The sequence below is a fragment of the Cupressus sempervirens genome, chromosome 2 (assembly GCF_028749045.1).
Source record: "Cupressus sempervirens isolate cs-2001-9-10 chromosome 2, ASM2874904v1, whole genome shotgun sequence".
Lineage (NCBI taxonomy): Eukaryota > Viridiplantae > Streptophyta > Pinopsida > Cupressales > Cupressaceae > Cupressus > Cupressus sempervirens.
In genome coordinates this window covers 329,267,039-329,339,086 of record NC_143119.1, presented here as the reverse complement: position 1 = coordinate 329,339,086, position 72,048 = coordinate 329,267,039, and the positions used below count along the sequence as shown (strand labels likewise).

General features: G+C 36.3%; 1 protein-coding gene across 1 annotated transcript; it reads right to left on the bottom strand.

Annotated features, from left to right (window-relative positions):
- Positions 1-55,225: 55,225 nt before the first annotated feature.
- LOC149572438 (sugar transporter ERD6-like 4) lies at positions 55,226-59,859 on the bottom strand. The gene is made up of 18 exons (XM_089811276.1): positions 59,632-59,859; positions 59,462-59,524; positions 59,282-59,371; positions 59,010-59,069; positions 58,828-58,893; positions 58,625-58,690; positions 58,438-58,513; positions 58,274-58,338; positions 58,060-58,149; positions 57,744-57,824; positions 57,521-57,605; positions 57,218-57,264; positions 57,069-57,131; positions 56,908-56,967; positions 56,629-56,694; positions 56,384-56,443; positions 56,124-56,238; positions 55,226-55,549 (listed from the first exon to the last, which is right to left on the bottom strand). Exons 1-18 carry the CDS (start codon positions 59,857-59,859, stop codon positions 55,437-55,439), a joined length of 1,494 nt encoding a protein of 497 aa, XP_089667402.1. The 3' UTR covers positions 55,226-55,436.
- Positions 59,860-72,048: the final 12,189 nt, after the last annotated feature.

Genomic DNA, 72,048 nt, shown 5'->3' with positions numbered 1-72,048 from the left:
ACCATAAACAGTCGTAGAAGATGGCAGAGATGGAGATTACCCTCCAAAGAGAAATGTCCAAGTCTCTCCAACTTGTGGAGGTGGGCCTACTCTAGTTATAGTTTCCAATGAAGAGTTGGAGAAAGAGTGAGACAAGGGAGCGGAGAAGGGTGAAATGGCAGATCTTGAAAATCCAAAGTAGCAAGGTTCCTTTATCCCAGTGATTAACTTGGATGGATCTGATGGTGACGACGGACATGATGGAGGATCCCTACCACAATAGATACCTCAAGCACCAACAACACGAAGTAATATCCCAGTTGTGGTTTCTTCCTCCAAAACTGTAATATTTCCATTTTCTAGCAAGAAGATGGAGACCACCAATGCCAAGAAAGTTCTTCGACTGTGCAACACTTCACTCTTCTTTGAATGTGGTGCAATCTGAATCATGGTTGGAGAATACTTTGAACTAGAAGAGAAAGAGAGTGGAGGAGAGCGTGCCACCAAAGGATTTGATCTCCCAGACAATGAAGCAAGCTCCTACCTTAAAGAAAATGAAGAAGACTCTAATGTTGGCATTCGTAGGAAAGCATGCAGTGTCAGGATATTATGTTTTGGAGGTCACCCGTGCACAAAAGGAGGGAAGTCTGGTAGAGCATGACCCATCGTACTTCACTATCCAGTAGTGCAACATGTGTAATGTCCCTGTTATAAAATAAATGTATTTAATTAAACCTTGTTAATGGGCCGATTGATTTAATATATCTCGAACCCATTTTTATTTTGTTTCCATAGTTTGTGTCGCCGTCGGCTATCTTTGTACACCCTCGGAAAGTTTCCCAATGGGTATTTAAGCACGACTTGTAAGTAGTCTTTAGGTATGCAGTTTGGATTATTTTCTATGTACTGTGAATTCCTATTGGAGTTCTCTATTGATCACCATTTCGTAAGTGAAAGGCCTTCCCTATTTGGTTTGTTCGATTTCGGTGGGATTCAACCCTCACCCTATTCCATCACCTGTAACACTTCGCTCGGGTCTGGTAAGTCAGAGCATTATCATATTGCAAATATTCATTGCGTTGGTTTGATCTACTCTCTTGTCCTGTGTATTTCCAATTGTGGTTTATCTGCATCAAATCTTGCTATTTATTTACATTATCTGTTAGTTTGCAAAGTCTCTCTATGCATCACCTACAAACTCCATCGATCTCCAGTTCCCACCATACACTGTATGGCCTCCCATTTAGGCAATGGCTCTCACTCTCCCACACATTTTCCCCTCCATCCATACTTGACCTACACTCCACACATTGCCTCCCTCTGATGCCATACGGCCATTACACATTCATCACCGTATTGCACTTTCTTGTGTCATACGGCTTGCTACCTTCTTATATGGACTGGAGATATATTCCTGCCACACATACTCCCCACCTTACACCATACGGAAACACCCACACACACTGTATGATCCCTCTGGTAACACCGTACAATCATTGTAGTTACATTGTACGGTCATTCTGGCAACGCCGTACGACCTTTTTGGGCATTGTCTTGGTACCGTACAAACAATTTAGGTGCCATATTCCGTACTTTCCCTCTTCCTCCATCGTATGGATACCTCCCTTTACACTTGCAAGATTACTTTTTCCACATTGTACGAGTTTTTGAGCTCCTTTTGACCATCATCTAGTCCTCTTGTACTCGGGAACATTATATTGGTATCAGAGCTTTTGATCCTGCCCGCCTGTGGAAGTGAATGCAAGTTAATACTCAAAGGAGAAGGCAGAGTAACCCTATTGATAGAATGGCAGATTATCAAGATTCCATGATAGAACTCATGAATCTTTTGAGAGAGTTGAACAGAAACCAAATGCAAATCAACGAAACCCAAACGCTTATGCAAGAAACTCTACAAAAATTGGCCGAGGAAAAGACAGGAGAACAAAATGGGCATAGTGATGATTTTGTTTCGGGAAGGACAAATTTTCAACCCTCTTGCTCTCAACCCTTGATACCCATCTTCCTTCCAAGGACGGAAGCACCATGCAAAGGAAGAGAGCCCACTTTTGAGGAAATGCAAGAAAAACTTCGATAAGATTGGCAGAACGTGAATATGGAAGGTGATATATCTTATAGAGACTATGTTGATCTAAGAATGAGATATTCTGGCGGGAGAAATCACAGTTATTTTAATGATGATCTCAAGAGAAAGATTAGAAAGGTAAACTTATTGCCATTTGATGGATTTGGAGTCATTACTGCACAGTCATGGGTGCTAAAGGCAGATACTTATTTCCAACTCAATCCAATGCTCGAAGAGGAAGCAATAAAATTCGTAGCTCTTCATTTGGAAGGAGTGGTGCATGAGTGGTGGCATCATGGATTGGTCACTCTTGGTCACGACCAAGTGACCTCTTATGTCAAGTTCACTAAGAGACTCATTGATCGTTTCGATAGGAAAGATCCTGAGCAAAACTGCGAAGATCTAGCTCAGCTAAAGCAAATGGGCACGGTAGACAACTACATTATTGAGTTTCAAAGGCTATCAATCCTACTCACAGACATCTCTGAAAGACACCGAATTGTGTTATTCATGGATGGGCTGAGGGAGCCTTTGAGAGGTTGGATCAAAGGGTTCAACCCGTGTACACTCAACGAAGCTATTAAGAATGTGCGTGACATGGCTGCATCTTCCTCGAAAACTCACGTAGCTACACCAACACCATCCCCACAAGAAGACAAGGATAACGAGATAGTTCAAAAGAAACCTCAGATTGATGAAGATTCTCAGCAAGAACTTCGGAGGAAAAAAATTTTTTTTACATGCAAAGAACCATGGTGACCTTGCCATTGTTGCCTTAGTAAGGGAAAGATTCAATACATTGAAGTGATGCCTGATGACGACAAAGGACAAATACCTTCAGCAACAGATGAAGACATTACCTAGTAGGAGAGAATAAATGCCCTAATACAAAAAGGGGGTTCCATTGCTACCCTAACTACATCGAGTGTAGGTGGTATCTTCAGGGTTCATGGCACACTTCACAAAAAATGAGTCCCAATCATGATTGATAGTGGTGCCACACTCAATTTCATCAATTGATCTTTGATCACTAGCAAAAGCCTGCACGCAATTGAGCATGGAGGACTTGAGGTTAAGGTTTCAGGAGGAGCCTTGTTACCTTGCACTCATGTGATTCCATGACTACAAATTTCCATGAGAAACTATACCATGACAGATGATTTCTTTGTCATAGATTTGGTTGATACCGATATCATTTTGGGCATTCAGTGGTTGGAAACTCTTGACCAACACACCCAAAGTTTCAAAAGGATGGACATTTCATTCAAGACAGATGGCAATAAGGTGCTGCTAAGAAGAATGTCAAATAAAGGATTGAGGGAAGTCACAATCAAGAAGATGGAGACAATTTTTAAATAGGATTTGGTCCCATACGCTGCAAATAAAAACAAGATAGTTAACACCTCACCACATTCTTTGGATAATTGGCGAGCCCATCTATTGGTCGAGTATTCCAAGAACACTTTTGCATGTGAGTTGATGGATGGCTATGTACGTGATGAAAGATACAAAGTTATTGATGACATCATTTACTTCAGCGGGAAGATTTACTTAGTGCTTGACTCGGAACTGAAGGAGCTGACTACAGAAGGTTTCATACAACCAGATGTGCATTTGCTTGAGGAAAAACAAATTTTGGGACAGGAGGACTATAATGTCCCCATTATAAAATAAATGTATTTAATTAAACCTTGTTAATGGGCCTATTGATTTAATATATCTTGGACCCATTTTTATTTTGTTTCTGTAGTTTGTGTCGCAGTCGGCTATTTTTGTACATCCTCGGAAAGTTCCCTGATAGATATTTAAGCATGACTTGTAGGTAGTCTTTAGGTATGGAATTTGGATAATTTTCTATGTATTGTGAATTCCTGTTGGAGTTCTCTGTTGATCACCATTTCCGAAGTGAAAGACCTTCCCTATTTGGTTTGTCCAGTTTCGGTGGGATTCAACCCTCACCCTATTTTGTCGCCTGTAACATTTCGCTCGGATCTAGCAAGTCAGAGCATCATCATATTGCGAATATTCATTGCATTGGTCTGATCTACTCTCTTGTCTTGTGTATTTCCAATTTTTGTTTATCTACATCAAATCTTGCTATTTATTTACACTATCAGTTAGTCTGCAAAGTCTATCTGTGCATCACCTACAAACTCCATCTATCTCTAGTTCCCACCATACACTGTATGGCCTCCCATTCAGGCAACGCCTCTTACTCTCCCACACATTTTCCCCTCCATCCGTACTTGACCTACACTCCAAAAATTGGATTTACAAATGAGAAATGATATGGGCCCGTTGACAGTTTAGCTTTAGATACACAAGCATCATTAGGGTCAGAAGGAACAGACTATGTCCTAAAAGTGCAGTTTAGTGGGTCAGAGCCATGGTTACTACAAACTATTAGATTAGAGCAACTTGGATCTTGACATTGATTAGTAAAATGACCCAACCAACCTGCCATCTTAACCACAGTCTGTGTGTCCTAAATAATAATTGTTTGGTTCCAACCTCCATATTTAGATGACATAATTAAGGAAGAAGGTCATGGTTTATTCAAATTTAGCAAGCCACAAAACCTTATAGAAAGAGATGGTTCATCAAAAGGCACTAGATCATGTCTGATGAATACCCCTATTGTATATGCTATTAATCCAATAATTTGTAGATCTCTATATTCCATTGGTAAAGTAGGAAGCTCAATCCAAAATGGCATAAAATCACAGGTTGTATGACTAGGTTTAAGGTTTGGAAACCAAGTGTTGGTATATATTCCCAACCCTTTACAAAACCAACTGTTAATTTGAAGAGCATTATCTCGAGAAAGCTTAGAACCAAATATAGCAATTAAAAAGAAAGTCTCATGATCAATGTAGAATAAATCAATAACACCATACCAATAATGCTTTTCCCAAAAAAGAAGATTTGCAGCTGGGAGGAAGGACCAAATCTTACTGATGATTGCTATATCGAGCATGTAAGAGATCTATGGTTCGAGAAGTCCATCTTCAATCACAAGAAGTTGGGCATCGCCATATGTGAGTGTGGCAATTGAACTATCCAGATTATTATTGGGACCAGATGATCTTATTGAAGATGTAGACCCCAAATTTTCCTTCCAAACTTTGACAGGCTGATTTCCCACAGAGTTTTTACCTCCAAGTGAAATAATATTAGGATAAGACAAAATTTTTGGATTAATAATGGAGATGTTATTTAGACATGACACATAAGAAGGGAGTTGGTAGTTGAAATGTTCGATCTCCTCACTAGTTTTAGAAAAAATAGGTGTGGGCCACTAAAGTGGCCCATGACAAATGTCAAAATCAGTTGGATCTGAGGTTTGGTAGCCTTAGACCATGATTTGTCTTCTTTGCACCACATCAACTACGATTAGAGCCATATGATATGTTGAAATCCCTTACATCTATTTTTCCACCATGATGACAAAGAAGAGGAAGATGAGCTTGGTTCAAAGACCTCCCATGTACATCAAGAGCTCTAGTCCTTCCACCTCACTCATGCTCAATAAAAAACTCAACCAATTCCCCTTTTGCCAGAGATCTAAATCCATTATAGAAAATCAATGTCTTGTGAACAAAAATTTCTTTGCTATCATCATCAGGGGCAATGAATCCATAACCCTTATGTGAATCAAACCACTTGACCTTTCCAGTCCTTTTCCCACTCTGTACCATATTTTTGTTTCAATAATCCAATTACAAACCTTAGCAAATATATACAAAATCGTAGATCTGGATTTGCTGAAGGTCACAAGTCCTAATTTCCTCATATGTAAATATAGTAGCAAATTAATGATTGACGAAAGTCACAAATTGGTATCCTGGGCTACAAATCTAATTCTAACTTTTCTTGATCCAACCAGACTTTTTGATGCAACTTTTTTAGAAGTTGATATCTAGTGCAAGAAATGGTTTGATGTAGTTGTAATTTTATCCAACTAAAATCAATGTTAATTTTGCATCTTCGACTCCGCTTCCCAATACTGAATTGTGAAAACTTGTTGAATCCTTTATGAAACCTTATGAATCATCTGTTGCTATAAATGGAGGTTATGGTGAATTGGAAATGAATGGGAGGCACTTTATTGAAAATTGTTGTTGCTATTGGAGTTCGTTGCCACTATTGGAGTTCACTACTGTGGAGGAGAAATGGGCACTCTATTATATCTTTGTCAAAACCACCAGAAACTTTGTCAAATTCTCAATATCATCTTTGGTTCTTTGAATCACACACCAGAACCAACAGATCAAAGGAGATTACATAGATTGTATTCCTCAATCTGAGTTCTGTACTCTAGCTGTTGCAAAAATAAAACAAATGAAAAACCCTTTGAAAGAAATAATGTTCTTCACATCATGACAATGGAAGGGCATTTATGGATTCTTCAAGATGTGAAATGTCTTTCTAGAGCTTACAATGCCAATCTAAATACACCGTTGCCTTCTCTTTTGATGTTTTTTCTTACCTAATAAATAATTATCTCACCCTTGGCAGAGACAACTTTGCTCCCGAATTGTTTCTGTTGTTTCAAATTGCCAAATCTTGATCTGGAAAGCCATAGAAGCACCTCCTCTCTCACCACTGTGATCTCTCCTTTGAGCAAAACCCTAGATCTAAGAAGTTGCCTTCCTAGAAAACCCTAGATCTGAGAAGTCACCTTTACAAATTAATTTCTAGTTTTAAAAGATCAATTTCCTTGTTTTGAAAGTAGAGCTTGAGAGTGGAAATCACACAAAATGTGTCTTTCGCAAAGCATACAACCATGAAAAACAAGTGAGGAACAACTCCGAATTGGAAACAATTTTGAAAATAGTAAACTCTTTATATTTGAGATGTGGGTATGTGCAGGATCATGGTGTGCCAAAAAGTGGCGATGTGAAAAAAATAGAGTTTAAACATGTCTAAAAGTGCTTCAAAATCTGCTCTAACTTTTTTCCACCTATCTAGGTACCAAGCCTGGAAGGAAAAGCCAAGCCTTATCAGATATCTGATAATCATATGACATTATTATTATAATATTATAATAATATAAAAATATTATATTATAATAGTATAATATATTATTTAATATTATATAATATAATATAATAATAATAATAATAATAATAATAATACTATAATATAATAATAATATTATTATATTATAATCATATAATATTATACTATAATAATAAAAAAGTATAATATATTATAAACTATAATAATATAATATAATATAATACATTATAATAATATAATATAATAATAATATTATATTATAATAATATAATAATAATATTATATAATAATAATATAATAATATAATATAATATTTTATATTATAATGTAATAATATAATATAATATTTTATATTATAATATATATTAATGTAATATAATATATATAAAATATAATATAAAAATATATAAAATAAAATATAATATAATATTTCAAAGCTATATGTTATATGTTATATATCTTATATCTTATATATAAAATTTAAGATATGCAGGCTATTGGATATTCGATAATATCCGATATCCGATATCTGTAACATTACATATTTTAAAAAGACCAGACCCGCAGGCCTTTATTTCTCACATTTTGGGGGCTAGTATTAGTGCGCGACTGGATATCAGATATAGGATCGGATATTAGATATTAAGGTTTTTATTTTTTGTTTTTTAAACTAATTTTTAACCTAAATTCGATAGATTTTAGCATGATTTTGTTTGTTTTAGTTGAATCTAGGGTTTTTTTAGAAAAAAGAGAGGTTAAAATTAAGGTTTTTTAAAAAATATTACGTTTTGCAATTCAATAGGAATGACAATCAGAATGATGACACTGAGGCAGGAAATAATATTCCTCATAACCCCCCACCAAACGATCTAGTACCCCCACAAAACCGTCCACCAAAAAATCCTCTACCCCCTCAAAACCCTCATTGAATCAAGGATTTGATAAATGAAAATCTCACTGAGTCGAGAGGTTTGCATAGAACATATAATAATGTACCCACATTGGCTCTCCATGTTAAACACCATAGTGGATAACATTAAAACCCTTACAAACCAACAAAATGCTGCTCTTCATTGGCGTGATCAAATGCATGAGATGTTTTATGATGGTTTGGATTATGATGAGGTTGTGACCCTCAACATAAGCAAAGACAATTTGGCCAACCTTTTTGTGAACCCAAAAATGGGTTTACTAGTTGACCCAAAATAATCCAAACTATTGATTAAATGGTGCACAAATGACACCATACGTGCAAACTTTTGGGATCGTTGGTGGATGGTCTTTGATATCCCTTCACATGGAAATTTAGACATACCATTTTATTTCCTTAGAAAATTATATGCTGAATTTGTGTTGAAACTTAAAGTGAACTATTGGAGCATGAAGCCAAACATGGGCTTAGGACTAGGAGCTCCTCAAGATAGACCCTCTTCCCAGCAGAAGAAAGCTAGCACTTTTGTCCCCCCCACTGATATCTCCCCTCCTCCTCGAGTGCAGCATCCAGATATTATGATAGAGGCTAGCTCTCAGAATATCAGATCCATTCATAGGCTGAGTAGCCTAATGATATCTCAGGCTAGGTCAATCCTGCCTCCTCATGTTGATGATGTTGGTGCCAGTTCATCATCAGCTAGCTTATCACACGTTTGTCTGCCTCACACTTGCATTATGTGCAAGAATATTTGCCTGGGTCCCATAGGTGATCTTCTTGAGTATCCTTTTGTATTAGATGAGGATACACTAGAGACACACAGAGGCTACAGACCCTGATGCGAGAGAGGAGGGGAATGCAGAGGCATGGACTCCTTCGGTGTCGATACATGTATATATATTTTTGTTATGACATATGTGATTTAAAGTTAATTTTTATAATAGAGTAATTTTAATTTTTAAGCCATATTGACTTTTATATGTATGTGATCTTCATTCACGTTTAGTTGATGACCGAGGAGGAGCTTAGACAGATTGATGATGCCACACTCTTGACCATTTCATTTGGCCTTGAGACATCTATGGTACATTATTTTGTGTTTGCATTTTTTTTCTATTTGATAGTGTAGCATATATGGTTGCTAATCTTTCTTTTATCTTGCAGGTAGCACCTGTCCCAGAGGGACAAAGTGCAGAGGGTGAGCCAGCACGCATTGACAAAGGAAAGGTAATTAGGCGCTTTCTATTTGATTAAATATCGATGCATTCTTGTCAAATGTTTGTAGTAATCCCATTTAATTACATTCTTTATTGTATATAGGGTGTTGCTACTGGTGATAAGCCTGTACAGATTTCGCATCGTAGACCATCAGGGATTTCCATTCGCACTGAGAGCCCCATTGTATGTATAAGTATCATTTATTTTTTATTATCCTTATCTTCATAAATAAATTCAAAATTGATTTCCGTGATATTAACAACTACTATTTTGTATCTCATAGGAGACTCCTAGTGCACATGAGGTCCGATGGGAGTGTTATGTAGATTTGATGACGTGACCACTCACTCCTAAAGAGGAGCCTACAATAGTAAGTTTTGAATTCATGATTAAATATGTTATAAATTTAGCATGATATGAATTATAATGTTATAGTTTAAATTGTTGATTCATCTGAAAAAGGTATTTGAACATATACAGCCCACAATCAAAGAGGTACCAGCATTGTTGAGGGCATACGAGAGGACTTTTGACCAGCGCAGGAGGACAATGAGAGAGGTATTTATTATGAAATTTTGATAGTATTAATCTCCATTAAAAAAAAATATCATTATGCATTTGAGTAATTCAATGTTAGATACGTAGAATCATATAAATTTAGTAGTCTAACTTTGGGTTTTCCTTTTTTGTTTATGTAGGAGGCATCCAATCCACCTAGTGTAGCGAAGAGGCTGCATTTTGATCATCCACCAACACCCTAGGATAGTATAGTTTTCGTAGGATGCATCATGAGACATTTTGAGATGGCATATGCCACATTGTATACAGAAACATTGATATTATACACATTCTAATGGCATGATCAGCCACATTTTGTATATGGATCTATGTATTTTGATATATATTTGAGTACTTTGTCTATGGATACATGATCTTTGATATATATTTCTGTAAAATTTTGTCTATGGATACATGTATTTTGATATATATTTTTTTCATTTATGTGCACAATGATATACATTTTTAATTTAGTATCTAGTATTGTTCAATTTATCGTGGATCATGTGTATTATTCATGTTTATGGAATATCATTAATTTTGATTATGTTTGTTATATTCAATTCAAATGCAATAATTTTTGAATAACATTTTAACAACCTTTATTATCAAATTTGGATGCAATGTATAATTTGAAGTGTTATCATGACATAAACACACTTGTTAATCTCCTACACAAGGTTCAGATAACCCCAAATCTGATTTTAAACTCCACCTTCAACCTTGAAACTAACTCTTGGCTTCAAATCTAATCTCAACACATTTAAGGACTCCACTCCTCAACCATGGATTCTATCCCCAACCACCAAGTCATTCATAGATTCATAATCTTTGATAACTAGCACTTCACTTTGTTACTATCCTCATACTACAACTTTTCAATTTCAACATAACTTCAAAATATCTCAACTTAACAGACTTGATTGGATAGTTCATCGATAGCCCTCATGAGCTCTGAGTTATTTTAGGCCTCAACATCACCGTCCTATAGCATTCAACGGTTCATTGATAGCCCTCACGAGCTCTGAGTTATGACTCTCAAAATATCGACCTCAAAATGCACTTAGAGCACCTTGGAGACTCCTCAGTATGGGATGGTCGTGGATGATGGATGGTCTCCGTGGCCAGAACAAGGGTGTTACTAAGGTTCACCGGCCCACCCGGAGCTAATGGCACTGATAATTCGATGCCAAGATCAGCAGTTTCAATGTTACGTTGTGGTGCACCTATGAACTGAGGCACACTACGAGTTTTGGCATCGAGCAAGATCCCTGTGCTGAATCAAAATGAAATGTGATCTCTTAAAAATGAGATAGATTATTTTAGGTCTCAGCATCATCGTCCTATAGCATTTGACAGTTCATTGATAGCCCTCATGAGGTCCAAGTTATGATCGTTGAAAGATCGACCTCAAAATGCACTTAAAGCACCTTGGAGACTCCTCGGTACGAGGTGGCTACAAATGATGGATGGTCTCCATGGTTAGAACAAGGGTGTGACTAGGGTTCACCTGCCCATCTGAAGCTAATAGCACTGACAATTCGATGCCAAGATCAATGGTTTCAAAGTTATGCTGTGGTGCACCTATGAACTGAGGCACACTACGAGTTTTGGCATCGAGTGAGATCACTATGCCAAATCCAAATGAAATGTGATCTATTGAAAATGAGATAGGTTATTTTAGGCCTTAGTATCACTGTCTTGTAGCATTTGACAGTTCATCAATAGCCCTCACAAGCTTTGAGTTATGACCCTCGAAAGATTGACCTCGAAATGCACTTAAAGCACCTTAGAGACTCCTCGGTACGGGGTGGCTGCAAATGATGGATGGTCTCTGTGGCCAAAACAAGGGTGTGACTAGGGTTCACCCACCCATTCAGAGCTAATGGCACCGATGATTCGATGCCAAGATTAATGGTTTCAAAGTTACGTTGTGATGCACCTATGAACTGAGGCACACTACGAGTTTTGGCATCTTTCAAGATCGTTGTGCCGAATCCAAACGGAATGTGATCTCTCAAAAATGAGATAGATTATTTTAGGTCTCAGCATCACCATATTGTAGCATTCAATAGTTCATCAATAGCCCTCACGAGGTCCGAGTTATGACCCTTGAAAGATCGACCTCAAAATGCACTTAGAGCACCTTGGAGGCTCCTCGGTACAGGGTGGCCGCAAATGATGGATGGTCTCCGTGGCCGGAACAAGGGTGTGACTAGGGTTCACCCACCCATCCGGAGCTAATGGCACTGACAATTTGATGCCAAGATCAATGGTTTCAAAGTTACGTTGTAGTGCACCTATGAACTGAGGCACACTACGAGTTTTGGCATCAAGCAAGATCATTGTGCTGAATCTAAACAGAATGTGATCTCTCAAAAATGAGATAGGTTATTTTAGACCTCAGTATTACTATCCTGTAGCATTTGACAGTTCATCTATAGTCCTCATGAGCTTCGAGTTATGACCCTCGAAAGATTGACCTCGAAATGCACTTAGAGCACCTTGGAGACTCCTTGGTACAGGGTGGCCGCAAATGATGGATGGTTTTCGTGGTCGGAACAAGGTTGTGACTAGAGTTCACCCACCCATCTGGAGCTAATGGCACTGATGATTCGATGCCAAGATCAATGGTTTCAAAGTTACGCTGTGGTGCACCTATGAATTGAGGCACACTGCGAGTTTTGGTATCGGGTGAGATTGCTGTGCCGAATCCAAATGGAATGTGATCTCTCAAAAATGAGATAGGTTATTTTAGGCCTTAGTATCACCATCCTATAGCATTTTAAAATTCATCAATAGCCCTCAAGAGCTTCGAGTTATGACCCTCGAAAGATCGACCTCGAAATGCACTTAGAGCACCTTGGAGACTCCTTGGTACGGGGTGGCCGCAAATGATGGATGGTCTCCGTGGATGGAACAAGGGTGTAACTAGGGTTAACCTAACCATCCAGAGCTAATGGCGCTAATGATTCGATACCAAGATTAGCAGTTTCAAAGTTACGCTGTGGTGCACCTATGAACTGAGGCACACTACGAGTTTTAGCATCTTTCAAGATCGCTGTGCTGAATCCAAACGGAATGTGATCTCTCAAAAATGAGATAGGTTATTTTAGGCCTCAATATCACCATCTTATAGCATTTGAAAATTCATCGATATCCCTCACAAGCTTTAAGTTATGACCCTTGAAAGATCGACCTCGAAATGCACTTAGAGCACCTTGGAGACTCCTTGGTAAGGGGTGGCCGCAAATGATGGATGGTCTCCATGGTTGGAACAAGGGTGTGACTAGGGTTCACCCACCCATCTAGAGCTAATGGCACTGATGATTCGATGCCAAGATCAACAGTTTCAAAGTTACGTTGTGGAGCACCTATGAATTGAGGCGCATTGCAAGTTTCGGCATCGAGCGAGATCGTTGTGCTAAATCCAAAAAGAATGTGATATCTCAAAAATGAGATGGTTATTTTAGGCCTCAGTATCACTATCCTGTAGCATTTGACAGTTCATCGATAGCCCTCACGAGCTTTGAGTTATGACCCTCAAAAGATCGACCTTAAAATGCACTTAGAGCACCTTGGAGACTCCTCGGTACGGGGTGGCTGCAAATGATGGATGGTGTTCATGGCTGGAACAAGGGTGTGAATAGGGTTCACCCACCCATCCGGTGCTAATGGCGTTGACAATTCGATGCCAAGATCAATGGTTTTAAAGTTACGTTGTGGTGCACCTATGAACTGAGGCACACTACGAGTTTTGGCATCAAGCGAGATTGTTGTGTCGAATCCAAACAGAATGTGATCTCTCAAAAATGAGATAGGTTATTTTAGGCCTTAGTATCACTGTCCTACAACATTTTATAGTTCATCAATAGCCCTCATGAGCTTCAAGTTATGACCCTCGAAAGATCAACCTCGAAATGCACTTAGAGCACCTTGGAGACTCCTCGGTACGGGGTGGCCGCAAATGATGGATGGTCTCCATGGCTAAAACAAGGGTGTGACTAGGGTTCACCCACCCATCCGAAGCTAATGAAATTGATGATTCGATGCCATGATCAGCGGTTTCAAAGTTATGTTGTGGTGCACCTTGGGGACTCCTCGGTACAGGGTGGCCACAGATGATAGAGGGTCTCTGTGGCTGGAACAAGGGTGTCACTAAGGTTCACCCACCCACCTGGAGCTAATGGCACTGACGATTCAAACAGTTCTAGCCGTTAGGAGTTAGATTTTGAAAAGTTGTCAAGAAAATTGCAAAAGTTGCTAAGCAACTTTTTGCAATTTTTGCACCAAGACAAGTTTTATTGCAAATTTGATTGCAAATAGACTCTAAAAACTCCTAGGGACCCTAATAATGTTCTAAACATCTAGACTTACCTAAAAAACTTGGAATTTACCAAAAATCAACTTTATTGGACCAATTAATGGCCAAGGCTTATAGTTGCACCATGGGGTCTTGTGTCCATTACAAATGTGGATGGTCACAGGGAGATCATTAGATCTATCTCTAGACCTTATTACATCAAAAAAAGAAAATTGATTAGGTGCTTTGCACTAGTGTTCCCTTTATTTCATAAAATTTAAACTATGGAGTTTCCTTCCAAAATGCTCATGTAGCCGTTACATTCAAGATTTGAATTTTCTAAAGCAAAAAGCTAAATTTTAAGTGACTTATTGAATGTTTCAACTTATGAAATGACTTGAGATTATTATGAGACCTTATTAGGACCTATCTAATGACTCACTTACCCTATGAAAACCTAGACATTACTAAAGTTCAAATCTCATGGTCCTTTACAACTTTTCAATATGAAAGTCTTTCAAAACATTATACAATATTATGACTCTTTATGCTTTCAAATGCCATGATTGGTTGCAAAATGGAAGAAATCAGGCATTCTAATTGTTCATCCATACTTTCTAGATTTTTCTTATTTGATTAGTTTGATAAAAATAGTTTTAATAATCATAATGTTAGCTTTATGTCAAATAAGGAAAAAATCAAATTTGTAATAAGATATCCACAAGCAATTATCTTTCATATAGTTATAAATGCTCTTAAAATTGTCCTTATAGCCTTGTATCACATGCAAATATGATTTGCAAGAACTTGTTCAATATCTTCCTCTTATAATTCCTTACAAAGAACCTACCAAAATACAAATTAGAATGTGCAACTAATTTAACCTGTCTTTTTCATTATTACAAAAACCATATACAAAAAAAGTTCACATTTTACATCATAATGCATCATAAATCTTAGGAATTCTCTCCAATACCACCCCCTCCCCTCCAACTCTTCATGATGTACCTACATTCCAATATCATAAAAAAATTAGTAACTTATTGTATTAAACAAGATAATCATTAGTTCATTGAATCATTATGAAGAAAATAACATAAGAAGTAAATATACTTAGTCGAGTGTTCCAATAGGGTCCTCTCTTTGTTTTAGGGTCTCCAACAGGGCTTCATGATCAACATTAGCAATAGTAAAAATTTCTTTCACTTTTGGTCTTCCTTGATGCTTCAACAACTTTACATTTATTGCTATAATAAGATGCGAATATATGAGAATTATTTTGTGCTTCTGATAGTTTTCAAATGCAGGAATTCCGTTCCTTCTAAGCATGTATGTCTGCAGCCATGTTCTAGCAACAACCATTGAACCAGTAGGATATGTGAATCCATCATCATCCGTGATTGGTTGTGCAAGTTTTTGTTTACCTCTTACACAACGTGCTAACCAATAATCAGATTTCTCATCATTCCCTTGTGGTGCAACCAATTCAAAGACATGTCCTAGCTGAAGTAGAAGTGCTAAATGGTTATGCTCAAGTGAACTTTCCATGTCATCATTTCTAATAGAGGGTATGATAGAAAATGGAGTAAGATAATGTGGAGCCCATTTGTCCACCCACTCACTTGATTCACAGTGATCCCAATCACACTGAAAACAACTAGGACAAAAGCAAGCTAGTTGTCGTGTCCAAATGGTCCATGTACTAGAATCAGAGCTCTGAAATGAATGCATTTTTTATGAGTCTCTCACTGTAGCACAATCTAATCTATCAACTACAAACCCTTCCTCAACCAACCAAAAGAACCTGTGTACCACTGAATCAAGAGTCCCCCCCTGTGTTAATGCTAAACTACACCAATCACCAATGCTACGAGCATCAAGAAGCTCTGCTGCTGAAATCTTCAGTTGCTCCTTGACTAGAGCTCTCTTCACACATGCCCCCGCTCCATCATGTTCCCCTTTTCCATGGCCGAACTCAAAAAAACTCCAAATATGAGGCACCCCTCTCTCTATGTGCATCCTACACAACCAATAAAACATGCGAGCATTCTTGAATTGACCTGTACAGTTATCTGACCAAATGATATGTCTATCCATAGCAATTGCATGCTCATGTAAGAAATCAAAATAATTCTTGAAACAATGTTGCACAAACTCGTGAGAGTGAGATCTATCATCACTCATATAAAAATGACTGTCTAATAATCTTCTGATTATCTTCCGCACTATCAGGGGCATGTCTCTATGTTATGTGAAAAAAAATAGCAATCTGAATAGAGTTGTAATACTGAGATTGTGTCTCATTTTGAGGTTGCAATGTGTAGTTCTCAGCTAAATCAACAACTGATATAATAGTGCCAATGGGAAAAGTCTCTTTGCACATTCTAAATTGTTCATCCAACCACTGAGACCTGTGACTATGTCTTGCATACTTGTAAAAAAGATTTGCCTTGAAATCTAAAATAAAACTAGTCACACTGATATCTTTTCTAACCAATTAAAATCTAGAGCTCTCACCTCCACTCTTCAATGTGTATTTCACCGTTTCATATACCTTTTTTTTCACTATTGTCTTTCCAAAATCTTGTTCGCACCCCTCATGGAAACATGTGTCAAACTTGGATAAGCCACCACATTCTGAGCACTTCTCATTTAAGCAAGCATTTCTATAAAAGAAACAACCATCAACTCTGCGACATAAAAGTTGATCTAGCAAGTCTCTTGATGATTTTGGAAGCTCACTAGCACCACAATCCTCCAACATTTCTTTACCATGCAAAGTAGAATGGATGGAACGTAATAGTTCATAGTGCATAGAAAACTCAACATGATATTTGCAGCAACATGTATTTCAAATTTTGAGTGGAACACAATAAAATGGCTTCAAAGATTCAAAAGCCCTTTGTGATATATGAAGACTTGGATGACTCTCTCTAAATCGTTTGAACAACATAGATTGACTTACCTCCAAACAGTGTTTAGGATGTGGCGTGTGGTCTCTGATGCCAATTCTCAACTTTAACATGTCTTTAGCATTGGGTGATACTTGTGAGTTAAAGTGTCAAAATTGTGTAATTTCTTCCTTCACATCATCAGATAGCTTCTTATCAAAACGTGAAAATCTCCCACCAAATGCCCATGTTTTATTTTGAAGAGGATCATCAATTTTCTCTTGTTGACTAAGTGCTCTTCTCAAAGTAGTATGATTTAGATTCAAATCAATACAAGTTTGTCTCATATATCTACCGTTTTCTCAAATGATGACTTACCAAAGAGGTTGTAATAACCCTTTGAGCAGCTTTGTTATCCTTCTCCCTGTTATTTTTCCCAATGCTATTGAGAGCACTGAAAAGATTCTTCACAATAATGACATTTCTTTCCAACTTTTTATTGACACGAATCTTCAATTTGGAAAGCATAGGTCTCATCTTTTGCACCTTTAATAAGTGCATGAAAAGCTGACATTGCTCTACCACTGTCTTGTTTCCCAAAAACATCTGATATAGTCTTGAAGCCCATAACCGAATGGTTCTTTCTGATTTTTTCCCTTTCAAACTAGTAATAATCATTTCATTAATTTCAATTATCCATTTTGGTGTTTTAGAACCTTCATGTCGATTATAATTAGGAGATATGTAATGTTCTTATGCATTAGGTTCCGGTGCATTGTCATTTTCGACATGGTCAATTATGCAATTTGGATTATGACTTGCTAGCATTTCATCTTCAAAATTTTCATTCTCTAAATTTTCAATTTTGACATTATCGTTTTCAATAGGTACATTTTCATTCCCCAACTGTACATATTCATATATCTTCTTTTTACGTTTATCCTTTCGACGACTGTTGTTCCCCATTTAGATGACAAATTTGAACATCTAAGGTTATATTTTCGAATTTTTTTCGATTGGTTGGGCCCCAAAACACACTTTTTTGCAAAACCCATGAAAAAAGAACTGAAAAAGTGATGTTGTCGAGTCTGTAGGTACGGGGATATGTTAGAAATTGGTGCCAGAAAAAATTTGATATCGGATATCCGATTTCAGATCGGATATCCGATTTTCTCCAATGACATTTGGAGGGAAAATAGCCTTTGCTATAATAGTATTAATATTATAATAATTATTGGAGGGAAACCGACTTTGGTTTATTAGTATTAATATATAGTATTAGAGCTATAATAGTATTAATATACATATTATTATCATAGCTATAGTATTAATAGATAGTATCAATATTATTATTATACCTATAATAGTATTATTATTATTACTATCGATATAATAGTATTAATATTTAGTGTTTATTTATCTTATTATTATTATGATACAATAGTGTATATATATATATATATATATATATATATATATATATATATATATATATATATATATATATATATATATATATATATATATATATATTAATACTATGCCATAATAGTATTAATATATATATTATTATTATAGCTATAATAGTATTATTATTATTACTATAGATATAATAGTATTAATATTTAGTGTTTATTTATATTATTATTATTATTATACTGCAATAGTATTAATAGTATATAAATATTTCGTCATTTAATGGTTCAAAGGGAGTCATAGGTCACCCTATGACCTCCTTTGACCCATATGAACAATTTTAATATGTCCCTAGGGGTCCTAGGACAACAAGGGACATATGTCGTCATTTAAAGGGTCAAAGGGGGTCATAGGGTGAGGGGTCATAGGTCACCCTATGACCCCCTTTGACCCATATGAACAATTCTAATATGTCCCTAGGGGTCCTAGGAACCCTAGGGACATATGTCATCATTTAATGAGTCAAAGACCTATGACCCCCTTTGACCCATATGAAAAATTTTAATATGTCCCTAGGGGTTCTTGGACCCCTAGGGACATATGTCGTCATTTAATGGGTGAAAGGGGGTCATAAGTCACAATATGACCCCATTTGACCCATATGAACAATTCTAATATGCCCCTAGGGGTTCTAGGACCCCTAAGGATATATGTCATCATTTAATGGATCAAAGGGGGTCATAGGTCAAATGACCCCCTTCAACCCATAAGAACAATTCTAATATGTCTCTATGGGTCTTAGGACCCCTAGGGACATATGTCGTCATTTAATGGGTCAAAGGGGGTCATAGGGTGACCTATGACCCCCTTTGACACATATGAACAATTCTAATATGTCTCTAGGGGTCCTTAGGAAATATGTCATCATTTAATGGGTCAAAGCGGGCCATAGGTCACCCTATGACCCTGTTTGACACATATGAACAATTTTAATATGTCCCTAGGGGTCCTAAGAAACCTAGGGACATATGTCGTCATTTAATGGGTCAAAGGAGGTCATAGGTCGACCCATAAGAACAATTCTAATATGTCTCTAGAGATCCAAGGACCCCTAGGGACATATGTCATCATTTAATGGGTCAAAGGGGGTCATAGGGTTTTGACCATATGAACAATTCTAATATGTCTCTAGGGATCCAATGACCCCTAGGGACATATGTCGTTATTTAATGGGTCAAAGGGGGTCATAGGGTGACCTATGACCCCATTTGACCCATATGAATAATTTTAATATGTCCATAGGGGTCCTTGAACCCCTAGGGACATATGTTGTCATTTAATGGGTCAAAGAGGGTAATAGGTCAACATATGACCTCCTTCGACCCATAAGAACGATTCTAATATGTCTCTAGGCGTCCTACGACTCCTAGGGACCTATGTCATCATTTAATGGGTCAAAAGGGATCATAGGTCACCCTATGACCCCCTTTGACCCATATTAACCATTCTAATATGTCCCTAGGGGTCCTAGGACCCCTAGGGACATATGTCATCATTTAATGGTTCAAAGGGGGTCACAGGTCACCCTATGACTCTTTTTGACCCATATGAACAATTTTAATATATCCCTAGGCATCCTTGGACACCTCGGGACATATGTCATCATTTAATGGGTCAAAAGGGGTCATAGCGTGAACTTTGACCCATATTAACCATTCTAATATGTCCCTAGGGGTCCTAGGTCCCCTAGGGACATATGTCATCATTTAAGCCCATGGCTATACAGCCACGAAAATGCACTTTCTTTACATTGCTCTTTCTAACTTTTTAAAAAATTAACTAAGTCCTCTCCTTCGTATAAAAGTGCATTTTCATGGCTGTATAGACGTTGCCATCATTTAATGGGTCAAAGGGGGTCATGAGTCACCTTATGACCTCCTTTGACCCATATGAACAATACTAATATGTTCTTAGGGGTCTTAGGACCCCTAAGGACATATGCCATCATTTAATGGGTTGATAGACCTATGACCCCCTTCGACCCATAAGAACAATTCTAATATGTCTCTAGGGGTCTTAAGACCCCTAGGGAAATATGTCATCATTTAATGGGTAAAATTGGGTCATAGGTCACCCTATGACCCCCTTTGACCCATAATAACAATTCTAATATGTCCCTAGGGGTCATATGTCATCATTTAATGGGTCAACGAGAGTCATAGGTCACATTATGACCCCCTTTGACCCATATGAACAATTCTAATATGTCCCTAGGGGTCCTTAGACCCCTACACACATATGTCATAATTTAATAGGTCAAAGGGAGTCATAGGTCACCCTATGACCCCCTATGACCCCCTTTGACCCATATTAACCATTCTAATATGTCCTTAGGGGTCCTAGGACCCTTAGGAACATATGTCGTCATTTAATGCGTTAAAGGGGGTCATAGGTCACCCTATGACCCCCTCTAACCCATATGAACAATTCTAATATGTCCCTAGGGGTCCTAGGACCCTTAGGGACATATGGCGTCATTTAATGGGTCATAGGGTGAACCTATGACCCCCTCTGACCATATGAACAATTCTAATATGTCCCTAGGGTTCCTAGGACCCCTAAGGACATATGTCATCATTTAATGGGTCAAAGGGGGTCATAGGTCACCCTATGACCCCCTTTGACACATATGAACAATTATAATATGTCCCTAGGGGTCCTAGGACCCCTAGGGACATATGTCCTCATTTAATGGGTCAAAGGGGGTCATAGGTCACCCTATGACCACCTTTGACTCATATGAACAATTCAAATATGTCACTAGGGGTTTTTGGACCCCTAGGGACATATGTCATCATTTAATGGGTCAATGGAGGCCATAGGTCACCCTATGAACCCCTTTGACCCATATAAAATATTCTAATATGTCCCTAGGGCACCTAGGACCCCTAGGGACATATGTCGTCATTTAATGGGTCAAAGGAGGCCATAGGTCACCCTATGACCCCTTTTGACCCATATGAAAAATTCTAATATGTCCCAAGGGGTCCTAGGACCCCTAGGGACATATGTCGTAATTAAATGGGTCAAAGGGGGTTATAGGTTCGACCCATAAGAATGATTCTAATATGTCTCTAAGGGTCCTCGGACCCCTAGGGATATATGTCGTCATTTAATGGGTCAAAGGTGGTCATAGGTCACCTTATGAGCCCCCTTTGACCCATATGAACAATTCTAATATGTCCCTAGGGGTCCTAGGACACCTAGGGACATATGTTGTCATTTAATGGGTCAAAGGGGGTCATAGGTCAACCTATGACCCCCTTTGACCCATAAGAATAATTCTAATATGTCTTCAGGGGTCCTAGGACCCCTAGGGACATATGTCATCATATAATGGGTCAAAGGGGGTCATAGGTCACTTTATGACCCTCATTGACACATATTAACCATTCTAATATGTCCTTAGGGGTCTTATATGTCGTCATTTAATGAGTCAAAGGGGGTCATAGGTCACCCTATGACCCCCTTTGACCCATATTAACCATTATAATATATGTCATCATTTAATGGGTCCACGAGAGTCATAAGTCACCTTATGACCCCCTTTGACCCATATGAACAATTCTAATATGTCCCTAGGGGTCCTTGGACCCCTAGGGACATATGTCATCATTTAATGAGTCAAAGGGGGTCATAAGGTGACCCTAAGGGTCCTAGGATAGTTAGGGACATATGTCATCATTTAATGGGTCAAAAGGGGTTATAGGTCACCTTATGACCCCCTTTGACCCATATTAACAATTCTAATACATCCCTAGGGGTCTTAGGACCCCTAAGGACATATGTCATCATTTAATGGGTCAACAGGAGTCATAGGTGACCCTATGACCCCCTTTGACCCATATGAACAATTCTAATATGTCCTTAGGGGTCCTAGGGACATACGTAATCATTTAATGGGTAAAAGGGGGTCATAGGTCACCCTATGACCCACTTTGACCCATATGAACAATTCTAATATGTCCCTAGGGGTCCTAGGACCCCTAGGAACATATTTCGTCATTTAATGGGTCAACGGAGGTCATAAGTCACCCTATGACCCCATTTGACTCATATGAACAATTCTAATATGTCCTTAGGGGTCCTTGGACCCTTAGAGACATATGTCATCATTTAATGGGTCAAACAAGGTCATAGGTCACCCTATGACCCCCTTTGACCCATATGAACAATTCTAATATGTCCCTAGGGGTCGTACGACACCTAGGGACATATGTCATCATTTAATAGGTCAAAGGCGGTCATAGGGTGAACCTATGACCCTCTTTGACCATATAATTTTTTTAAAAATGTTCTTAGGACATATGTCGTCATTTAATGGATCAAAGGGGGTCACCTTGTGACCCCCTTTCAGCCATATGAAAAATTCTAATATGTACCTAGGGGTCCTTGGACCCCTAGGGACATATGTCATCATTTAATGAGTCAAAGGAGGCCATAGGTCACCCTATCACCCCCTTTGACCCATCTGAACAATTCTAACATATCCCTAGGGGTCCTCGAACCCTTAGGGATATATGTCATCATTTAATAGGTCAAAGGGGGTCATAGGGTGACCTATGACCCCCTTTCAACCATATGAACGATTCTAATATGTCCTTAGGAGTCCTAGAACCCCTAGGGACATATGTCATCATTTAATTGGTCAAAAGTGGTAATAGTTCAACCTATCACCCCCTTCGATCCATTAGAACGATTCTAATATGTCTCTCTGGGTCTTAGGACCCATAGGAACATGTCACCATTAAATGGGCCAAAAGGGGTCATAGGTCACCCTATGACCACCTTTGACCCATATGAACAATTCTAATATGCCCCGAGGGGTCCTATGACCCCTAGGGAAATATGTCATCATTTAATAGGTCGAAGGGGATCATAGGTAAACCTATGAACTCCTTTAACATATAAGAAGAATTCTAATATGTCTCTAGCGGTCTTAGGACCCCTAAGGACATATGTTATCATTTAAAGGGTCAAAGGGGGTCATAGGTCGATCATATCAACAATTCTAATATGTACTTAGGGGTCCTAGGACCCCTAGGGACATATGTCATCATTTAATGGATCAAAGGGGGTCATAGGGTGACCTATGACCCACTTTGATCCATATGAAAAATTCTAATACATATGTCATCATTTAATGGGTCAAAGAGGGTCATAGGTCACCCTATGAGCTCTTTTGACCTATATGAACAATTCTAATATGTTCTCAGGGGTCCTTGGACACCTAGGGACATATGTCATCATTTAATGTGTCAAAGGGGTCATAGATCACCTTATGACTCCCTTTGACCCATATTAACCATTCTAATATGTCCCTAGGGGTCCTATGACCCCTACGGACATATGTTGTCATTTAATGGGTCAAAGGGGGTCATAAGTCAACCTATGACCCCCTTTGACCGATATGAACAATTCTAATACGTCCTTAAAGGTGTTAGGACCCCTAGGGACATATGTCATCATTTAATGAGTCAACGGGTGTCATAGGTCACCCTATGAACACCTTTTTACCCATAAGAACAATTCTAATATGTCTTTAGGGGTCCTAGGACACCTAGGGACATATGTCATCATTTAATGGGTCAAACGGGGTCATAGGTCACCCTATGACCCCCTTTAACCCATAATAACCATTCTAATATGTTCTTAGGGGTTTTAGGACCCCTGAGGACATATGTCATCATTTAATGGGTCAACGGGGGTCATAGGTTACCCTATGACCCCCTTTGACCCATATGAACATTTCTAATATGTCCCTAGGGGTCCTTGGACCCCAAGGCACATATGTCATCATTTAATGGGTCAAAAGGGGTCATTGGTCACCCTATGACCCCCTTTGACCCATATTAACAATTCTAATATGTCCCTAGGGGTCTTAGGACCCCTAGGGACATATGTCGTCATTTAATGTGTTAAAGGGGGTCATAGGTCATCCTATGACCACCTCTAACCCATATGAATAATTATAATATGTCCCTAGGGGTCTTAGCACCCTTAGGGACATATGTCATCATTTAATGGGTCAAAGGGGGTCATAGGGTGAACCTATGACCCCCTTTGACCATATGAACAATTCTAATATATCTGTAGGTGTCCTAGGACTTCTAGGGACATATGTTGTCATTTAATGGATCAAAAGGGGTCATAGGTCACCCTATGACCCCCTTTGACACATATGAACAATTATAATACTTCCCCTAGGACCCCTAGAGACATATCTCATCATTTAATGGGTCAAAGGGGGTAATAAGTCACCCTATGACCCTAAGGTTCCTTGGACCCCTAGGGACATATGTCATCATTTAATGGGTCAAAGGTGGCCATAGGTCAAGTTATGAACCCCTTTGACCCATATGAAATATTCTAATATGTCCCTAGGGGTCTTACGACCCCTAGGGACATATGTTGTCATTTAATGGGTCAAATGGGGCCATAGGTCACCCTATGACCCCTTTTGATGCATATGAACAATTCTAATATGTCTCTAAGGATCTTCGGACCTGTAGAAACATATGTCGTCATTTAATAGGTCAAAGGGGGCCATAGGTCACCCTATGACCCCCTTTGACATATATGAACAATTATAATATGTCCCTAGGGGTCGTAGGACCTCTAGGGACATATGTCATCATTTAATGGGTCAAAAGGTGTCACATGTTACTCTACGACCCCCTTTGACCCATATGAACAATTCTAATCTGTCCCTAGTGGTTCTAGGATCCCTAGGGACATATGTCGTTATTTAATGTATCAAAGGGGCTCATAGGTCAACCTATGACCCTCGTCGACCCATAAGAACGATTTTAATATGTCGCTAGGGGTCCTAAGAATCTTAGAGACACATGTCATCATTTAATGTGTCAAAGGGGGTCTTAGGTCACCCTATGACCCCCTTTGACCCATATGAACAATTCTAATATGCCCCTAGGGGTCCTAGGACCCCTAGGGACATATGTCATCACTTAATGGGTACAAGGCGGTCATAGGTCGATCGATGACCCCCTTCGACACATAAGAACAATTCTAATATGTCTCTAGGGGTCCTAGGACCCTTAGTGACATATGTCGTCATTTAATGGGTCAAAAGGTGTCATAGTTCACCCTATGACCCCATTTGGCCCATATTAACCATTCTAATATGTCCCTAGGGGTCCTAGGACTCCTAGGGACATATGTCGTTATTTAATGGGTCAACGCCTATGACCCCCTTTGACCTATATGAACAATTCTAATATGTCCCTAGGGGTCTTTGGACCCCTAAGGACATATGCAATCATTTATTGGGTGCCCTATGACCCCCTTTGACCAATATTAACTATTCTAATATGTCCCTAGGGGTCCTAGCACCCCTAGGGACATATGTCATAATTTAATGGGTCAAAGGGGGTCATAGGTCACCCTATGAACCCTTTTGACTCATATGATCAATTTTAATATGTCCCTAGGGGTCTTAGGACTTTTAGGGACATATGTCATCATTTAATGGGTTAATTGGGGTTATAGGTCACCCTATGACCCCCTTTGACCAATATGAACAATTCTAATATGTCCCTAGGGGTCCTAGGACCCCTAGGGACATATGTCGTTATTTAATGGATCAAAGTTGGTCATAGTTGAACCTATGACCCCCTTTGACCCATATGAACAATTCTAATATGTCCCTAGGGGTCCTAGGACCCGTAGAAACATATGTCATCATTTAATGCGTCAACGGGAGTCATAGGTCACCCTATGACCACCTTTGACCCACCTTTGACCCTTATGAAAAATTCTAACACATCCCTAGGGGTCCAAGGAACCCCAGGGACACATGTCATCATTTAATGGGTCAACGGAGGTCATAAGTCACCCTATGACCCCCTTTGACCCATATGAACAATTCTAATATATCCCTTGGGGTCCTAAGACCCCTAGGGACATATGTCATCATTTAATGGGTCAAAGGGGGTCATAGGGTAAACATATGACCCCCTTTGACCATATGAGCAATTTTAATATGTCCCAAGGGGTCCTAGGACCCTTCGGGACATATGTCGTCATTTAATGGATCAAAGGAGGTCATAGGTCACCTTATGACCCCCTTTGACCCATATGAACAATTCTAATATGTCCCTAGTGGTCCTTGGACCCCCAAAGACATACGTCATCATTTAATGGGTCAAAAGGGGCCATAGGTCACCCTATGACCCCCTTTGACCCATATGAACAATTCTAATATGTCCCTAAGGATATATGTTAGCATTTAATGGGTCAAAGAGACCTATGACCCCCTTTGACCCATATGAACAATTCTAATATGTCCCTTGGGATCCTAGGACCTCTAGGGATATATGTCATCATTTAATGAGTTAAAAGGGGTCATAGGTCAACACATGAGCCCCTTCGAAACATAAGAATGATTCTAATATGTTTTACGAACATATGTCATCATTTAATGGGTGAATAGGGGTGATAGGTCACTCTATGACCTCCTTTGACCCATATGAACAATTCTAATATGCCCTTAGGGGTCTGGAGACCCGTAGGAACATATGTCATCATTTAATGAGTCAAAAGGGGTCATAGGTCAACCTATGACTCCCTTCGACCCATAAGAACGATTGTAATATGTCTTTAGGGGTCCTAGGACCCCTAGGGACATATGTCATCATTTAATGGGTTAAAGGGGGTCATAGGATGAACCTATGACCCCCTTTCACCATATGAACAATTCTAATATGTCCCTAGGAGTCTTAGGACCGCTAGGGACATATGTCATTATTTAATGGGTCAAAGAGGGTCATAGGTCACCCTATGACTCCCTTTGACCCATATGAAATATTATAATATGTCCCTAGGGGTCTTTGGACATATGTCATAGGTCACCCTCTGACCCCCTAGGGACATATTTCATCATTTAATGCGTCAAATGGGGTCATAGGTCACCTTATGACTACCTTTGACCTATATGAACAATTCTAATATGCCCCTAGGGGTCCTAGGTCCCCTAGGGACATATGTCATCATTTAATGGGTTTAAAGGGATTCATAGGTCAACCTATGAACTCTTTCAACCCATAAGAATGATTCTAATATGTCACTAGGGGTCCTAGGACCCCTAGGGACATATGTCATTATTTAATGGGTCAAAGGGGGTCGTAGGTCACCCTATCACCCCCTTTGACCCATATTAACCATTCTAATATGTCCCTATGGGTCCTAGGACCCCTAGGGACATATGTCTTCATTTAATGGTTCAACGAGGGTCATAGGTCACTCTATGACCCCCTTTGACCTCTATGAACAATTCTAATATTTCCCTAGGGGTCCTTGAACCCCTATGGACATATGTCATCATTGGACCCCTAGGGACATATTAGAATGGTTTATTAGAATGGTTAATATGGGTCAAAGTGGGTCATAGAGTGATCTATGACCTCTTTTGAACCATATGAACAATTCTAATATGTCCCTAGGGGTCCTAGGACCCTTAGGGACATATGTCGTCATTAACCATTCTAAGGTCTCTCGGGTTCCTACGATCCATAGGGACATATGTCATCATTTAATGAGTCAAAGGGGGTCATAGGGTGACCTATAATCTCCTTTGACACATATGAACAATTCTAATACGTCCCTAGGGTTCCTAGGACCCCTAGAGACATATGTTATCATTTAATGGGTCAACGGGGGTCATAGGTCACCCTATGACACCCTTTGACCCAGATGAACAATTCTAATATGTCCCTAGGGTTCCTAGGACCCCTAGGGACATATGTCGTCATTTAATAGGTCAAAAGGGGTAATAGGTCACCTTTTGACCGCCTTTGACCCATATGAACAATTCTAATACGGGACATATGTGATCATTTAATGGGTCAACGGGGGTCATAGGTCAGCCTATGACCCCCTTTGACTCATATGAACAATTCTAATACGTCGCTAGGGGTCCTTGGACCCTTAGGGACATATGTCATCATTTAATGGGTCAAAGGGGGTCATAGATCACCCTATGACCCCCTTTGACCCATATGAACAATTCTAATATGTCCTTAGGGGTCCTAGGACCCCTAGGGACATATGTCATTATTTAATGGGTCAAAGAGGGTCATAGGGTGAACCTATGACACCCTTTAAGCATATGAACAATTCTAATATATCTCAAGGGGTCCTAGGACCCTTTGAGACATATGTTTTCATTTAATGGATCAAAGGGGGTCATAGGTCACCCTACGACCCTCTTTGATCCATATGAACAATTCTAATATGTCCCTAGGGGTCCTTGGACCCCTAGGGACATATGTCATCATTTAATGGGTCAAAAGGGGCCATAGGGTTTGACCCATATGAACAATTTTAATATGTCCGTAGGGGTCTTAGGACCCCTAGGGACATATATCAGCATTTAATGGGTCAAAGGGGGTCATAGGTCACCCTATGACCCCTTTTGACCCATATAGAAAATTCTAATATGTCCCTAGGGGTGCTAGGACCCCTAGGGACATATATTGTCATTTAATGGGTCAAAGGGGGTCATAGTTCAACCTATGACCTCCTTCGACCCATACGAATGATTCTAACATGTTGCTAGAGGTCCTAGGACCCCTAGGGACATATGTCATCATTTAATGGGTCAAAGGGGGTCATAGGTCACCTTATGAGCTCCTTTAACCCATATGAACATCTAATATGTTCTTAAGGGTCCTTGGACACTTAGGGACATATGTCATCTCGTTTGACTCATATTAACCATTCTAATACATCCCTAGGGGTCCTAAGACCCCTAGGGACATATGTCATCATTTAATGGGTCAACGGGGGTCATAGATCACCCTATGAACCACCTTTGACCCATAAGAACAATTCTAATATGTCGCTAGGGGTCCTAGGACACCTAGAGACATATGTCATCATTTAATGGGTCAATAACCATTCTAATATATCCGTAGGGGTCCTAGGACCCTTAGGAACATATGTCATCATTTAATGGGTCAACGGGGTTCATAGATTACCCTATAAACTCCCTTTGACCAATATGAACAATTCGAATATGTCCATAAGGGTCCTTGGACTCCAAAGCACATATGTCACCATTGAATGGGTCAAAGGGGGTCATTGGTCACCCTATGATCCCCTTTGACCCATATTAACAATTCTAATATGTCTTTACGGGTTCTAGGACCCCTAGGGACATATGTCGTCATTTAATGCTTTAAAAGGGGTCATAGGTCACCCTATGACCTATGACCACGTCTAACTCATATGAACAATTCTAATATGTCCCTAGGGGTCCTAGCAACTTTAGGGACATATGTCATCATTTAATGGGTCAAAGGGGGTCATAGGGTGAACCTGTGACCCCCTTTGACCATATGAACAATTCTAATATATCCCTAGGGGTCCTAGTACTCTTAAGGACATATGTTGTCATTTGATGGATCGAAGAGGGTCATAGGTCACCCTATGACCCCCTTTGACACATATGAACAATTCTAATACTTCCCATAGGACCCCTAGGGACGTATCTCATCATTTAATGGGTCAAAGGGGGTAATAGGTCACCCTATGACCCCCTTTGACCCACATGATCAATTCTAATATGTCCCTAGGGGTCCTTGGACCCCTAAGGACATGTGTCATCATTTAATGGGTCAAAGGTGGCCATAGGTCACCTTATGAACCCCTTTGACCCATATGAAATATTTTAATATGTCCCTAGGACCCTTAGGGACATATGTCATTATTTAATGGGTCAAATGAGGCCATAGGTCACCCTGTGACCCCCTTTGATGCATATGAACAATTCTAATATGTCCCTAAGGGCCTTTGGACGCGTAGGGACATATGTCGTCATTTAATCGGTCAAAGGTGGCCATAGGTCACCCTATGACCCCCTTTGACCCATATGAACAATTCTAATATGTCCGTAGGGGTCGTAGGACCCCTAGGGACACATGTCATTATTTAATGGGTCAAAGGGGATCACATGTCACCCTATGACCCTCTTTGACCCATATGAACAATTTTAATATGTCTCTAGTGGTCCTAGGATCCCTAAGGACATATGTCGTCATTTAATGGATCAAAGGGGCTCATAGGTCAACCTATGACCCCCTTTGACCCATAAGAACGATTCTAATATATTGCTAGGGGTCCTAAGAATGCTAGAGACATATGTCATCATTGAATGGGGTCAAAAGGGGTCACAGGTCACCCTATGAACCCCTTTGACGGATATGAACAATTCTAATATGTCCCTAGGGGTCCTAGGGACATATGTCATCATTTAATAGGTCCAAGGGGGTCATAGGTCAACCTTTGACCCCCTTCGACCCATAAGAATGATTCTAATATGTCTCTAAGGGTCCTAGGACCCCTAGGAACATATGTCGTCATTTAATGGATCAAAAGGTGTCATGGGTCACCCTATGACCCCATTTGACCCATATTAACCATTCTAATATGTCCCTAGGGGTCCTAGGACCCCTAGGGACATATGTCATCGTTTAATGGGTCAATGCCTATGACCCCCTTTGACTTATATGAACAATTCTAATATTTCCAACGACCCTTAGGGACATATGTGATCATTTAACAGGTCAACGAGACCCATATGAACAATTCTAATATGTTGCTAGGAGTCTTTGGACCCCTAGGGACATATGTCATCATTTAATGTGTCAAAAGGAGTCATAGATCACCCTATGACCCCCTTTGACCCATATGAACAATTTTAATATGTCCCTAGGGGTCCTAAGACTCGTAGAGACATATGTCGTTATTTAATGGGTCAAAGAGGGTCATAGGGTGAACCTATGACACCCTTTAAGCATATGAACAATTCTAATATGTCTTGAGGGGTCCTAGGACCCTTTGAGATATATGTTGTCATTTAATGGATCAAAGGGGGTCATAGGTCACCCTATGACCTTCTTTGACCCATATGAACAATTCTAATATGTCCTTAGGGGTCCTTGGACCCCTAGGGACATATGTTGTCATTTAATGGGTCAAAAGGGGCCATAGGTCACCCTATGACCCCCCTTTGACCCATATGAACAATTCTAATATGTCCGAGACATATGTCAGCATTTAATGGGTTAAAGGGGGTCATAGGGTGAGGGGGTCATAGGTCACCCTATGACCCCCTTTGACCCATATGGACAATTCTAATATGTCCCTAGGGGTGCTAGGACCCCTAGGGACATATGTTGTCATTTAATGGGTCAAAGGGGGTCATAGTTCAACCTATGACCCCCTTCGACCCATAAGAACGATTCTAACATGTCGCTAGGGGTTCTAGGACCCCCGGGGACATATGTCGTCATTTAATGGTTCAATGGAGGTCATACGGTCAAAGGGGGTTATAGGTCACCCTATCACCCCCTTTGACCCATATTAACTATTCTAATATGTCCTAGGGGTCCTAGGACCCCTAGGGACATATGTCATTATTGAATTGGTTAAAGGGGGTTATAGGTCACCCTATGACCCTTTTTGACTCATATGAACAATTCTAATCTGTCCCTAGGGGTCCTAGGACCCGTAGGGATATATGTCATCATTTAATGGGTGAAACAGGGTCATAGGGTGAACCTATGACCCCCTTTGACCATATGAACAATTTTAATGTGTGTCCTAGGACTTGTAGGGACATATGTCATTATTTAATGGGTCAAATGGGGTCATAGGTCACCCTATGACCCCCTTTGACTCATATGAACAATTCTAATACGTCCCTAGGGGTCATATGTCATCATTTTATGAGTCAAAGGGGGTCATAGGGTGAACCTATGACCTTCTTTGACTCATATGAACAATTCTAGTATGTCGTAGGGGTTCTAAATGAATCAAAGAGGGTCATAGGTCACCCTATGATCCCCTTTGGTCCATTAAATGATGACATATGTCCCTAGGGGTCTTAGGACCCCTAGGGACATATTAGAATTGTTCATATGGGTCAAAAGGGGTGAGAGGACCCATTAAATGATGACATATGTCCCTAGGCTTCCTAGGACCCCTAGGGACATATTAAAATTGTTCATATGGGTGAAAGGGGGTCATAGGTTGACCTATCACCCCCTTTGTCCCATTACATGACGACATATGTCCCTAGGACCCCTAGGGACATATGAGAATCACTCTTATGGGTCATAGGGGTCATAGGTTGACCTATGACCCCCTTCGACACATTACATGACGACATATGTCCCTAGGGGTCCTAGGACCCCTAGGGACAAAATTCGTTCTTATGGGTCAAAGGGCTTCGACCCATTAAATGATGACATATGTCCCTAGTCGTCCTAGGACCCCTAGGGACATATTTCGTTCTTATGGGTCAAAGGGCTTCGACCCATTAAATGACGACATATGTCCCTAGGGGTCTTATTACCCCTAGGGACATATTAGAATTGTTAATATGGTTGAAAGGGGGTCATAGGGTGACCTAGGACCCCCCACGACCCATTAAATGATGACATATGTCCGTAGGGGTCCTAGGACCCCTAGGGACATTAGAATTGTTCAATTCGGTCGAAGGGGGTCATAGGTTGACCTATCACCCCCTTTGACCCATTACATGACGACATATGTCCCTAGGACCCCTAGGGACATATGAGAATTGCTCTTATTATACATATTAATATGTGTTATATATATATATATATATATATATATATATATAATAACATAATATTTTCATTAAATATAATATGTATTATATTAATATGTATAATAATATAATATATGTATAATAACGTAACATATTACATATATATGTATAATATATATATATATATATATATAACATAATATTTTCATTAAATATAATATATGTATAATAACGTATATATATATATATATATATATATATATATAATATGTATTATATATTATTTTATTATATTAATATGTATGTTTTAATATACATAATAATGTGATTTTTTTATTAAATATAATAACGTAATATATGTGTGTGTGTGTGTGTGTGTGTTATTAATATATATTATTATATTAATATGTATGTTATTAATATATATGTATATTATTAATATATATGAGTCAAAGGGGGTCATAGGTTGACTTATGACCCCCTTTGACCCATTAAATGATGACATATGTACCTAGGGGTCTTAGGACCCCTAGCGACATATTAGAATCGTTCTTATGGGTCGAAGGGGGTCATAGGTTTACCTATGACCCCCTTCGACCCATTACATGACCACATATGTCCCTAGGAGTCCTAGGACCCTGAGGGATATATTAGAATCATTCATATGGGTCAAAGGGGGTCATAGGTTGACCTATGAACCCCTTCGACCCATTACATGACAACATATGTCGCTAGGGGTCCTAGGACCCCTAAGCACATATTAGAATCGTTCATCTAGGACCCTTAGGGACATTTGTCGACATGTAATGGATCGAAGGGGTTCATAGGTCAACCTATGACCCCCTTGACCCATGTGAACGATTCTAATATGTCACTAAGGGTCCTAGGACCCCTAGGGACATATGTGGTCATGTAATGGGTCGAAGGGGGTAATAGGTCAACCTATGATCCCCTTCGACCCATAAGAATGATTCTAATATGTCTCTAGGGGTCCTAGGACCCCTAGGGACATATGTCATCATTTAATGGGTCAAAGGGGGTCATAGGTCAACCTATGACCCCCTTTGACTCTTATATATTAATAATATACATATATCTTAATAACATATATATATATATATATATAATGTTATTATATTTAATAAAAATATTATGTTATTATATATATTAATCACATACATATTAATATAATAATATTAATATTATAATATATAATATAATAATATATAATACATATTATATATATATATGTTACGTTATTATACATATATTATATTATTATACATATTATATTTAATGAAAATATTATGTTATTATATATATAGATTATAATATTTAGTAAAAATAATAATAATAAAAATTATATTTATAGATTATAATAAGAATAACATAATATATTATTATATATTAATAGATTATATCTTATATCTTTACATTATGTTAGTATATATATAATATATTAAAATACATCTTTACATAGTAATATAACTGAAATAATTAATAAATCATAAGCTATAACTCTTAAACCTGATTTTCCCTCCAAAATGGGTTGGGATTTCAAATTGCCCAACAAAATTCATTGAGCCATATCGGATATCCCATTAGGCTTGGTATTTACCAACCTTCCCGGTCAACCCAAGAGACGTGTTTGAAGAGGGTATTAGTGATACTCAGACTTCGGGTAGCCGTCTGACAATGTTATTTTGATCGAAATTGAATGAAACAAAAAGGATTCTTTAATATCGCTTTGGAGATTCCATCAATATAATTTTTGTCAAATTCTAAGTTCGATAAGAATTTATTAGTTAATTATCAATGAAGATTATTGTAAAGTGCTGATTGACATACTGATTGAAAAATAGCTATAACTTTCAAAAGGTATAACATTTTTTAAATCTAAAAGTTGTGTCACATTCTATGCTTCGCCTAGTATAAGAAAATAAAAAAAAATAAAATTTGGTAAAATTTTCTATCAGTTAAGGTGGTTAGACACGAGACTTTTTTTTTTTTTTTTTTTTTTCGAAATTTTTTTGGTAAAAAATTTATATTTAATTATTTATTTGGAATAAAAATACTGAAAAATATGCGTCACATCCGTGCATGAGTCTACTTTTCATATCTATAATTATATTAAAAAAATATTATCATTTGATTTTGATTAAGGTGGTCAGACATACACCTACTTTTTATTTTTGCCTTAAAATTTTCGTAGTATTGCATTAAAATTCAAAATTTTTACCAATCAATTATTTTTTCCTCTTGATAGGGCCTAGTAGTTTAGAAACTACATTCTATTTTCTAAAAATTATTTTCTTACAACTTTTTGATATAAAGTCCATAACCACTTTAAAATTATGTGTCAAGTTGACATAACCTTGATTTGTTTGTTTTTCACTGCCACTTAAGGCCATAGTTTGGTTGACCATGATCCTGCACATACCCATGTGTGATATATATTTCTTTACAATAGATATTCAACAATCATTATAGTTATTACATTCAAGTATGAAGACTAATGTTCACTTATTGAGAAACAACACAATTTCAAGTTCATCTTCATTCAGTGAATTGGTATTTAATCAGACAAGGTTAACTGAGCTCACAACTAAAATTGCATAAATACAGACCAAGTTGGCATTAATTCAATTTTAATTATTGTCATACATAGAGATAATTCAGAAGGTGTTTTCTATTGCCAAGGAAATATTATAGAAAGACACAAATTTTCACACATTGCAAGATTTATTGACCTAGCTATCGAGCTAGAGATTTGGTTTCAAATTTTGGACAAGGTACAAGAAATATGGAACCATAACTATGCTAATATTGTAGCAAGTCATCAATTTTTTTTGAGAAGTTCTAACTAACTCCAAGTGCCCTAGTTGCCATCAGTGACAAAAGAAAGAGGGATATTACAGTGGTAAGAAGGGAGAAGTAACAAGTAAGGTGGAGTCACAGTCAGAGACTTATAAATATCAATCAGAGATATAATTTTTGTCTCAAGGGAGAATATTTTTTTGTAAGGAATGATTTCGTCACAAAGTATTTTTGCCACTATTGTCAAACAAAGAGATTGTTGATCTCTAAGCCTATTTTGTTGATTAGGACCAAACACGTAGTCATTTGCAAGTCATTTACTAGGAAAGATTACAAGGTCATTACTGTGACTGAGTTATCTAGAAAAGACCAAGCAAGTTACACTTAGACCGAGAAAAACAATGATTGTCAAGCATTTAGTAGAGATTGAGCAGATATGAGAGTTGAGGAATATAGTACGAGTCGAGTAACATAACGATGACCAAGCATATTGAGAAGTTACCAAGTGTCGAGCACGTAGACTTATAGAAGTGGAGCAACAACATACATGACTGAGCGTCAAAAGCACTCAAGTACCGAGCAGTGTAGTTTTGATATGTGAGTTTGTAATGGCACAAACTCATATGTGAATCATTTTGGTCGACATTTCTATAATATTTAATATCTATAGAGCCAGATCAGATTCTATTTACGCATAATTGGCAAAAGGTTATGATCCCTAGGCAAACAAATCAACCAATCATAAAAAAGGACATAAAAAGACAAAAGATGATGGCATTTAAACCATTGATCAAGATCTAGAAGCTTTACATGAAGTCTACTTAAGGAGGATTCTAACCCTAGAATCATAGAGGATGAAAAAATGTGAAAAGGAAACACACATGTGAAGGAGTCGAAGAGTCAAATCAATCAGAGCAGTAAAGGATTGAATAGATATATAAGATTAGGAGAATCAGATCAAAGACAAAGGAAAGAGGAGACTGAAGATCAACTTACAGAGCACATCGAGGGTCAAGTATTGAATAAGTTATTTTGTAATTGAGACAAGGCAAATCTCTTAACAGAGTGGTCCTAACAAGCCTATGTAAATCTCCTAACAAAGTCCTTACTTTATTGTAAGTGTCAAGCTCTCTAACAAGGCAAGACCTAATAGTCTTTTTAGTCTTTAATAGGACCAACCTTTCACTAGGTAGATCATATCTTACAGTCAAACATTGTAACCTTGACATGTTAACTTTATTGTTGCAATAGTGACGATTTGTGGGTTTCATCCCTACCCCAGATTTACTTTCATCTTGAAGTGTTTCAGGGTAACCAAATCATTATGTTATGTGTTGAATTGTTATGGATGTGATGAACTTATTTTATATTTCAACATTATAGTTTTAATGATGAATTAGGTATGATTTAATGAGATTAACTTTTGAAGTCAAAATTTTAAGATCCTGATTCATCCCCCCCCCCTCTTAGTATCTTGTTTCCTATTTATATATTCCAACAAAGTCATGCCTAAATATTCAATCAATCGCACCATATACTATACTACCATTCTTTTATAGTTATTGCGACCCATGAAAAGTATTTAATTCATCCCTTAAACCTAATCCATGCATCCCAGATCCATAAGGAAATTTTGAAAACAAATCCATCCATTCATGACTGATAAATTCATGCAACTATGAGAGAAAGATATATGTGATAAAACATGGTCAATTTTTTGATTAATTATTCTCTATAAGCAACTTTCTGTTCATCAAACATGTGATTTCATGAAAATATATTATTGTTTATTATCTCTAACCACCTAGTACAAAATCTCAAAGTTTCAAAATCCTTCTCCAATCAACCATGAATTCCCTTTATAAAAACACCGAGCAAAATAAAATTTTAGAATGATGACACTTGACAAAATGTGGTTATATTACAAAGAATATACTCGAGGGACATATTGATCAATTATTCTCTCATACTTAAAAAGGATTTGATTCACTTGATCCACATATCAATTTGCAAAGAAAAAAATAGTTGATGAGATAGTTGTAGTGACATCCATAACTAATATACTCAAAAACAGAAAAGGTATCTTCTTATAGAGTTTCTACTTTTCTTATAGCAAAAAATCATTGCACTTTTTTGACACGGGCATTATAAGGTCGGATTGCCACAATTGCACTCTATTTTTTAAGATAAATAGTCATGTACTCAAACTCATATAACCCATCCAATTACTTATGCAAATTCTTTACTAGCCTATCAACATCATTAGTAGTCCTGTCCATTGAGTGAAACAAAGGGTGTTTCCCAAGATTCATTATTCACACATTTTCTATTTTATTAGCACCCATGTCTTTAACAAGGGGCGCATGCGCCAAAGTTCCTACCTTCATGTTTTTATGGTTGACTGAAGTAGCTTTTGCAATGATCTCTATCTTGTTTCTAATTATTATGGTATAGCTTTTGGTCAATTTTACAAAAGAATCTAATAGAAAATGTTGAAATGTCTTTTAAAATGGAAATGTTCATAACATTTTTCTGTATATATACAACTAAGCTAGTGTTGATATCAAGGATGCCTATGGCCCTTGGGATATAATGTTATATGAAGAGAGAGCTAAAGAGAAAATGATATGTTATTATAAGGACTAGTAAAGATAGAATAATAGAAAGAGTTGAACAAAATTTGAAAAATATTAATAATTTTATTATTTTAAGAATTATATAAATTACAATAAAAATTATATTATATGAATGAACTATTCATTTCTACCAATTCAATTATAAGTTAAAATATTTAAACAGCCACCCAAAACCTGTCCGACACTCAAAACAAGTAATTTTAATTAGGTGGTTTGCAGTTTTCAATAAATGTTGTATCGAGCAAAATCAACTATTTGATCCGATAAGGCGAGAGATCTATCTTTAAATGCGTCCGTCGTCTCCCATCTTTTTGCTTCAAATAACGATCGTCGTCAACATTTTTATTCGAAGACAATGCGCTCAGTGGCATTGGACACTCCCATCCATCGATTTTTGCAGCAGATGAAGACAATGTAGTTCATAAAATGGGTGTTTTGGAACAGCATCTACTCATCCAACAAAGCATAATATAATGTGATGTTTGCAGATGCCCAAAAAGTATTTCCTGAAAAGAACTCAAAAGGAAATAAAGCAAATACAATTTGTATTATCTTCCCAGCCTATGCGAAAAGGGGAGCCTGAGGATAGTGTATGGACCGACATCATCGTATGCTAGAAAAGACTTTTTCAGTTGCAGCGGCTGGTAGATTTGTATTGCAGCGGCTGGTAGATTTGTATGCAAAATGTGTTAGCTTTCAAAAGGTACATTAAATGTTTGACAAAATGCCCTCTTGGAACGCTCTGATTGCTGGCTTAGAATGCATTCTTACTTTCATGGAGTACCAAAATAATTTTTAAGAGCCTCAAATATTTAAATATTTAGCGTGACACTGACAAATGAAATTTGAACAGCTTACTCTGGGAGACACTGAGATTAATGTAGTCCTCCTTTCTTATGACTTTTTGAAAGATAATAATCTCTTCCCATTACTTGTTGTCCCTGTATACAGCAAAGATGATGCATTAAAAAGTACCCAGGAAGAACCATTGAATTTGTAGTGTTGATATCCTTCTCAACGTTGTCCTCAATAGAAGGGCCCTGTCCAAGCTAAACAGTGGATGCCCAAGCTCATCAAATTCAAAGCACTCTAGTGCCAGACAGCCACAAACCATCTCTTGGGAATGAAGACGAACTACAACTTCACATATTTCTGTAGCCCTCTTTGACAAATTGTTCAACACTTCATCAATGGTGGGTTTCAAACTAGATGTTGGAGACTTTAATTCCGACAGGACAGAACGAATAAAAATAGTTTTTACTCTTTGTAACTTCTCACAAACCAAATACACAATCCCCTTACAACTCATCCAAAACCCAAATACTCTACAAACTTTCCTATTCAGCAAAGAATGTGTCGTCAAAATATTCAGCTCTAACCTTATATGTTGCCCCAACCTGTGCAGGAATCCTGTAATCCTTTCAGAGTATGAATTTCCTTCGATGATTTCTGGGGAAGGTAATGGGCAAGAGGCGGTCACATGAGCACATATTGGCGTCAGTCCAACCAACTATTTGTTAAAATTAGTTCCAACCATCAGAAGACCAAACAAGCATAAGCCCATTATCTTCTTCGACTGCAGTTTCTAATTGAATCGCATCTTCTGGAATGATCCAATTAGCCCAGTCTGTACAAGGGCTATGTGGGTTTAAGCTACAATTGAATTTGGGTGGCTTGAGTTCCGTATTTTTTAGCTTATTAGAAAGGTGGGGTTTTGGCTTAAACTCACCCTTCTTGTTTTGGTTGAAGAGCATGAATGAGACGGAGGAGTTCAATGTTTTTTGGAAGCCCAGACGGGCCTTGCAGAGGCAATTTAACCCATTGAGTGCATACAGGATATTTGATCGAGCAGGATGGGGAAGAGGAGGAAGAATGGCGAGGCAACTCATTTAAGCAGGACTGGCATTGAGAATGCCCACATGACAATACTCTCGAAATTCTATCGTCTTCTTGTAAACATATTGAACATTCGGGCATCTCCATTGTCAACTCTCGATCTCTTTTCACTGTAAAGGACAACTAATGTTGCAGTTCAGCCCAAATTTCCATTTCAACCATGTCGAATGTCCACCGTGGTGGGAACGGTTGAATGCCCTTCCTTCAGTAGCTCTGGTAGAAACAGCGATTTCAAAATCTCGTGGAAGGAGATTACCTGCCTTTTGTTCGAGATAGAAGAAAGAGTAATGGTCAAAGCATAGTAACTCTGAAAAAGAAACAAGGACAACAATATATTTTTCTAAGCACAATAATATATCTGTAAGCCACATTTTCCATTTTATACTGTGAAATCAAATCTTTTCCACAGTAATATCATGTGACCAAATTATTAATCTAAATTAATGTTTAGAAAAAAGAGTCAAATAGTAAGACGAGCTAAAGCAAAAAAATTATATGTAAATATTTCAAATAGTTTTTTTATTGTTTATTTGTATTGAACGAGAAATAGTAAGACATTTTAATAACAATTTGAACAATATTTTTTTTCATATTTATTATAATTATTATGTTTAAATAATTTAAATTCTAGCACTAACTTTATCTAATATTAATCTATGTCTAGCCTAAAAACAATAAATTTTTTATAATTTTATTGTGTTTTGTATAGATTTTTGTTTTACAACCTTATTGATTTAGTAAACAAGATTTAAGATTCATAAATATATTAATTTATAATTAAATCATTAATAAAAAAATCAATCTACACTTATATATAGTAAATATTAAAATTAATATGATTTATATGATAAAAAATAATTAGATCACTAAATACTCTCTCTCTCTCTCTCTCTCTCTCTATATATATATATATATATATATAAATATATATATATATATATATAAAGTCTAAGTATAAATATAATATAAATAGATTTAAACTTAAATAAATATACATCAGTATAATTTTAATGATCAAAATTTTTAAAAATCTTTATGTGATGGATGGATGAAGAAAAAGAAATCATGCCTAGTAATCTAGTGTAAAGGTTAAAAACAAAAATATGGAGGTGTCTCTTGCACAATCATTCCAATGTTGTTTGATTTACATTTGTGATAGTTGTGATGATTGTTTACACCTGTTCAAATAGAGTAAAATCAGTTTTAAGGGAGACAAAAAAACCCTTGTGCCAAATATGCATATGCCTACTCTCGAACGTTCACTTGTTTATAAATTTTATTAACATTTTTTGCTATTTGATTGCCAAATCAACCCTCCATGTTCCCTGCAATTGAAGAGGAATGAATCTACTTGGAGAGGCCCTCCAATTGGTTGTCATCTATTGCATCTATATCGTGGGGATGCCAATTGTGGGTGGGAGGAGATGGGGAGGCCCTACAATTCTATGGGGCGTTGTAGACGTGGATATTAGTTGTTCATTGCTGAAAGAGATAATGGTGAAATGAACCTTGATGAACTTGGATGGGAGGGCATAGTTCGATGCAAAGTTGCTAATAGATCTTGTTGCATGCAAAGTCCCATGTAGTGGGAAAGCAAGACAGGAGATCCTAAGATATATATATATATAAGGCAGGTTATCCCCATAACACACAGGGGGGTAAGCCAGTCAATTAAATGTTGGCTTCTTCTGAGTCTCACAAGGAAGACAACAATCAAGGACAACCTTATGTAGGGCATCCATAGGTCTTCGTTTATGTAGGCTTTACCAGAGTAGCACGATGGGCATGCAAAAATTTGCATGAACCCTATGTCTCCCTATTGATTTCATCTTGCTTCTATTTATGGTTCAAGTTACCAACAATAAAAATTATGTTCCAGACAAAGCCCTATCTGTTAATTGTGCCTTTTACTTATAGAAATTGTGAGATGACAATGTGCATCACCAGTTGAGGTCCCTGTTGCTACAAATTAAGGAGTTGAAGCTGAAAGTTGTGGCTATTTCTGAGAAAGAAATGGATAGCAACCAACCATATTTTGTGCACTAGTTTCCCACAAAATTTTCTCATTAATCTTACATTTTTGAATAATCTACACTATGTTCAGTTGTCAAGATGGCTACAAATCTTCATACAGTTATTGATCTTTATATGGCTGCCAATTTTTCTACTCTCATAGGAGAATGAACAAAAAGTTGTTCAATTCAAATCATGTTGCTACGAAAAGAAAGTTTTGGATAATGAAAAGTTCAAGAGAGAGAAATAGAAGTTCTAGAGACATCTGTATATTTTCTTGTTATTTCTTAAACAAAAAAAGAATTAAACCCCTAAGAAAATTAGTTATAGCCAATGAAAAATAGAATTAAAGTTTCAGAAATTTGATTTTGAAAATAAAGTTCTCTAAACTTTAGAATTTACTTTGGTTTTTATCCCACAAATTAATAGACACGTGCTTTGGGAACATTAGTTCCCTGCAGGGACTAATAATTTCTTTGTGAAAAGCCTTGTAAAGAGGCCTCACATATATAGCTATAACATTTATGTTACTAGTTATTTAGATTAGGAGGAAGCTACTACCAAAGGCTTTTGGAATGTTCATGAATTTCATTTGGGGCCGAATGGTTATTACATGATTTTCTTTTTCTTCTAACCCTTTCTTTCTTTTCATTGTTCTTTTCTTGCAAACCACAAAAATGATGAAAGATTTTAAGTTATAGAATAAATATGCTTTCATTTTTGTCCAACACGTGTTTTGAATTGTTAGATTTAGGAAATGTGAACAAACACTGTGTCAATTGTTGGCAACTTCTATATTATATTTTGTTTTTCCTAAAATGTTTTCAAAAAATGCATAACATGTCTACAAAATCTTCACTTGTATGTGACCCTGTACTATCTCCTTTTGTATTTAATTCATTTGCTTATGAATTACTTATGCTCTTTGCCAAAACTGATTGGTAGTCTTTCATATTAATATGGTTAGTATTTTATTGAGATAACTAGATAATATATGTTCCAATCTATTTGTAAAACTTTCAATATCATAGACCAAAAAAATATGGGATTAAAAAATGAAGTTGCTTTGTTCCAATCTATTTTTAAAAACTTACAATATTGAATACACCCAAAAACTATAAGATTAAAAAATAATGTTACTTAATTTTAATATATTTTTAAAATGTTACAATATTATACACCAAAATAAAAGATAGAGTTAAAAAAATGATGTTACTTCATTCCAATCTACTTTAAATAACATAAACCAAAAATTTAAGCTACTTTACTATTTAATTGGAACTACTTTACTATTCATAATCTTAGCTCCTCCAGAGATGAAATTGCTCATTCGTTTTCAAACTCAAATGGAAACTCCATCAATTCTACACGGTTTTTGAACTCCAAAAGGCACAACAAAGGCATGATTTCAAATATTGCAATTGGAAGGACCTTCACATTCATGTACTCAAGCGTAATTTTTCTCAAAGCATGAATATTGAACAACCACCTAGGAAACTAGACTAACAAGAGAATCTTCTCAATCAAATATCTTCAAGGGTTTTAATTTCTTGTATGTCATCTAGAAGACTCTTTGATAGACCTTTGTAGAGATCAAGCCTCTCAAATTATTAATATTTTTGATGAATCCATAAGGGGGTTTTTGCCTTTAGATAGACAAATGGTAGATACCTTAGGTTCTTGAGTGATTAATCATCAAGCCAACCCACGAAAACTGGGTGAATTCCTCAGTCGTTTCTGAGCTAGAACGGCTTAAATATCACACACTAAGTTTAATTCTCAGATCAAAAGTGTTAAATAGTCAAAGTTGACTTTTTTTCCGAAACTTAATTCTTCCCTTAGTGTGTAATGTTTTAGCTAGACATCATCCTAACTCATAAGAGCCCGTTTGATGAGTGGAATAGGAATACGTATTCCAAAAATTTTGAATTCCTTGTTTGGATGCACCAAAATGAGATTGGAATACGAAGTAAAAATGGAATACGTATTCCATTTTTGGCCCAAAAATGAGGTTTTGCAATCCCACCAAAATAGGTATTATTGGAATATGTATTCCTATTCTATTTTAAAAAATTTTAGAAAACATAAATTTTTGGGTCCGCAAATTTTTATCAAATATTGGCTGAACCAAACAGAGAACAGGAATGCATTCTATTCCGAAATACATATTCCTATTCCTTATATTCTCTCTTAATCTCTCCAAATTGGTTAGAGTCCAAGAAGTCTTTGTGCTCATGAATACATCTTTTCCATTTAAGAAAATGCATCATTATTATGTTTCCTTAAAAGACTTTAACAACTATCAATTTATAAATATAACATTCATAAAAATTAGTAACTGTTAAATTACAATATTTGATTTTAAAAGGAAACAAAAATAATACTTTATTATTAATAATATAGTAATATAGTGATATATTATTAATGTATTTTACTATACTATTAATAAAGACATATGAAAGTGAAAAAATCCCACAAAGATATAAAAAGATGCATAAAGTAATGTGATGCATACTAGAGGATGATAACATCAATAACCTCTAGTGAAATGTCTCTCTATCCTTAGCTAGCTCTTAAACCATTTGAGAGACAAAGAATGAACTTTATTATAGCTTGATTGACCCACAATCCTAAAGACCAAGGTTTAGAATGACATAAAATCCTCAAAATCAAGAGCATTATTTGCATTCCATACACAATGATATAGAAATACATCTCAACTAATATGACAAATGCTAGAAGATGAAGTCATTAGTGACCTCTAGTGAAACACCCCTTCATCATCAACAAGTTCAGAAGTCATTAGAGAAATCAAGACTTTATTATTTTGATTGAACTTTGATTCTGAAGAATGAAATTTAGAAAGATATAAATCCTTCTAATTGAGCATTATAATCCTTCCATACAAAAGGATATAAAAAGATACATAGGTAATATGATCAATGTTAGAGAATGAGAATGTCATTGACCTTATGTAATGCCCCTCCATCTTCAAATCTAGTTATTGAACCATTTAAGAAAACAAGTCTAAATATTAGAAAGAACATACTAATTATAAATAATGTCACCAAATCGGTGGAAGTATAGATGAATGCAATAAGATGAGAACACTAATGACATTGAAAGAAATGTCCTATCCTTTAACTATTTTTTAAAATTGTTTGAGAAATTCAAAGACTAAACTTTAGAAAGAATGCATCCTCATAGATGGATGGATGGAACAACCACCCTTACACATCACACACTAAGGAAAAAGTTGAACTTGAAAATGAATAAGTCAAATTTAACTATTTAACACTTTTACTTTATGAATCAAACTTTAGCATGTGATGTTTAAGTGGTCCAAGATGGAATTATAGATGAATGCTAGAGAAAGAGAATGCCAATGACATTCAATCAAATGTAGACTAAACTTTAGAATCAATATATCCCAATATCTCACCATATGGTGGAAAGTATAGACATCAAAAATAGTTGTACAAGAATTATGACAAACAAGTTAAAACATATAGGGCTAGCTCTTGAGGGTGGGCCATGGGCTGCAAAATGCCACTTAGTTATGGCAATTGCATAGCGATAAGCAAGTAATTATTAAAGAAACCTCCCATGGGAGATATTTTGAGGAAGGTAATGTGTAGACGTGAAGGGTGAGGGGGGATGAAAGAGTCACATTTGCCATGTGGGCTTGTTTAGTTATACCTAAAGCCACTAATGGTGGTCTTCAAATTTCTATTGTTCACTATCTTCCCTACCCACCTACCATGCCCACTCTCATGTCCTTATTTAATTGTATTTTTATATGCACTCTCAGTGGTCCTCACTTTACATAGCTAAGACTAAGGAGGAATCATTCTTTTTCCTTTCTGTACAATCAGAAATACATTATTCATTATCCTCTTTAATGTGGACACAAGTAAATATCTTAGTGGATTAGAATTGACTAATACTAGTGCTTGGAGTGCCCCAACAAACTTCCTTTTTTCCATATCTTTGACATGACTGCTACAATGTATTGGTTGGGACACTTTGGGAAGCTTATAATTATGAATCTTTGCAACAACGTGAGCCATGTCTCCTACTTTGAAGGCTCTAACTTGAATACTTTAAAGTCACCCTTTTTAATTCAATCATTTCTTTCTTATCTTCTTGTTGCCTCAAATCCTGACTTCACCACATACTACTCAATTCTAGAAAACCCTAAATCATTACATAGTCTTTTTAAAAACTATATAGTTACTTTCATGAAATTCATGTATGTCTTACTTAATTGTCAAATTCTACACTTTGTAAGCCTTTCAATGGCAGCCTCATTACCAAATGCCCTCAATATATGGTTTTTAATGAAAGGTTTCTAAGTGGGTGAAAGAAAACTAATGTTAAAAATGGAGGATGGTGTAAGAAAAAGTCTTTATTTAGCTACGATCTCTCACCATAAAACTAACCACCCAAGAGACGTTTGAAGAATAAACTTCTTTAAAAATGAGATTCCAAGGGGAAAAAACAATAGAGATGTTGAAATTTGATCAAACTTCAATTTCTAATGCAAAAAATGCAAAAAAGTGAGCTACCCACTTTAGATTTTTAGAACAACTGACCGATTTAGAAGAGATGCCCTGAACTTCAACTCTCACACATGCATTGAAGTTGAATAGAATACAATGAAATGGATGAAATTTTCCCTTTTTACATATTAAGCTCATATTGGTCAAAATTTTGACTAACACAGGCATGAATTTTTAAAAAAACACATTTTCCCTTTTCATAGTCTGACCAATCTAATAGATGGTCAAAAATTTTGGTCTAAAAATGACCTCAAATGTACTAGTGATACATACATACATAGACACACACACATATATATAAATATACATGTGTGTGTGTGTGTTGTGTGTGTGTGTACATACATACATACATATACAAAGATGTAGGAAAACAAGATGCAAAGATCACAAGGGTATGAAAATGAAATACAAGGATCACAAGGGCACGTCAACAAAATCGTAGATCTTCACAATCCACAACATCTCTTTGTATATATACATACATACATACATACATATGTACATACATACATATACACATACATATATACATACATACATACATATGCATATGTAATTTTATCACCTTGGAAAATTGTATTTGATCTTGCTAGTTGGGAACAACTGACTATTCCTACTATGATATGTTTTTGTAAAATTTCTTGTGAACTCTTCCCATTTTTCTTGATCTACATTATTTTTTTTAGGATCTTGAGCTAAGTCACTTAGCATGGGTTGAGTTAGTTTTATTATTTTATTATTTTGATTATGGAATCTATATGTAGTTGGATCAATTTTTTTGTTGTGCCAAGATCTCTCTATATATATGCATACATAGGCACACACATATGTGTGTGTATGTATATATGCACATATATATATATACATATACATAGGTATATATGTATATACATATTTACATGCACGCGCGCGCGCACACACACACACACACACATATACATACATATACATGTACATAAATAATAGTAATATATGTATTGCATCTGCATTTGCTTTATCATTTCTTATAAGAGTGTTTCAAGGTTGGGAACCACTTCAACATCCTTTGCATGGTTTAGAAGCTATGTCAATGTGGCAGAGGCTTCTGCAAGGGAATGAGCCTCGTGATTATGGCATTTACACAAAAGTAGAACTTGCTTCTTCAACTCCTAACACTCAACTCTTCACTGAAGTTATTTTTCAAGTAGTAAGAATAGCTGCTAAAAATTCTTGGGAGCTAATGGACCCTAAACCTATGCTATGTTTTCTAGAGACATGAGAGGAGTTACTACTAGCTTCAGTACTTCATAACATTTTGGATCATATAATGATGCTCAAATTAACAGTATCACTAGATACTTGGGATCCTCGTAGGGTTACATCCTTAGCTTCCATTGTTGGGACAATGTATGGAGCATTTATATCCAACTATTTTTTATAAATTGGGGAATGTGCTTCATTCCTTGCATGCAAGTGATGCATCTACACATGCAATTTTATCACCTTGGAAAACTATATTTGATCCTACTAGCTGGGAACAACTGATTGTTCATTTTATTGTACCTAATATGATGACTATTCTATGGGAATTTTTAATCAACCCAGCTAATCAGAAACTAGACCCATTTAACTGAGTTATGGCTACTTTATTTTCAAAAATATCTGCTATGATATGTTTTTATAAAATTTATGGTGAACTCTGCCCATTTTCCCTGGTTTGTATTTTTTTGCATAGGATGCTGGATCAATTTTTTTGTTGTGATAATATGTAATAATCACCTTAAAAATGATCTCTAAGACATGCATGTTTAGAAGGAAATATAAAGAGATACCTATTTAGAAGGAAAAGAAAAGAACATTTACATAGCCCTTGAAGAAAATCGCAGAGCAAGGACACAACAATGGAATCGCAAAGTAAGGGCACAAAGATCACAAGGGCACAACATGACAACAAAATCATGGAGAAAGGGCATGACAATGAAATCGTAGAGCAAGCGCATGACAACATGTTGGTATCAAATGTGGACCAAGTGTTTCAAATTTTCAATTTATGGTTTTGAACCTCTTTGAACTAAGTTTCGAAGCAATTCGAAATGACTTGAAATTGTCAATGCAGGTTCAGTGGAATTTTAATTCTTCTCGGTTCAACAATTTCAACATCAAAGACACTCTAATGGCCCTACTTCATGGTCTAGATTCAAAGATCATGGTTGTGATAAGTCAAATAGTTCAGAGGTGTGGTAAGAAATGCAACAATCTAGGTTCATGTGATTTCATTTCAAGGTCAAATCCATTGGTTCTAAAGTTCAATCATAATGAATGCAAATGATGTGATCTAAGGTTGTTGGTATAGGCTCCTTGAATCTTATTGTAGAAGTCAATCTTCCTACCTCCATATTGTAATATGGGCCATGCAGTCATTAAACAGGTTAGATTCAAAAAATATCAATATGAAAATGTCAAATATATGCATGAGATCCATGTAAGAAATGCTGCATGGTAGGGGTCAATGTTGCAGTAGAGCAACATGAAACAAAGGACTATAAGTCTTTTTGTATAAAAATGATGTCTATCATCATATTTTTAATGAAAGTTAATCTATAAAGGATAGGGCACACATATGGGGATTGTGCATATGATATGACTTGGGAAATATATGTCATTTTTGACAGAGTACTCCATATGATTTGGAAGTTAAAGCTTATGATTCATGAACTTAAGAAATGAATTAGAAAGTTGAATGGATAAATGAGAATCCTAACTAATGAATGGGTTTGAAGCTAAATGGATGACATATTCAGTATGTGTTAGCAAGCTCCTATAAAGAACAAAGATTCATTAAAACATTGGAGTCACTGTGGGTGTATGGAGTGATATCATCAAATCAAGAGAATGAAGAGTTAGTTCATGCTGATAACAGATATATATTCTTGCAAAAGCATGGTCAAAATGGGTAGCTGCTTGAGTCAATACAAATAAACAAAACCGAGGGCATGTTCTTGTTTGGGATATAGTTATCTCGACTCATGCTCGGACTAAGATGACATTAATGGGGTTATAAATTATCTTCCCTGACAAATCGAGGTCATCTTCACCACTGGAGACCAAAAGTTGTCATGGTGCCATTTGTTTGTGGTTTTTCACTAAATTTTTTTGAGCCTATTCGGTGCAATCACCAAATCAAATTCTTCAACTTCGACACATGTACTTGGGTTGGATTCTTTAGGACGAGTGTCAGGTTTGTATTTATACATGAATGCATCAACACTGCTGCGACGACAGTCACCGATGCCAGACAGTGAGGGGGTAACTACATGTTGTTGAACATTTTTCTCATTATTGGGTAAACTGTCCATGATATTTTGTGTTTCAAACTTCCATTGACATGTGTTAAGAATTGCAGATGTCATTTCAACAGTCAATCCCATAATTCGGAATGGAAGCTCAAGAGATGGTAGAAATCGAATAGGAAATGCTTGGTCAAATTTCAATCCTAACTTTTGGAGTTCGCATAATCCCATGAATATCACACTGCAATATCTCACTAGTGTTCAAATTGTGGATTCTTATAAATAGTGGTCGAGAGATTTGATAATGGGTGTGGAACCCGAGAGTACAGGGTTGGTTCGATGCATGCAAACGATTTGACAGAAGGTCCGATAGTAAAAGGTATCTCACAAAGCAGATGAAGTAAATCATCAATGGTTTGATGCGATGTCCTTGCTCATCTCATGAATCTAATTTGGAAGCCTAGGTGGAAAGATATATGATAGGACCCGAGCCTCATATCACGACAACTAGACCTATTCTTCAATGGTCTCAAAATAATATATTTCCCTCTTTTCTCCAAACCTTCAAAATATTAGACAAATAAATGCTTGATTAAAATACCATTTTGGAAGTAATATAACATATCAAAAACTCAAATGCCCTTCCTTTGGACCACCTGTACGAAAATGGGTGATCATTGTTTTAGGGTTCATTAGGTCATTTTTCCTAAACAACTATGCTTCAAACATTGAACTAACACCCCAAACTTGGTACAACAACTTTTTTTCCAAACTAATGATTTTGGCACTAGTTTGTTTAGCCAAAACTTCTAAGTTCCCCAAACACAAGAACCTCACCAAATTGTGCCAAAAACTAGGGCCTTTTGTTTCTCTGACCAAAATTCGCTCGAGGACTCAAATGAAAGTTGAGACAGCTTTAGTTGGACATGCCCAACATTCTTCTATCATAAAATCATCTCCTAATTAGGCTAGATCTTTGATTCGAATCTATATATTATCTCCCCTCTTACAATTGAGATATTGCAATAGGGCATGCTTATCTTGGCAATTTGAGGGAGTCAATGTCTAGTACCTGCAAACCTACATAAAGATGACTATGTACAAATATATATTTATATAACAAACAATAGAAGGGAGTAATACATCATGTAGATCCCGACTCATAGGAAACTACAACTCCCTCCCTCAACCACATTAGGCATGTTAAACAAAAACGTAAAATAAACACACACAACATACGCATGCAAGTATGGAGTAAGTAATCCATGATCATAAACATAAAGCATCATCATTATTTGTAAATAAATAATGTAAAAGTAATCATGGACACATTACCATCCACATATGATATCTCACACTCTCCAATAGCTCCTAATATAAATCAAATCACTATATAATATCATATATCAATAACCTCCAACATCACTGACATAACCAACACATACATGAAGCTGACCTAAAAGAGTTTGGCAATATGAACTGAAAAGAAAACTATGGGGTAAGCACTACATGCAGTGTGGAATGTGATAACGAGAAATGGTAAAGGTCATGGAAGCATAATGGTTCTAGTAAAAGAAAAGGATATGTCATTCGGTTGAAAATGGAAGACTCTAAAATGCATTTATGTGGTTCAAAGTTGTGAAAACAATAGTGTTCACAAGATCGCAACATGTCACTTTACCCCACAAGTTTCTAAAATGTATAAAAATCATAGATTAGATCACAAAGATCCTTATGTAACTCTAAAGAAGGATATTATGTTTTTGCAATGAGGGGTCCTTGTTAGATACTTCAAAGTTAGAAAGGAAAATGGTTGGGCTAGTATTTCTAGCTACAAAGAAAGTTACGATTTTATTTGGCTACAGAAAAAGAGAAAAGGTTGATGGAAAAAGAGTCTGACATACAATTTAGAAACTTCTACTTAAATAAGATTGTGACTTTCTTTGTAATTAATATTACTAGCTTTCCCATTTGCCTTTCTAGTAGTCAAATCTATGACAAGGAGAGCATCCCCCGTTACAAAAATACTAGATCTTTAGAGTTGCGTAAGGGCTCCAATCATTTTGGGAAAGACTTGATAACACTATGTGGCAATTAAGATTTAATAATTTGCAATGTCTTATCTAGATGGTGAAAGTCAAACAAGTTCACTTGCAATACTTGCAATGGTGCATGTGTGGTATATTATGCAACCTATTCTCATAATTTATATGAGAGAATTGAGGGTGTTGTGATTGGGGAACACATATCATATCTCAAATCTGATCATAGACTATTGTACATAAATTTGTTGTGGGCAAATGATAAGCTATTTGGGACAAAATCTCAATTTCCTCAACGATCACTTTCATAAGGGAAAAAATATTTTGACTAAAAAAACGGTAAACATCTTTCGGGCTACAATGAGACTCTATAAGGGGGGAGGACATGCAAGTGCACAATGTTAATAGCTATGCATTAACAAAAATCTTTAAACGGAGTATAGTTAGATAAGGAATTTAAAATGGGTAGGAATATACGAGAATCAAATTAAATAAACCTTGACATTAAAGTTTACAAGAAGATTCTAAAGATGAAATGAGTAGATTTTATGGTCACAAGGAAAGAGGAACTAATTTTCCTTAGTAAAAATAACCCAAACTATTTCAGAAAGAACTTTAGTCTAAAAGGAAACAAACTAAAAACAATATTATAGCCACTTAATGGTTTGATTATGCTAGAAAGTTGTATGAACAAGAAGGTGAGGTGGACCCACCACCCTTGGTCAACAACATGAACAAAAAATCATCGTGAAAGAGGTGAAGATGGGTATTAAGAAACTAGGACCACATTACGAACATCTTCAATAATATTAGTCGACATAGGTTTCCTAAAGATTGGACATCAGCCTGGAATGCCCTATTTTAAGAGTGATGATGTCAATAATCCCTCCAACTATAGGAATGATCAATCCTTGATTTATAAACTTATTTGGCAACGTAATAGAAAATAGGTTGAAGAAAAACATAAACGTATAAAAAGTCAAACTAGTTTTAGGCCAAAACACTCAACAATTGATCATTGTATCGCTTTAAGGCACATTATCAAAAAGAGTGGGAGAAAAAGGATGAGGTATTTTTGTTGTTTTGTTGACTTTAGAAAGGCTCTCTACACTGTCCCTAAGGACAAGCTTTAGGTCAAAATGGAAGAATTAAGGATCCTTATACAAAACTTCAGTTGACATTTCAAAATCAAAACTTGAGTCCGCATTTTTAATTCAAAACTTTAGCTAGCATTTCAAAATCAGAACTTGAGTCAGCATTTTAAATTCAAAAATTTAGCTAACATTTCAAAATCAAAACTTTAATTGACATTTTAAAATGTTTCATGAGCAATATTGGGGTCAAACAAGGTTGCCCACTATTACCTACTATGTTTGTTTGGCTTATAAAATGTTTCATGAGCGATATTGGGGTCAAACAAGGTTGCCCACTATCACCTACTATGTTTGTTTGGCTTATAAAATGTTTCATGAGTGATATTGGGGTCAAACAAGGTTGCCCACTATCACCTACTATGTTTGTTTGGCTTATACATTGACAAACTTGAAGAGTGGTTAAACATGCAAAATACTCAGGGTATCAAGTTGAGAGAATATTTAATAAGGTTGCTGCTTTATGCGGACAACTACTCTCTTTTTCCCTTGAGCACTTTTGAAAAATATTGTTACTATAGGTCAATATCAAAAAGACTAAAGTCTTGATTTTCTCTAATTGTAAAAAGCAGTATCAACATAAGTTTTATTTTGAAAAAATACCCTTATATCGTAGGATTGACTTCAACAAAAAACTAAGATGAAATGGTTGCAGAAAGAAAAGAACGTTAGAAAGATGGAAGACATTTTATGCTCTCCAAAACAAGTGTTGAGAGGCAAGCGTTTAGGATTGTTCTACTGATTATTTTTATGGGTGTGAGTCATTGACCATCAACACTTAAGCCTCACAATGGAAGCAAATCAAGGGAATCCAAAAGCATATGATCACAAACAAGTTTAGAATCAAAAGCACTATCCCATTTGATATAATGCTAAGTGAAATGGGAGCTACCCCTATCAAAGCACTTGCTATGGTGCATCTAAAAAGTTTTCTAAAAAGAATCCAAAAAAGTACATGGATGCAACACAACATAAAGTTGATGAGTAAATAGAATATTCATTTCAATGTGTCCCACAAACAATAAATATCTTTTTTATGGATAAACTTTACAAGAAAATTGGGGGAATTGGTTTGGAAGTATATACATTATATCAATGAATTCAATCTCAAATGTGACTAACTTCAAAATGTACGAAAGAATGCAAAAGAGGCTTGGGAAGAGAGAGTTTGCCTGTGTTGAACAACACTTTATTTTAAAATGTGTTGCATACAAGGACAAGAGGACCAAGTTACTCGATATAGTGCATTGAAAAGTTAAAAGTGCTCATCATAAACTTGCACATTTAACCTCAAACTTTATAAAATTTCTTTCTTAATTCATCCCTTGCCATTGTAATGACACCTCATGGAAACATGGAAACATAATAAGATGACCAAGTTAATGGCTATAGTGCATTAAAAAGTTGGAAGTGCTCATCATAAACTTGCACAAGGAGTTACTGAAATTGGCTATGTTCCTCATAAACTTCATAAATTTTCTTCCTAATTTATCCCTTACCATTGTAACTTGCCATTGTAAAAACTTGTGAAAACATGAAAACATAATGAGAACCAGCTTGTGCCTTCCCATTAAGCCCACAAAAAAGTTATAACCTCATCTTTCTTTTTGAGATGTTTGTTTGTTACATTCTACTTGTTTAAGGATATTTGTAATTATCTAGTCGGTTTGCTGATCGAATTGCATTGTAAATCATATGTGAAACCCTGTACAAAACCAGTTATTATACATTACATAACAGAACAAGAAGAAAGAAAACTTTATTCTGAATACACGTGTGAATAGTAATTGCAATCAAAGAATTCGAGGTTGGGAAGCAACCTTTTAATGGAATAATGACGGATTAGATTACTGCTCCCAATTACAAATCATTACTTTGCCCCCACGGTTAAAGAATCAACAATGTAATATGCAGTCGCAGACGATGCAATGGTGCATCTTGAATTGAACCCACTTCGTCATCTGCTAAGGGATGAATTCATCGTAGTGGCTCATCTGAAGGATGCTTGGATCTCTTCCAGAGTTCGTCCTTTGGTTTCCGGAACACACAATACCGCAAAGGCCAGTGTGAAGGTGCACACAACAGAATATAGCATGAATGTCCCTGCAACAATAAGACGGTAAAAATGGAACTTCAGAAAACTGTTCATAATGAGCAATTATTTACTCATTTTTTGACAATATGTTTTCTAGGCTACTCTAGACTAAATATGGTTCACAAGATCTATCAAATGGATATAGGTATCTCATCCACATTCCTGCTACAATCTGTTTTCATATCTACAAACGGGGCATACATTCCCTACCCCTGCTGGATTTGAACATGCTACCTCTCTTTCAAGGATATGTTTTTACTTGTTTAAAGATTGAAACTTTTCCCACACAAATAGGCCAGACAAGGCTAATAGACATTTTAGAACTCGCCTAGTTCCAATCTTCCAACATTCAGTATCATGGGACATGGCATGCCCTGAAGGCTTAATGGACCAATATAGGAATCTAGGAGAGACCACAAATATTGTCGTCTGGTCTAATTGCTTTACTAAAAGTGTATACCATATAGAGAAGTGGTGCACATTCCATCATGTTTGTTATAGCGGAACTCTTCCATTTGGCAATGATTTAGTGGGCGATTTTGGTATGCTTAAGTGATGCACAGCTTAAGGCTAAAAACTCACCAGCATAGCTCCATTGCATTAGTAAATTGATAGTCATTGTCACCACCCATGATGTCATCCAGTGTGCCAGGGTTGCTACACTGCCAGCAAGACCCTTGACATTGAGTGGAAGTATCTACAGTAGCACAGGAAGAGTTAGATAATAGAGAAACAGATTATTAGTAGCATCACTTGAAGTGATTAAAGGACCAGGAGATTCTTCCCAGTGTTTCTGTAAAGGGTGCAATAATGTGACCTAGTCAATGTTACAAGTGTGTTACCTCAGACATAATAATCCATGGGATGGCACCCATACCAAGTGAGAAGGAAACGATGAAAATCTGTAATCAAATCAGCAAACAGCAAATGATATATATCAATATGACAAGAGAACGGTGTGACAGAGAATGTCTAGTTAATGCATAGAAGTTTTGGTATGTGTTAAAAATCCTAAGAGCTATGTTACTCGAGCGTTCTATTATTTCCGATTTCTATATTCATATTTGAGTTTTCATTCCCAACTTACCAGCAAACTTGTTAAAGCTAATACACTGAAGAACGTTTCATATTGAGAAGCTCCTTCCATATGGCTCTACAATAAGAGCAAACTAGAAATTAGCTTTGGATAGCCAAGAAATTCCATACCATCAGGCACCAGATAACACCACCAAATAAGTGTTCAATAGAAAGTGGAGGCGTGTTTTTTATAGAGCTTCAAATCAACCATTAGGCTTTTTAGAGGCGCTGCATTCAAGTAAGATGAGAGACCAAGAAGGAAACAACATATGGCTTTTAGTGACACTACCTTCAAGTAAAATGAGAGGCCAACAAGAAAATGACATATGGCCATCCCTCCTGATGAGACCTATTGACAAAACAATAAAAAATGTTAGTTCTCTCCACCATTGAAACTATGCTCCCAAATGACACAATACAAAATTGTGATAACTGCAAGGTTTTTCTCACCATAAGGAGAAGACGTCGACCAACTTTGTCCATTAGGCATACAGTAAGCCCAGTTGTGAGCACCTGTAACATTATCCTTTATTCATAAGCAACATGAGACTAAATCATGACAGACAAATTCATGCAGGACTTCAAGAAAATAATTAAACCTGAATGGCACCAAGTCCAAGTGATGCAACACTAGCAGATGAAATCCCTGCAAATTTGTGGATAGCACAAATCGTAGCTCAGTGCTTTGTTTAAGAAACAAGATTAACATAGACACTATGAACTAAAAATCACTTCCAACAACCTTTTATCTCGTTGACTTTAAATTTCTAAGATAATTCTCTACTGCCAAAGGCTATTGCAAAGGATGCTACAAATTCCATAGTTTATAATATGATAAATTGAACATGAATAAAGACATGATATAGAACCTCAACTTTAGATACCTATAGGCTAGAACTCACCAGCAGATTTGAAAATGGAAATGCTGTAAAACATAATACCATTAACTCCACTTAATTGCTGCAAAAGTTGCAGCCCAATACCAATCTGCAGTCTCCCATTTCAAGACAATATCAACATACAAAATTGTGAGTTGTGTCCATTTTGGAAGAATGAAGTAGTTGTTGACTGATAAACCTACTTGTGTAAATTGGCCAAATGGGGAAATCTTAAGATGTAACTCACAGTGAGAGGAAGGGCATATCTCCGTTCAAAGATCTCACAGAATTTGATTCTACTTTGCTGACTATTCATCTCCATGACGCTCTAGACTCAGAATATTTCCATTAGTTAGACAAGCTTCTACCATTATAGAGGTGATGTTAAGTAATAGACAATTAAATCCCATTCACGATAGGAAAAGCTTTAAAAAAAAGCAAAATCTATACAAAAGCAGATGACTCCTCAAACTGGTAGAATATTGAAAACACAGTAAGAAGTTTGATGATGCAATTAATGGAACAGGCAAAAAATGCAGTTCATCTTGGAGAAATCGTAGCACCTTGATTTCAATTGCTTCAAGGGAGACATCAATATTAGATCCTCGGAGTGCTTGTAGTGAAGCTTCAAAACTATCATTACCAACTTTTGCCTGCACTCAAGTAATCATAAATTTGCCAAATAAGTTTCTTTGTATAGTATATGTCATTTTAAAATTGTTAGCGATAATTGAATAATATCATTTCAAAATGTATCTGTATGTGAAATATGCTCACCAGCCATCTTGGGGATTCTGGTATGAAGAAGAGGCCGAATACCAAAAGGGCACAAGGGATCATACCTGTCCAGCTAAAGTTGTCAACCTATCATTTCTTTCATAAAAGTTAAAAATCTAATTAATTTTTTTAAATTCACCCAGCAAAAGCATAATAAAAGGTACCTGCAACTGCAAGAGGACGCCATGAAAGGAACAGTCCAAATAGATATGCCAACATAATACCAATTGTCACAGAAAGCTGTTGAAAAATCAATTAAGTATAAGATTCAAAACTGTATCAAATTACACTTTATATTAGGACTATTATCATGATTAATATACAAAAGAATTTTGAGTTTACAAAACAAACCTGATTTACTGCCCCAAGACCTCCTCGCAAATGCTTTGGTGCAATCTCAGATATGTATACTGGTACCTAAAAGAACCATGATATGGTTAGATTCATAGCTATCCACGTGCCTGTATGCTCTTTAATTTATTAAGTGTAATAATTTATGGCTTAAAAATGACAACAATAGGCTTGTTCTAGATTGTGAAAAAAAATTGACTTACAGTGAATGAGATGACTCCCACTCCAAAGCCTGTGAGCACTCTTCCCAAGTACAAAAATGAAGAATCCTGTAACCATAGGGTGATGACATCAAAAAGAGGAATTTCCTTATGCTCCAAAGGAAAATCACTATCAAACTTCTTATTCGTTTAGCTATCATTTTATCAAAGGAAAATTAGCTTGCCTTGGAAAAAGAAATAGCGAGCCACCCAAGAATGTTGGGAATGGAAGCTACTAGTAATGCCTACACGCAAACAAAGAAGAGGTTATGCAAATCTAAATGTGTGTTAATTGCATTCATCTTTAAATACTGGGTACAAAAAAGAATTTATATGACCATCGTTGCTACTAGCAGTACAAGACAAAATCTTGCAGTGTATCCCTTTAGCGGTAGCATATTAGGTCTAACATATAAATTTATTTTAGTAAAGAAAGAAAAACATTGAAGGCACTTACCCCTTTCCGTCCAATATAATCAGCAACTTGTCCACTAATTATTGCACCCACCATGGCTCCAACATTAGTTAAAGATCCAAATAAGGAGAACTGACAGAAACAACAAGACTCTATATTAGGATCTACCACATAAACTATATTCTATCCTATTGCAAAAATGCATTCATCAAATAACAGTACCTGGGAAACAGTTAACCCAAGATCATTGATGATCCCACTTTGTGTGGGCGAAGAGTATCCAATCTGCAAGAACGTTGCTGTCAGAAACTTCCTTTTTTTATTCAGGTTGACTCTTGTAATGGATGCATGGATTAAAAATCAATCTATTCAAATAAGAAACTATAACTTACACAGAAACCAAACTGTACAGGCCCCAAGGCAACTATTAATGTACATAATATTGCAGTTATAGCACTTCCACAGAAGATTTCAACATTATCTGCCTTTCTAGCACCTTTACCGCCATGATGGCCAGATTTGGATATGGTTAGACATGTGCTTCCTTCCTCTAAGAGAGCCTTTTTAATATCTCCATTGCCACCCATGCTTCCCTTTTCCAAATCATCCATGTACGCCATTGTTTTTATAGGGTAAAATCCGTAGTGACCAGATTTTCTGCAAACTTACAGGCCTGCACAGCCAAAATCCTGCTGGCAAAATATTCAACGCTCCCCTCAGGACCCGTGACAAGGGCTTAACTACCTCTTGTGTACCATAAGTTGAGTAGTTCTATTGGGCACTGACAGATCGGTCTTTTGGTGCAATGGCAACTCCACTCTAACAAGTGGTCCAAGTTCGAATCCTCAAAATGTCAGGTAATGCTCAAGTAACGTTGAGGGGATATTGTTGGAAAAATGTTCAACACTCCCCTCTATAATTTTAGTGGTTGTATCAGACACTGACAGATCAGTCTTTTGGTGATAGCAAGGATAGCAACATGCAACATGCAAAGAAGTAGAGACTCAAAGATTCAACAATTTGGATTTTCAAAACTTAAGCATTCTAGATTCCAGGATTCAAGATTTCAACATTCCAGGATTCAAGGACCCAAAATGAGAGAAAGAGTGCTCATTTTATAATTTTCATGTAGGGTGAGAGCATTGGATTTGTCACCCACAGACATGCGATGTGGCAATAGATTCCTATGATGCATATGACAGAATATGCCAAATGTAAGATTCTATGACACATGAGAGTCAAATTTGGCTAAATGTGGAAGAGAATCTATGATGCGTCATAAGATTCCTCAACCCACTTAAAGCCAAGAATCTATGACGAATAAGCCAAATAGGGCATGCGTAAGAGGTAATAATAATTCCTATGACGCATATGAACGAATATGCCAAAAGTAAGATTCTATGACACACGAGAGTCAAATTTGGAAGAGAATCTATGACCCGTCATAAGATTCCTCAACCCACTTAAAGCCAAGAATCTATGATGAATAAGCCAAATAGGGACATGCGTAAGAGATAAGAATATTTGATTATGACAAATCTCAGCCAAGTGTCAAAGGAGAATCCACGAGGTGTCATATCCAAGTGTCATGATGATGGAATATTTTATGGAATATTTGAATTAAAAATCCTCTTATTCCAAAAAATAAGAATTAGCAGAAAATGGATTTAATGATGAAAAATGGAGCTTAGGAATTAAGAATTTCCATGGTTTGCAAATAATGAATCAATTAATTAATAAAATTAATTAATTGACGACGATGAACTAATTAATTAATAAAATTAATTAATTGAGGATGATAATTAGGAAGAATAATTAGAAAGAATAAGATTAAATTATGGGTTATTTAATCCTATAGAGAAAATTAGTAGATGATTGGCCAAATTGATTAAATGAATGCGATTGTATCCTTTGATGAAAATGTGACGATGATGGATATCGAATGAGATGATGAAAAGGTAGACCAAAGCCATGGTCAAATTAATTGATAGATCAAAATTGATAACATGCCAAGGACACATGACATGAATTAATTGATATGTAACATTTAACCGACATTTTAAATGCTACGAGATTGAAATTGACTGATAAGGTTTGATCATAATAACACTGACAGACACTATCAATATTATTAAAATGGTTGATGATGCCATGATCTGACATTGAAAGCCTCAACAATGTCAAAGATTGAATGACATGAATGATATTTTGACCTAGCACTGAGAGCCATGATAGTACTAAGGTCAGATTGATAAGATTGATAAGTTGATAGGTTTCCAAGACACTAAAAGCCACAAAAATGCCTAGGAGTGGATAAATGATGATTGATTTGGGATGTTTGATATGTTTTGGGTTGATTAGGACTGATTTCGAGTTGATTTGGGGTGATTTCGAGTTGATTTGATATGATTTTGAGTTGATTTGGTATGATTTCAAGTTGATATGAAATTGATGTGAAAAGGGATACAAATGACAAAATATGGTCAATCTAGCCAAAAGATCAAAGTTAGTAGAATGAGAAAATGGGACAAATTAGTATGAAGAAGTGATGAAACCGTAGATGCGAACCATTTTTGAGCATCTACACGAAGAAAATGGTTGTTGCTGCTTTGACAATCCTGAATGTAGAGCTAGAAATTCAGTAGGAGGGGAAAGAAAATTACTGATCTTAATGAAAAAAATATAGAGAATTTATGCATTGATGAGACTCAAGACAGATGGAGTGAGATGAGACAAATGGCATTCCAAAATGGAGGCTTTAATAACGGAATGCAAGAACATAGGAACAAACTTTCTCTGTGTTTCAGGATAAGGATGATTAGGTTTGTTGAATCATGTCATGAAAGTCATACATCATGGTAATGCAGGATGCTTCTTGCTCAATGATGATACAAAAGTTCCCTCGTGTTTTCCGTTGGCCAAATTTTGAGGTTTTTAAAATGAAGATTTGAGTCCAATTTGTAGATTCTTGAAGAATAATTTTGGAGGGAATTTTTTAACTTTTAAATGTCGTCAATTTCTAAAATTGTAGGAATTTTTGGAAAAATAGTTTGCGTGAAAAAATGTCTCCATCCTAAGGTAGGATTGTTTAGAAGTAATGGTTGGAACTTGGAGGACAAAATAACATGATCGTTATGGGATAAGGAAATTTCATCAATAAATATTTTTTTTATTTCTTTTTAATTTTAAATATTATATTAAATAATAGGATAAAGATCACTGTCATTGCTGAATATCACTTACCTTTTAAGTTTTATTGTGCGGACACTTTCTTGATATATAGTACTTTTGCAGTTTTTTTAAGGGAATTGTTAAATTATACTAGTACAAGATTAAAGGGATAAGTCAATAGAAAACTATAGTTTGAATCTAAATATAAATTTTCAGAAAAATAAGATTTAATATAAAAAACATTTTTTTATGGTAATCAAAATATTAATAAAATAAGGTTTGTTTAAGGGAATTTCATCAATAAATGTTTTTGTTAATTTCTTTTTATTTTTAAATATTATATTAAATAATAGGATAAAGATCATTGTCATTGGTGAATATCACTTAGCTTTTAAATTTTATTGTGGGGACACTCTTCATATATAGCACTTTTGCACTTTTTTTGGTAAGGGAATTGTTAAATTATACTAGAACAAGATTAAAGGGATAAGTCAATAGAAAAATATAGTTTGAATCTAAATATAAATTTTTAGAAAAATAAGATTTAATTTTAAAAAAATTATGGTAATTAAAATATTAATAAAATAAGGTTTGTTTAAGGGCTCCTAAGGGTTGATTCTTTTGATGGGGGTGATGATGATGCTCATGTTGTTTTAGAGAATCTTCTTGTGTCATGATGATGATGCTCATATTCTCCTTGATGTAGAGGAGAATATTCTATTCATAGGAGCAAAATTTCTTCCGGATGGAACCAAAAATGTTGCAAAGTGTCAAGCTACCATCTTTGCTATCCAAGTGGCAAAGTGTAATAGTGTCAAGAAAATGCATATATAGTGTGACTCTCAAGTCATAGTCACTGGTATTGTGAAGGTAAGATGGAAACATGGTTTCTTCACAAATATATTTTTTGCATTGAAAGGTTATTGGACAGTTTCAAAGATTTCAAAATCTCACAAACATTATGCAAAGGAAATCAAATTGCAAAACGAAAAACTTAGGGTTCGTTTGGTGTATTTAGGACTACTACAAATTACTTTCCAACTGGAAACTTTGAAGCTTCCACAATAAATTGTCGCAATAGTCAATAATTAAGCATTGGAGTGAAATGATTTTTTTCTATTTGGAATGGAAGGAACCTCATTTTAATACAGTGCCTCAGGTTCAAGTAGCCCAGATCTTCCAACTTGTTCATTTGTAGAAGAAGGATTTTGATCTCTTTACATTCAAAGATGTTCAAAGACATCGACCTCTATAGGTGAGCGACAACTGCAAGTAGGGATTTCAGATTAGTCTGCAAGACATCAAGAGATACTCCAACCTTATAGGTACCCCAGGGTGATGGGAAGGGATTCAATCCTAGTCATGCTCAAAGTGAGGGTTCTCAACCATGTCAAATCCTTGAGAAAATTGGGCAAAATGACAAAGAGGCATTCACTATGGCGACGAATCAAAGAGAGCAGTCTGTGGCATCTAAAATATTCAGGGAGACGAGTTATGCGATTATACAGAAGAGATATCCGTTGGTGTTTGTATTGGCTGATCTTCTTGGAAGGGAACTCAGCCAAATTATCTCCAACTCTAAATAAACTCTTTTTCCTCATCATGGTCCTCCTTTTAAAGAGTGTGTAGCTAAATCATAGAACATGGGATGCACTTGCATTCTCTTACTATATGAAGAGACCCAACTTGAACTTCTACCACTACACAACGATCAATCATTATGTTCAACAACAATCAACTATGGGCGTCTAACTTGCAAGGACTTTTCATGGTGAAGAGCCTCTTTGCAGTCCAGAGATGAATTAAGTCTACCATCTATTATGGTTTTCAAGAAAGGAAATCTAATCTCAAAATCAAACTAGAGTGAAGACACTCAAAAATGCACTTCCCAATGACAATATGATTGCCAAAGAAACCATAATCAGTTTGGGCCCATCCCAAAGACTACCTCCATTTCCAAGCACATGTCTTTCTAGCCATGGCGGTAGGAAAAATCACACACGTCTCATCATTAGAGATTTTCCAGCACCTTGATGCAGTGGATGACCAACATATCGTGTTATTTGTCCTTCAGTAGCCTGTGGATCTCACTAACCTCTACATTTGGACAAATTTTCTAGTAATTATGCATAGATGTTCTACTAAAAGTGCACAAATTGGTCGATTAGCAATCAAAAAGATTAAAAATGATGACTAGGATAACATTCTTTTCATGTTTAATAATCTTTAAAATTAGTAATTGGAGATCAAGTCTATATAGTATATAGACTATGTCAAAATTACTTATGCTCTTCCCCATAACTGATTGGTAGTCTTTGACATTAATACGAGTGGTATTTTACTTGATAAATAGATAATAATAAAAGTAAGTTAATAACAAAAAAATAAAAATAAAAGTAGATTAAAAGATGTTGCATTTCAGTTATAATTCAATATTATATGATATTTTTAAAGCTAAATGTAAAAATGTATATTTTCTATTTTTTTCTTATTGTTTTAGACTTATTTTGTTTCTTTTTCCTTTCTAATACATTAATTAGTGTAAAGCTTAACTATCCAACCAAGAAAGTAAAGTATTTTTTCTCTAATATTGTTCTGTATGCTAGTTATTTAGTTTATGAAGTCTATAGGAATTTTTTTTCTATTAAAGATATTTCACAAAATATATCATGAAAACCAAATTTATATCCATCCATAGTACTGATTAAAAAACTAAACTATGAGCAGTTTCTTCAGAGTTTTGTTAGCTATAGTAAAATTATACATGTATTGTACATCACATCAAAACTCTGTAATTAACATTTTTGAGCCTAGTAAGATTAAATTAGAACTTTGGTCATCAGTAATCCCATGTCCCTATGATGTTATTACTTCCTTCAACTTGATCTACCCAAGGGTGGTTCAATATGTGAAGCAACTTAGATTTCCCCTTCAAACAGAGGTCATTGCATGCATTAATTATGACTTGATACACAGACATGAGGATTTATTCCAATTGTTGAATATGGTACTTTGAAGGGATGATTTTATGATTACAAGGAGTTGGGTGGATTGTAAGAATGGATTTGACAATTTATCGCCTTTTTCTGCACACAAATTTCTTGACAAGGACCTACAACCTTTCAATGACACTTTTCCACATCCTATATAACACAAAATTACACTTGGACTTAGACCAAAGAAAACCCCAAGACTCACTAATTAATGCAGTAATCTAGGAATCATCCCTCAACATTTGATAAATTTGTTTCACTTTGACATCTTCAAAAGAAGTCTCATCTCTCCACTTCAATTGTTCAAGAAACTGGCATGCATTCATTATTTCCTTGAGGAAAAAAGAACCAATAACCTTGAAAATCAAAAAAAATTATTTCTTATGAGAACAAGGGATATCATATTTAAGGCACAAATCCTCCCAAGAGAAGAGCTTGTTCACCATGATATCACCAATAGAAACAATTCTTGAAGAGTACCATCCTTGAGGTGAGAAACAATGTGTAAGTACAAGAGGCTTGTTAGTGAGCATCACCCCCACCATATTGACCTATTAAAGACAATATACATAAGGTGATGTTCGATGACATCTCTATGAGTCAATAAATGTTTTATCCTCGTTCATGCTTTCCTAAGTGATGAAAAAATTTAACCTCAAAGCTACCCATCAACATGTCACAAATGTCACAAATGTCAATGTCTTTCCAAAACATACTTTTCTAGCATTTTAAAAGATATATATTATTTATAACTAATATTCTCCATGGTTCAATGCTAGAGAAAGCTTTAAAAAATTAGAAGCCAAGGTAGCCCTTGGACCTTTCAAATCTCCTAAACCAAGCCCCACCCCCCGCGCCCCTGCCAATGTGTTTAGATACAAAACACTAATCCAAGAAACATTGTCTTTTTTGGTTACCAAGAACATATGACCAAAGGCAATCCCTAAGAATATTTTCTAATTTATTGACTTTGTAATTAGAGCACAATATGTAAAATAAATAACATGTGAGGACATAAATTTTTGTACAAATTGAATCCTCCCAACAAATGACAATAGGCAGGTTTTCTATTTTTGATGTTTCTTTTTAATTTTGGCATATAACCAATTCAACATGTATCTATAGTAAAGGGACTAACGCAAAAAGGAATCTATAAGTACTTATTGATTGTGTATGGGTGAGTCCATCCCCAATTGTTTGAAGCCAACTACCTAGAAGGTGATGCATTGCACCTTATCACAATATATTTTTGAGGATCAATCTTAACCCCTAATGCTTTACAAGAAAGTTAGGGGCTATCAATAGTATGATCAAAATTATCCTCATTAAGTTTGATAGATAGAGCCGTATCATCAAAAAATTGAGCTTTGATTGCGTTATATTTATTAGGGATTTTAATGCCTCTAATTGGTGGACCAATGAAAGTAGATCTCAAAATATAATACAATGCTTTTGCAACTAAGACAGATAAAGAAGGGGTGATAGGGAAGCCTTCCATATCTCCTAGATCTAATGGGTTATAAGTGTTCTATTCTTTCTCATGAGAGATGAGTTCATGTGAATGACTACTCATGAAACATGGGTCAATTAGTTAGACTCAAAAACTACATTGTTGAATCCTGATAGTAATATCAAAATTAGACTTTTTGTGGAAAATATATCCTACTTATCAATTAAAGAGCTTAAGGACTTTCTTATAAATGGTTCATAAGGCACAACACTTGGTGAATGCTTTGCAAATAGAGTTGCAAGAAGAGTGTGCTTAACCATGGAGGAAACTCCATCATTAAGTCCAGTTGAGCTAGAGTAGTACTAGGATGGGTGACCACCTAGGAAGTCTTGGTGCTTCATCTTTGTGAGCATCACCTAGATCCAATGAGTTCTAAGTGTTCCATTCATTCTCATGAGAGATGGGTTTGTGTGAACTAGTTAGAGAAATAAATAAATTTACACATCTTCCGCACAATCTATGAAAATGACATTGTCATACATCTAGTATAAAATTCTACAAAGACAAGAAACTACCAAGAAAACGTTGCCTCAATATAATTATAGATAGAAAGGAATGCAAAGTCTTCTCATGGTTGTAACTAAAACTTTTTAAAATTTAGATTATATAAAATAATCGAAAGGAATTTTGCATTTGATATTATAAGTTTTTATAAAACATTTAATAGTAGTTTGAATGACTTTTTAAGAGACCTTACATCTATTGTCTATTTAATAAGCTTCAAAATTAGATTTCCATCATGTAATACAATGTAATTTAGGCAATAATAGGGTTAAGGTAGTTATTCATTCCTTTTCTTTTGGATTGGTTTATTTAGGAGGAATTATTTTATTTAGAGAAGAAATTTGATAGTTAAGTATAAATTGTGGTTATTGTTAAGGATATTGAGATGATTATTGTGAATGTCTAATATTTTAATGTTTTTTCGATACGGATGATCTTTTGGGAAGATCTAATTCTTCATCTTTGCGAGCATCACCTAGATGCAATAAAGTGTTAAATGTTCCATTCATTCTTTTGAGATATGAGTTCTTCCTAACCATTACTTATGAAAGAAGAATCAATGACTTTGACTTGACATGGATTAATGTAACTATAATAAAAAGATAAGAATTTTCTCATTGAAAAGAGACAAAGTTTGATCTTCCATAAGAGTGAGTTCATTCATAAAGCTTAGTATGATTATATCTATTTATGTATGTAGATAATATTATATACACATAGCTAACAAAGGCCAAACTACCATACATGTACCAAAGTAAATATTAAGGAATTTAATGTTTTAATCATGTACTATCATTTATATGATTTTTCAATTTATTATTAATGATAATGTAAAAGAAATAAGAGAAAGGTAAGGATAAAACTTCAACTTTTATAAATCATCCAAACCAAACTATGCATTAATTTGTTGAACACGAACTTCCATATCCCTAAAGAACCCACATAAGGTAAATCAAACAAGTAGTTCATTAAGAGTCCATGTAAACCAAATTTAAAGATGCAAAGTATGACATTGTTTGCTTCTATGTGTGGATTAATATGTTGAAACTCATATTGATTCGAATGATAAATTAACTCTTTTATTTGCTTTACATGGGATTAATCTAAAAATAGAAATAGGTTATATTAGAATTATAGTTAAAATAACATATGATGCCCATGTTTATTGTTTGAGTAAGAAAATAATGCATAACACTAACATTACCATGTTTGTAGTGTAATGCGCCGCCCGGAGATCCTTGGAAACAAGGATTCAAATCAAGCCAAGATATATATATTTTTTACAAATATGAATGCACATGACAACATCATACAGGGATCACAACAATCGCAACGGAAGACTTCAACACAATCCCGGCAACCAACGAATCTCCGAACGCCACTACCCAATTGACACACCCAAACAAAAGCCAACAACCACCACAACAAGATGAGGGCACAAGAAATGACCACTCCTCAACAAAACACCAAGCTAGGGTAAAATGCAGAATCCCAAAATTTGGCTAAGCCTGAAATCCTAAAAATTGGCTAAGTCTGGATTTCTGAAGCCCTGAAATTTCCTAGAATCCATAACTTATCTCTGAGAGGTCTGAAGCCTATCTCAAATGATTTGTCGCATATATTAAAATATATCTTAAGTATATACGTCAACTTATACTTAAACGATATATTTTAAACCCCGAAGGACTACAACAGAAACCCAAAAACTGAATTTCAAATGAAACCTCCTCAATTCAAAATGCAACAACATAGGCTTGAAGAATGCCCAAAAGGGTATCCATAACAACTCTCAAAAAGATTGGATCACGAAGAAAAGTGCCCGCTGATGGCACGCGCAGGTTTTTCACAAAAATCGTGCGACACTTTTTACTAAGGGAGGGCGACACTTCTCCCTTACTGAGTGCGACACTTCTCAAGAAGGCGTGCGATACTAGAAAAGTATCGCGTGACATTTCCCATAAAGCCGTGCGACACTCTTCCAGTGTCGTACGACACTTCTCCAGTAATACGTGCGACACTTTACAGTCTCATGCGACATTCTTTCTATGGGCATGCAATACTTTATCAATGCCGCACAATGCTGAACAAATGTCGCCCATGGAAAGTAAAAACACTTCCAGAACTCAAAAATAGGAAAAAAATCGACAAAAGAACCTCCACACCGGGGAGTACCGGATCCACGAAGGCTCGAGGAATGAACACTTGAGTGCAAGAACAACACAGAATGAAGAACACCAAACCATCTAAACTATAGTAGCAAGAACACACTAAATTAAACATCGCAGAGAACAAAAGCATCATCGCAATGTACATAAATACATCTCAAGAACAAAACAACCAAACTAAGTACGCGGTTCCTCCCAACCATCAATAGCATCATAAGACCATCGTGGGTCCTAGCCATCCCCCACGTGTAACATCCAAAGCCACCGACCAGATCGTCGGTACTGTCGTAATAGCGACGTCACTACTAAAAACATGCAACAATATAAGCATAAGGAAATCTAACATGCTAGTAGAAAAGCATAAGATAATCCTACAGTAGATAACATCACCTATCACATGCTAAACAACAATAAGCAATAGATATGCTAATACAACAATTCACAGCATCTAATCATATGCTAAACATCATAATAAGGGAATGCATCAAATAAACTAACATCATCTAAACATGATATACAAGCATCCCAATGACAGCATAAATCACAAGAAAGCATACTCCGGAACCCAAAGTACCAAGTGAAGACATCTAGCAACGGTCGCACTAGGACAAAGATCATCTCTGTACACCGATCCCTAGCAGTGGTGAAGGTAGCTACACCTCCCAACCACATGGCACCCGTGGGTCCACACCCGTCATGCTAATGGAGATAATAATCCAACCAAAACCACACAAAAGAACATCCATGGCTAACACTCATGCCAGACAGTATGATGGTTGCAACCAAGAACCTAAGACAATGCAAGGAGTAAAGGTCCTGGTCAGACACTCAAAAGGCTACTAAGTAGGGGCTGACATCATGGAGAGTCGCTTGGCTACACATTTTATTATCTTAAGTTTTATTACCAGTCACACATTTTCTTTAATTATCACTTATTTAAAACTTCCTCTGCCAACCCTATGGGACTAAGGTCACCAGGCTGCGAGATAGAAGCCCCCTCCATATGCTACCCTACCCTACCCATGCTCATCCTACGACAAGTGCCCGTGGGCATGCATACTCCCATCCCAACCCAAATGATCATAACTTTCGGCAAATCCACAGAAGATCGGGCCTCGCAACTCACCCAACGAATGTACGCGTACGTACTCGTGTGTGGCGCACCACCATCATGAAGATCATAACACAAGGATATGAATGAGAACACAATGCAAAGAAAACACCCAACTGAAAGCAACACAGGAAGGACGGATTCTACAGGAATCCAAAAGCCAATAAAATCATACATCACTAAATCACTCAATCGGCCTCAATTCGAGAGTATGGATTCTACATGAATCACAATGATGCAATAAGACCAAACTTCATGAACTCACTCAACCGGCCTCAATCCGAGAGTATGGATTCTACACGAATCCTAGCGTTCGTGAACAAAAGCAAAGGTCCAAAAGAAACCATAACAAATATAAAATCACTCAACCGAACACAATGTCGGGAGTACGGATGCAACACGCATCCCAATGCAACATAAAATTGCAAAACTGGTCTGACTGATATCCAAACGGATCATCAAGGTCCACGACCCACATTGTGCCAAGAAAACTCGAGAAAATAGGGCGGTACGCAAAACGAGGTAAAAACCCAAAAAAATTGGAAAACTTCAAAATTAAAACCCATTTGGCCTTTGGGTTCAAAAACCCCAAAAATCCAAAAATAAATGGAATCGGACACCATATGCAAAAATTGCCAGCATAACGGTGCAAAATCCCAAATCCTCATCCCAACAAATAGGAAAATGTTCATACCTGCCCAACTGGGTAGAACTAGCATACAAAAACAGAGGGGAACACTAGTTCTCAGCCTCCAAACAAACGGCTACCAAAAACAGAAGCAGAAACAATAAAACAGGAAAGCCCTACCTCACAGCCAAAAGGGCAAAACGAGAATCTGAATCATAAAATAAATATCTCGCAGAAGTAGCTGAAAAATCGCGGCAATCCAAGGTTTCCCCGAGCTGGATCCAACGAGCCCAACCTCGCGATGATCCCACTCCCGTAGCTCCCACAACGAACAAAACAGTAAATCCTCATGAAGAGGATTTTGGGTTTTACTCTCCAACTTTCCCATTTGAAAGTGAGAAGTGAGGAATTAAATTCCTTTTTGGATATTTATTCACTTTTCAAGTGAATAATCGATTAGGGCATTTAACCAGCCAATCTAGTTAAACCCCGAATCGACCCAAACGAAAACAGGCTATTCCTATAAATAGGAATTAATCTATGGCAAAGCTGCCAGAAATTAAAATAAATCAATTAAAAAGCTCGAAAACCCAAAAACACATAAATCTCCTAAACAACTTTCACAACAAAGCGAAACTCTAAATGCACAGACACGCTTACTGGTCTAATCACATAATGCAAATGAGTTCGGATTTAATAATCATCGAAAGGTTTAAATTAAACATTT

Coding starts and splice junctions, on each gene's coding strand:
- LOC149572438 (XM_089811276.1), bottom strand. CDS start 59,859: ATGGCGTACATGGATGATTTGGAAAAGGGAAGCATGGGTGGCAATGGA. Junction 58,894..59,009: donor TCGCTATTTCTTTTTCCAAG/GCAAGCTAATTT, acceptor CTATGGTTACAG/GATTCTTCATTTTTGTACTT. Junction 58,339..58,437: donor GCGTCCTCTTGCAGTTGCAG/GTACCTTTTATT, acceptor TTAGCTGGACAG/GTATGATCCCTTGTGCCCTT.